Here is a 72089-nt window from a genome sequence, read left to right as displayed (position 1 = left end):
GGCCACAGGTACCCAGCTGTTTTCTTTGGGCCCAAAGCCCTCCCACGAGAGGAGATAGTCCCACTTTTTCCCACACTTTCTGACGTCCAAGATAGGTAACCTCCACCTCTGATGCCAGAGGTTGGGACAGTACCAGAGGTTTTAACAGTGAGACATGGAAAGCGTTGTGGATTTTGAGAGATAAAAGCAGACGAAGACTGTAGGTAACTGGGCCCAGCTGGCGAAGTACGGGAAAATGCCCAATGTATCTGGGGGCGAACCGGACCGAAGGCAGTTTGGGACGGATAAACCGAGTGCTGAGCCACACTTTGATTCCTGGATTAAATTGCGGGGCTTGTCGATGATGAGCATCATAGAACATTTTTAATCTTTCGGCAGCTTGCTGAAGGAGTTGTTTAGTGTTGTCCCAGAATCGGTGCAACTCCTGCGCGGTGGCTTATGCTGCTGGGGATGGCAGTGAAAGTGAGAGCGGCAGAGGGGGCAGCAACTGGCATCCATAAACCACCTGGAAGGGTGAAGACCCGGTGGACGCAGACTGATGAGAATTCACACAAACTCCGCCCATGGCAGAAGGTCGGACCAGTCATTCTTCTGTGAATTTACATAAGCTCTAAGGAACTGTTTTAAGGTCTTGGTTGTTCTTTCTGTCTGACTGTTGGCTTGGGGATGGTAAGCCAAAGTGAGATCCAGGATGATGTCAAACTATTTTCAGAGGGATCTCCAAAACCGAGCGGTGAATTGTACTCCCTGATCGGAAAGAATGTGTCTGGGAAAGCCGTGGAGGCGTAAAATATGGCGGATGAACAAGTTAGCTAGCTCCGGGGGTGAAGGAAGGCCAGGTAATGCCACAAAGTGAGCCATTTTTGAAAAACGGTCCACGGTGACCCAAATCGTATTATTGCCACTTGAAGAAGGAAGGTCCACGATGAAATCCGTGGCTATGTGAGTCCACGGCTTGCTGGACATGGGAAGATTTTGTAGGAGGCCCCAAGGATGACCCACCGGAGGCTTATGATGGGTGCACATAGGACAAGACTCAATGTAGGCTTGTGTGTCTTTCTTAATGGTGGACCACCAATTATAGCCGGCTAACTTTAGCTCAGTTCTTTGACACAACCAGACTTAGCTGGCTTAGGGCAGGATACATCATTCCCGTGAAAAAGGAAGCAGGGGGGCGAAGGGGGGGAGGCAGGCCTGCGAAAGACTGCAGCCATTCGCACTGCAGTGGTGTGGCCAGCTGCAGCCTTTTGCAGCAAATAGCAACACCATAAAAGGTATAGCTATTCGCTGTGCTACCGCTGGCGATAATGTTCCTCACATTATCACTGGCAGCGGTGCCATGGCTGACTCCTCTCCCTCCCCCTCCCCGCCCCAACTGCTCCCCTCCCCGCCCCGACTCCTCCCCTCCAGCTAATTTAAATCCCATTGCATGAGATAAACCTTTAGTAAATAACCCCCTTAGTGATTTGGCTAATTCTGAATATTGGAATTAGCCAGTTAACTTAGGGATGGATTTTCTTATGCCGCAGAACTCATTGAATCCCACGGTAACAGGGGGTGGGGTGATGAAGCGGGGGGCAGGCCTGCAAAAGCCGGCAGTGATCGCACCACTGCGGTGCTATCGCTGCCGGCTTTTGCACCCAATAGCGCCATTGTAAAAAGTGATGCTATTGGGCGCACTACTGGCAGCGATAAGGGGCCTTACCTTTTTGACGTCAGCTAAGTTTCCGCAGTGTCCGCCCTGATGTCACCCCAACTCCTCCTCTTCCAGTGCTGATGCCACCCTGACTCCACTCCAATCTAGGTATCGCACGTGAAAATTCCCTTTTCGCGTGCGATAGGGTTAGAAAATAACCCCCTTAGCCGGCTAACTCAACTCTTCCCAGTTATGCCTTTGGACTGCCACTAACTTATTCAGCTAAACTCTAGCCACCTAACTTATTAGCAAGCTAGAATTTAGCTGGATAAAGGCTGAATATAGATGGGTAAGTCATGGAAGATATGATACAGACATTCAGATACCTGAAAGGTTTTAATGATGCATAATCAACAAACCTTTTCCATTGGAAAGAAATCAGTAGAACTAGGGGTCATGAAATGAAACTCCATGAAGGATGACTCAGAACCAACATCAGGAAATATTTCTTTATGGAGAAGGTGGTAGATCCTTTGAATGCCCTTGCAGAGGAGGTGGGGAAGACAAAAACTGTGAAAGAATTCAAAGGGGCACGGGATAAACACTGTGGATTCTTAAAGGCTAAAGTATGACAATGAAGAAAAGAGTGCATGGTAGGGATGTGAATCGTGTCCTCGATCGTCTTAACGATCGATTTCGGCTGGGAGGGGGAGGGAATCATATTGTTGCCGTTTGGGGGGGTAAAATATCGTGAAAAATCGTGAAAAATCTAAAAATCTAAAAATCGCAAAACCGGCACATTAAAACCCCCTAAAACCCACCCCCGACCCTTTAAATTAAATCCCCCACCCTCCCGAACCCCCCCCAAATGAGTTAAATAACCTGCGGGTCCAGCGGCGGTCCGGAACGGCAGCGGTCCGGAACGGGCTCCTGCTCCTGAATCTTGTTGTCTTCAGCCGGCGCCATTTTCCAAAATGGCGCCGAAAAATGGCGGCGGCCATAGACGAACACGATTGGACGGCAGGAGGTCCTTCCGGACCCCCGCTGGACTTTTGGCAAGTCTCGTGGGGGTCAGGAGGCCCCCCACAAGCTGGCCAAAAGTTCCTGGAGGTCCAGCGGGGGTCAGGGAGCGATTTCCCGCCGCAAATCGTTTTCGTACGGAAAATGGCGCCGGCAGGAGATCGACTGCAGGAGGTCGTTCAGCGAGGGTTCCGGCGCCTCACTGAACGACCTCCTGCAGTCAATCTCCTGCCGGCGCCATTTTCTGTACGAAAACGATTCGCGGCGGGAAATCGCTCCCTGACCCCCGCTGGACCTCCAGGAACTTTTGGCCAGCTTGTGGGGGGCCTCCTGACCCCCACGAGACTTGCCAAAAGTCCAGCGGGGGTCCGGAAGGACCTCCTGCCGTCCAATCGTGTTCGTCTATGGCCGCCGCCATTTTTCGGCGCCATTTTGGAAAATGGCGCCGGCTGAAGACAACAAGATTCAGGAGCAGGAGCCCGTTCCGGACCGCTGCCGTTCCGGACCGCCGCTGGACCCGCAGGTTATTTAACTCATTTGGGGGGGGTTCGGGAGGGTGGGGGATTTAATTTAAAGGGTCGGGGGTGGGTTTTAGGGGGTTTTAGTGTGCCGGCTCACGATTCTAACGATTTATAACGATAAATCGTTAGAATCTCTATTGTATTGTGTTCCATAACGGTTTAAGACGATATTAAAATTATCGGACGATAATTTTAATCGTCCTAAAACGATTCACATCCCTAGTGCATGGGGGTAACTTGCTGGTGCAGCGGTTACTACCCTTAACCAATAAGCCTTCATGCTGTTGATGCAAATCCATCATTGCTCTCTGATTTAATGGCAGGAGGAAAATAGGAAATGGGAAATTGGATTCAGTCAGCAATCAACAAGGACCCTGAATTTTATGGTCTGGGGAAACAAATAAGCATGGATGTATCTTGCTGATGTGGCTGTTACTACCCTTAACTAAATAGTCTGATACTTTTGATGCAACTCCAACATTGCTTTCTACTTCAACAGCAAGAATTAATGGGGAATTGGATTCAGAGAGCAACCAAGTGCCCTGACTTTTACGGTCTGGGAAACTAAGTATGGGGATGACATACACAGAGCAGCAGATACTACCATAAGCTTGATGGGCAGACTGGATAGCCATTTGGTTCTTTTCTGCTGTCATTTCTATGTTTCTATTATGTTATTCATATAAATGGCTTTTGAATATGGAATCAATATATTTTTATAATAAAAACAATTCTAGTTATTTTCATTTTCTTTAGATTTTCTGCACTTTTCATAGACTAGAAGTTTCCCATGGATTTTGCCCTTTAAAAATAGCATTTGTGTTCATCTTCATTCTGAAGCATGAGTTCCATGACAGCACTAATAGTACTCATTATTTGCCAGCAATGAAAAATGCACAAAAAATTGTTACTTTTTTTCATTTTTTATTTGTTTAAAATGAAACAAAAATGGGTTCAGTTGTCCCTTTTGTTGCACTCCCTGGCCCCGCTCACCTCGCTACTTCATCCACTAGTACCGGGCTCACCTACTCTGCGGCCTCAGCCTGTTCGCGGCATCCCTCACCTCCCTGCTCGTCTTTGCCTGACCAGGCCTCACAGCGAAGCTCTCCCTGGGGCTCCGCGACTTCCTGCTCCTCGTCTCCATCCCTAGATGCGCGTGTGGTCAGCGTCACTCCTTTTGAAGACCGTAGCGTGGGAAACCCGGGTCCGACGCTCCCTGATGAGGTCATCACCAAGTAGTATATAAGGCAGGGCTCATTCCCTTTATGTCTGCCTTGAAAATTGGGTCGACACCGTGAGTGTTTCTAGTTTGTCTCTGCATTCCAGTCTGTGTTCCAGTCTTGTTCTAGTCTGTGTTCCAGTCTCATTCCAGCCTTTGTTCCAGTCTTGTTCCAGTACTGTTCCAGTCTCCTTCCAGTCCTGTCCCAGCATCCTTCTGTTCCAGAGTCCCTTGACTCCTCGTCTCCCCAGGTAGTATCTTCGGACTGTCTTCTCGGTACTGACCTCGGCTTTCCTTGACTACTTATGACCGCTGCCTGCCTCTGACCTTCTGCCTGCTTCTACAACCACGTCTGACCACTGCCTGCCTCTGACCTTCTGCCTGCCTCCACATCCATGTCTGCATGCTGCCTGGAACTGACCTCTGCCTGAACTCAACTAAGTTTGACTGCCTCCTGGAACTTGACCTCTGCTTCAACTGACCATCCACGGTCTGATTACTGGTAACTGACCTCTGCCTTGTCTGACCATCCACAGACTGATTATTGGTATTGACTCTGGCATTGGCTGACACACTTCCTTGAATCTGGCATTGATATTGGCTATATATTCAAAGACACTCTTCTGGCCTTCTCAGTCATCAAGGACTTCCAGTCTAAGTATTGACTATGCACTCTTGATTGTGGTGGGCACACCCCTGAACTTCCTATCAAGGAGATCCTGTGAGGCCCACCTAAGACCAGGTGGCCCAGGTACTCAAGGGCTCAAACCCGGGGTACCTAGGGTTGCTAGTGGCAAAACTCCAGCCAGCCTCTGTCTCCAATCCTGCACTAGGCAAAGGGTCCATCTCCTGGCACAACACCTTTTAACCATTCATTTCAAACAAAATGCCAACAACACTAATGCCAACAGAAGAGAACATATCACTCCCATCCTTCAAAACTTGCACTGGTTACCAATCAAATTCAGGATCCTCTTTAAAGCCCTCATGATGATCCACAAGGCTTTACATAATATCTCCCCCCTCAATCTAACCTTCCAAATAAGGCCACACACCTCAAACAGACCCACTAGAAGAGCATACAAAGACATGCTATATACCCCACCTGCTAAAACTTCTAAGAAAGCGCGCCCTCTCCACAGCTGGGCCTCCACTCTGGAACTCGCTCCCACCAGACCTCCGCCAAGAACCCTGCCCTTTGGTCTTCAAAAAGAAACTGAAAACCTGGCTCTTCAGACAGGCCTTTTCGGGAAGATAAGCCCCTCGCCCATGCTCTCTCTCCCCCTTGAATCCTTCCAATGCTAAACGTCCCATTGCTCATTGTGGTTTTCTCCCTTAACTCTCTCCCTTTTCCCCCCTATTGGCTCGTTTCCCCGAGGCTTAGGCCTCGTTCCCATTCTTATTATTATTAAAGTTACTCATTTTAATATTATGTTATATCTACCACATTATATGATAGTGTATTCTCTTATGTTGCTAAAGTTTTGCACATATCTGTTTTATTTTCCCCGCACGTACTTGGTTCCTATGTTTCATTGTATACGCCTTCCGGCGACAGTTTTCAGTTCCATGTAAACCGGTGCGATATGTATCCTGTACAGGAGCATCGGTATAGAAAAGTTATAAATAAATAAATAAATAAAAGCACATACCTAGTCCTAAAAATAGTTGAATAAAGTTATCTGGTTAATTCTATCCAAGTATATTCCATGATAGACTTATTTGGCTAGGTACTGCTGAATATCATAGATAAAGTTCACTGGGTAACTTTCAAACTATATTTCTGCTCACCAGAGTATTTTATTTATATTTGTAACTTGCTGGCTTAACTTTACACAAGCTCTTACAGGCAGTTTGTAAGGTTGACATGTGTTTCAATTATAATATACTAGTGTTGTCTTAGCAACTCAGGGATGTTTTAAATTATAGTCCATCCCACCCCAATTTAATCTTCATGTTGATGAGCCTTCTGCCCCATATCTTAACCAATAAGTGTTAGTTTGAGCTAATCATTCTCCCACGCAGTGATTAAATGGTTCTCTTTTTGTCTGACTAATAGATATTAGCAAATTAGATTTAAAGGTAGAGGCTCCTCCTAGAAGCCTCTCAATACAGGGGTCCTTTATGGTTTCTCCTTGTCAACTGTATTGTTGAACAACTATCGTTATCCCTCAGGGAAGCTTTAGTCATGGACATATACAAACATTGATTATGACAGCAGATAAATATTATATAATCTTCCATGAACTATTATTTGTGATATGTGGGGACAATACATTTTAATAAATACTAAACACTATATAGTCCATCCAGTCTGCTTATCCATATCACTTTCTGAGTTCTCCTGACTACTTATCCAGTTTCTTTGAACTTTTCTACTTATTTTTGCCTGTCTTCCTGTTTCCCCAAACTCTTGTAGCTTATGAACGCTAACCTTTTCTTTTAGCCACTTCCTTAGAAAATCCTTACAGTTTCTCCTTTTATTTTGCTGACTTCTCTTCGACTTACCCTAGCTTATTCCATCAGGTAATAACTCACTGAAATATTCCCAATCTTAACAAATATAATTTTCCTGACATCCAGGACCCTCATCTTTGAATAAACCACCACTGCCTGTGCTCTAATACTGAAACATACCATATAGTGATCATTGGATGTGAGGTGAATCTCCATTATTTCATTTAAAAGAAATGGTTATTTCTAAGCACCAGGTCTAATATCACCTCCTCAAGTGTTAGTTCTATTACTAATTTCCAGAGCTATTCTTCCTGCTATTACATGACACCACAGCTGGAATGTCTCAATTAACATGTGGCAGATTGAAACCAGCTAGCAATAGCAACTCCTCTTTCAATGTAATTTTGTAAATATCTTTAAGTAAATCTCTATCAATTTCACATGCTTGTGAAATAAGTTTTGTTTGTCACATCAGTATAAATAGATATTTCATTCCCGCTTTCTTTTTTAAAACACAGTGCCTCTTCTTTACCTCATAAGCCCTGCACTATTGCACTAGTGTTCAATGAGTATCTACTAGATAAATGAAGCTTGACCGACATGCCGCAAATGCGCAGTAGAGAGCAACTCTACCGTGCATGCGCGGGCAGCACATCGGTCAGAGCTTGCCTGTAACAAAAATGGCGTGGCGAGGAGCAGGAGCAGTAGCGGTGGCAGTGAGGAGCAGTAGCAGTAGCGGCGGTGGTGAGGAGCAGTAGCGGCGGCAGCAAACGCGACGGAGGGACCTCCCCTGGAGATCTTCTGTCTGCGCCATCCGAAGGGGTTGTGAATGAGCTGAGAGGGGAGGGGATTGAGAGAGGGGGAGTGACTGAGGGGAGGGAGGAGGGAGGAGAGAGTTACTGAGGGGAGGGGGGAGGGAGGAGAGAGTGAGGGGAGGGAGGAGAGAGGGAGGGGGAGAGAGTGGGGGGGAGGGAGGAGGGGGAGGGGAGAGTGAGGGGAGGGGGGAGGGAGACTAGAGAGTAAGGGAGAATGAGGGGGAGGGAAGAATGAAGGGTAAGGAAATGGACCGAAAAAAAAATGTTAATGTAGCCCGTTGTTAGGGGCTTAACGGCTAGTTATTATATAAAATCTAATCTTTATTAAACTAACTCCCGTTAGCGCGCACTAACAAAAACCGTTAGATTTTGTTACTTTTTGTTAGTTTTTGTTAGTGCGCGCACTGACTCCTGTTAGTGCGCGCTAATCGGAAAAACAAATTTTTGCTAAAAAACAGGAAAATCCTGATTTTTTTCGGGCTCCCTGAAACATGCCGAATTGGACAATTTCGTTGCAATTTTCCAATTCAGCAAAAACGAATGCACATCTCTAGTGTCGGCAGCGTTTTGGGGGCGGGTCCGGGGGCGTGGCCGCGCCCTCTGTACCCGCCCCCAGGTCACGTCCCGGCGTGCTGGCGCGCGGGGATTTACGTCTCCCTCCGGGAGGCGTAAATCCCCCGACAAAGGTAAGGGGGGGGTTTAGACAGGGCCGGGTGGGTGGGTTAGGTAGGGGATGGGAGGGGAAGGTGAGGGGAGGGCAAAAGAAAGTTCCCGCCGAGGCCGCTCCGATTTCGGAGCGGCCTCGGAGGGAACGGGGCTAGGCTGTGCGGCTCGGCGCGCCGGCTATACAGAATCGATAGCCTTGCGCGCGCCAATCCAGGATTTTAGCGGATACGAGCGGCTACGCGCGTATCTACTAAAATCCCGCTTACTTTGCTTGCGCCTGATGCGCCAGCAAAAGTACGCCAATTCGCGCTGTTTGTAAATCTACCCCATAGTGAACTGTTTGCATCCCATATTGGCTATGGATGCCTCTCAACATCAATGAGCTATAAATCAATTGTCTAGAACAGCGGTTCTCAACCTGTGGGTCGCGACCCCGGCGGGGGTCGAACGACCAAAACACAGGGGTCGCCTGTGTTTTGGTCGTTCGACCAAAACTGATCTGCGGACCGACCCCAACGGCCCGGTCCGCAGACCAGTACCTGGCCGTTGGGGTTTTTTGCCGGTCCGCGGTGCCGCGGCTGCCGCGGGGAGGCGGGGCGAAGCTGGAGACCTGCCTCCTCCAACCTCAAAAGGGAGCGCGTCGCGGTGCTCCTCCTACTTACTTCCTGCCCGCCCTGCCCCGGAAGATAAATGTTGCCGGAGCCGCACGGGCAGGAAGGAGGAGGTGCGTCAGCCGCGTGCAGAAGAGGAGCAGCGGGGCCGGGAAGACTTGGGCCGCTGCAGAGCCCATCCTGTGGCAACCCGTAAAGAAGAGGCCCAGAGGTGAGAGAGAGGTGTGTGCGAGTATGAGATGAGTTGAGAGATTGTGTGTGAGAGTGAATTGAGAGACTGTGTGTGTTTGCAGAGACAGCATGTGAGAGCCTCTGTGTGTGTGAAAGAGACAGCATGTGACAGTGAGAGCCTGTGCTTGAGCAAGGCAGCATGTGGGGGTGTGAGAGAGCCTGTATGTGAGACTCAGACAGCCTGTGCCAGTGAGAGACTGTGTGTATGAATGATTGCATGACAGAAAGAGCATGTGACAATGAGATCCTGTGTGTGTATGTGTGTTTGAGAGAGAAATGCATGTGAGAATGAGAACCTGACTGTGTGTTTGAGGGAAGAAGACAGGTGGAGAGAAAAGAAACAGAAAAAAAGGCAATATAAAAGGAAATGGCAAAAAAATAAAGGGAAGCAGATGTAAAAAAAAAAAATTTACTTTTTACTGATTGGTACATGTAATCTTTGGGAATGTGCAAGAGTAGCACTTTCTCTATGGCGGATCTCACAATGTACGAGATCAACATGAAAGAAGTGGAAACCCAGGGGACCTGCACAGAGGAGGCAGCAGAATGGGCTTCAGTGCCAATAGCAGCAATCAGCGCCTCCCCAATAGCCACGTGGCAGCAGTGGCAGTAATTAGATTAATTGTTTGACTCAGCTGGAGGTAACAAAGTATGAAGTGGGATGTGAAATCAGCTTGATCTGGTGGAGAATTAGGATTGCTGTTACACATGAACTGTATTTGGCAAACATTAAATTAAAGGGAGCCAGGATAATCAATTGAAGCCTGCAGCTGAGGACTGATTCATTATGACTCATGTAGAAATTAGTGCATTTTCCAGATTAGTCTGCATAACACAATTCTCAACATTCAGCATTATTTCTGCTGCATAGAATTTTATCTGAGAGGCTCTGAGGTTGTGAGGGAGCCAGTAAGAGTGAGAGCATGAGTGTGTATGAGAAAATCCAGGGGAGTAAGAGTGTGTGTGAGCGGGGGGGGGGGGGGGGAGAGAGTGTCTTACACCCTGAGAGTGTATCAGTGTCTGTGAGAGCGAGAGGTTATGGTGGGTATAAGAGCATGAATGTGTATGTATGTGACAGTGTATGTGTGAGAGAGAATGGACATGTGAGAGTATGTGTGAGAGAGAGAGGATAACCTCCTAATCCTCGACAATATCAGGGTGACTGGAAATCAAGAGCTCCCATGTATGGACAGCAGGGGCTTTTTAAAATCCTTATTAGTTTTAATTATTGTGTGTTATTTGATATATGTGCTGTTTTGAAATATTTTATTGGTGTTTGGGAAATTATAAAAATGTATATGATTTTAATTAACAGAAATTCTATTTATCAGTAATTTTAAAATATTCTTTTATTAGTATGGATTTACTATTATAACGGATGCTTTATGTTTCTTAATTTTATTGTTTTATGAGGAATGGTGGTTCTGTTTATAAATGTCATAATAAATAAGTATGCACTAAAATCCAACCCCATCCATAACCCCGCCCCCATATGACCAAAGCCCCGCCCTCGCCGCAACATGAGGAACTGTATTACGGGGTCACGGCATTAGAAAGTTTGAGAACCACTGGTCTAGAATATAGGTCATACCTTTTAACAGTTGTAGAAGGGTACTGAAGATCCCTTGAGAAGAGATATGTGAAACCCCTACCACCTCACTTATGCTATATGCTGCTGTACATGTTACCTAAAACCTAATATTTTGTATATCCTAGGCATGAGGTAAATTGCATTGAATCATGAATCGGTGTTCTGGCCCCATCATTAACCTGTCTCTATGTGGTTCAATTTGATCAAACCTATATATACACTTCAGAACTGTGGTTCAATATATTTCTTTTTTTAGCGGGGGTTCAGATTAGAGAAGAAGACCATCCCTGGCCATATGCCCAGAACTGGACTTCTGCTCAGAATAGCTGAGGTTCCAGAAAAGAGGAACTACCCATTTACAGTTGAACACATGCCTAGATAGGCTGGAAGAGACATTCTGTGGTTACAGCAGCGAGATGTTCAATAGCTCACCTCTGGAAGGATCCACGAGTCCCAACGTTGCAGATGATACAAGCTTCTGTTCAAAATATGCACAATTTGGGGGCGTATTACAGCCTACAAGAATAAGTCACTTCATACCTTTCATAAGACATGGGGACTATATGAATGCTGGCAACGGGGCTTTCTTGGTTGATCATTGCTTATTCTGTCTGGTCTAATGTATTCCGCTGGAAAATGGCGTCTGCAATAAAGCCCTCGCGGCCTCCGGCGTCCTCTGGGACCAGGGGAGCTCTGGTGGCCTTCTTTTGGCCGGCAGTGTTGAGTTCGGATTTTCAACTGTCCTATCAACGCATCTTAATGTGGTTTCCTGTGCATTGTCCTTCATAACTTGCATCTGGTTGTACACCTCTAAGGGGGGAGGGGGGAATTGGGGATCTCATTCATATATACTGGCGTCTATTGTTAGCTGGTTACTTCACAATTTTTTATGTACCTGTTCTCACTGTTTTGTACTAGCGGTTTGTGTCTAGGTTATATGACATTGCCAATAAAAGATTTAAATATAAAAAAAAAAAAAAAAAAATTCCTGTCCTAGAATATTCTGATTCAAATTCAGAAACTATTCTGAAATCTTACTATAAATATTTTCCTTTCAAGCACTTAACAATAGTTCAAGTATTTAAAGAGAGATATTTTTTCCCTTATATTTGGAAGAGATATTAAGATGTTGCAATATTCTAAAAGAGGAAATAACTACAGTAAGTTCAGTCAACTCAGGAATGTGGAAATATCTTTCTGTTTCAGTGAGAGATGAAGTAAACATATGCGTGGGATAACTAACAAAAAACGTATGGACCCCCTATATCATGATGGCTGAAAACAGAGGGAACCAAACTGTGTCCTCGCAGTCAGAGAGCCTTAGACTATTAGCACAGACTTGGCTGTCATCCCATCCTGGATTATAGCCCAGTATTAGTTCCAAAATTAGGGGTATATAAGTAAGGAGGTCTGGACTTTTGCATTACATAGAGAACGACCTGATATCTGTTCACAACAATCACAGTGCCCAATGTATCACCAGCTCCTCCATTGAGATATTTCTTCATAGACATTGCAGAGAATGGAAAGGGAGAACCATCACTCAGGGAAATGCCTACTGTAAATATTCATTTAGACCATTCTCTTAAATGGTATTGTGTTTATATGTTCTTTCATATATTATTGCTTTTATGTACTCAGTTATTTGCTAGGCTAAGATATAATCTGAATGCATTGTTTCTATATTGCTGATTTCATGGCCTAATATTTTTGTGGAAGTGTTTGTTGTGAGTTATTTTACTGCTAGTTTTGTGTAGGAATAAAGCTCACTTATATTCTTTTGCCAATTTCTCTCAGTGTTTTGCCTTATTTCCACTGGGTTACATAAGGCAAACATCCCACTCTATGGCTACAATATAAATGCTTACAGTAGATGAAGTTGATCCTTGAGGATCAGAACTCTGTAAGATTTTCATTGATGTGACTAAAAGTTTGTTTTATATAAAACTCAGTTGGAGACCCAAACATTTTCTACTCAGATTTATTTGTTCCAAACTTCTAACACTGTGTGGGTTAAAAACAATTTATTTTTACAGAATATAATTTAATCTCTTGAAAATAAATGGTCAATATAGGAATGCACATTTTCAAAAATTTCGAGGAAGAAATGGTTAAAAAGTTGTTCACTGAAAACTGAAACATTTCTTCTTGCTGTAAATGTGTTTTATTACTCCTTGGAAATGTCAATGTCCACTGCTTTTGCAAGATGGAAGTCTAGAACCATTGGCTTTGATTGATAAGTTTGGATATTACAACTTTATTAGCTTCATTACTTGAAGAAAAAATAATCAGGAGAACTTTGAGAGTGTCTTTTGCTTTAGAATTGGATAGAACTTTAAGAATGAAACTTTTTTTTTGCATAGATATCATTCTTGTTACTAGGTGAGAATTTTACTACACTTCCAGATCTTTTAAAGTCTATTTAGATTGTGAAGAAAACATTTCTGGAGCTTAAAGCACAAGTGTTGTGTGGAAAATCACTTACAGGGAACCCTTGTGGGATTTCCTGGGTGGCTCCTTTGTTTGGCTTTGTATACTTTTGGCAGTAGAAATTAAAAAGATAAAAAAAAAAGATTTGAAATAATTGATGAACAAGAATACAATAACCAGGTTCCTTTATAGTTATCTGATCGTGCACAAGCAGTAACCTAAAATGTGAGAGCTATGAGTGGCCTAGTAAAAATACTCACATTATAAATTAGGGATGTGAATCGTTTTCCATATCGTCTTAACGATAGAAATCGTGTGGCAGGGCAAGAAAATCGTCTTAGGCACGATTTTTTAGTTAAAAAATCGTTAAAAATCGTTTTTTCCGATTAGTGCGCACTAACTCGAGTTAGTGCGCACTAACGGGAGTTAGTGCGCACTAACTGGGAGTTAGTGCGCACTAACTGAAAATGATACAATTTGACACTTTTCAGGTCAGTTAAGGTCAGTTTAGGAATGAATATGTATTCCTATTGGCTGCCCTCTTATTTATTCATGTTACCAAGTTTCCTACTGACAGTATATGGGGGATGGGAAATGGAAACAGTTGGTAGCTTGACAAAACAAGTAATGTGATCAGTCAATGTGACTAGAACTTGTGCCCTAACCCTGATACCAGGGGTATTGTGATCTTCCTGCACACAGTGCCCTATCCCTATTAATACCAGGAGTGTTGTGATCTTCCTGCACACAGTGCCCTATCCCTAATACCAGGGGTGTTGTGATCTTCCTGCACAAAGTGCCCTATTCCTGATACTGGGGGTGTTGTGATCTTCCTGCACACAGTGCCCTATTCCTGATACCGGGGGTGTTGTGATCTTCTTGCACACATCCCGATATCAGGGATAGGGCACTGCGTGCAGGAAGATCACAACACTCCTGGTATTAATAGGGATAGGGCACTGCATGCAGGAAGATCACAACACTCCTGGTATTAATAGGGATAGGGCACTGCATGCAGGAAGATCACAACACCCCTGGTATAAGGGATAGGGCACTGTGTGCAGGAAGATCACAATACCCCGGAGGAGTGAGGGTCAGGCAGCTCCCCCCTGTCTGTGAAGCCAGCCTCTCACTAGTAATGCAGGGAGGGAGCTGTCTCAGACTTCACCATCCTCCCCCCCCCTTACCCACACACCATTCACTAGCTGGGACATGGGGGAAGTCAGGAGTGAGGGTCAGGCAGCTCCCCCCTGTCTGTGAAGCCAGCCTCTCACTAGTAATGCAGGGAGGGAGCTGTCTCAGACTTCACCATCCACCCCCCCCCCCTCACCCACACACCATTCACTAGCTGGGACATGGGGGAAGTCAGGAGTGAGGGTCAGGCAGCTCCCCCCTGTCTGTGAAGCCAGCCTCTCACTAGTAATGCAGGGAGGGAGCTGTCTCAGACTTCACCATCCACCCCCCCCCCACCCACACACCATTCACTAGCTGGGACATGGGGGAAGTCAGGAGTGAGGGTCAGGCAGCTCCCCCCTGTCTGTGAAGCCAGCCTCTCACTAGTAATGCAGGGAGGGAGCTGTCTCAGACTTCACCATCCCCCCCCCCCCTCACCCACACACCATTCACTAGCTGGGACATGGGGGAAGTCAGGAGTGAGGGTCAGGCAGCTCCCCCCTGTCTGTGAAGCCAGCCTCTCACTAGTAATGCAGGGAGGGAGCTGTCTCAGACTTCACCATCCTCCCCCCCCCCCCCTCACCCACACACCATTCACTAGCTGGGACATGGGGGAAGTCAGGAGTGAGGGTCAGGCAGCTCCCCCCTGTCTGTGAAGCCAGCCTCTCACTAGTAATGCAGGGAGGGAGCTGTCTCAGACTTCACCATCCTCCCCCCCCCCCTCACCCACACACCATTCACTAGCTGGGACATGGGGGAAGTCAGGAGTGAGGGTCAGGCAGCTCCCCCCTGTCTGTGAAGCCAGCCTCTCACTAGTAATGCAGGGAGGGAGCTGTCTCAGACTGGTATCAGGGTTAGGGCACTGTGTGCAGGAAGATCACAACACTCCTGGTATTAATAGGGATAGGGCACTGTAAGAGATGACTGTAGTAGATTGAATAAAGATCTGATGTTTCTGCTCTCCTCACACCAAACAAAAACAACACACAAGCAGAGAAGCCCTTCTTACAAAGCTGAGCTAGTGAGTTAAGTAGGAGGAAAAGTAAACATACTGGTGCCAGTGTGGCTACTTAAAAAATACACTTACCAACAATCAATTACATATATTTGAACTGTGTACAGTTCCAGCCAGGACCACCTTTCTAAAATGCACAGTGATTGGCAAATTCAACATGCACTAGCATTTCAGGTGCCTGCTAACAAAAATAATAAACAAACAAGTTCTAGTCACGTGAGTCCTGATCATTACATTACTTTTTTTGTCAAGCTTCCAACTGTTTCCATTTCACATCCCCCCAACCATATTGGTAACATCAATAGATAAGAGCACAGCCAGCCAATAGGAATACATACATACATATTCATTCCTACGTGACCTTTACTGACCTGGGAAGTGTGAACACTTTGTTTCATTTTCTGTTGGTGTTCGTTAGTTTCCAGTTCCATTTCCCATCCCCCCAACCATCACCTCAGTGGTAACCTTGGTAACATCAATAGATAAGAGGGCAGCCAGCCAATAGGAACACATATTCATTCCTAACTGACCTTCAGTGACCTGGAAAGTGTTTATTTGTATCATTTTCAGTTAGTGCGCACTAAATCGAGTTAGTGCGCACTAACGAGGAGTTAGTGCGCACTAACTCGATTTAGTGCGCACTAACACGATTTAACGATTTTTAACGATAAATCGTTAGAATTTCTATTGTATCGTGTTCTATAACGATTTAAGACGATATAAACATTATCGGACGATAATTTTAATCGTTGAAAAACGATTCACATCCCTATTATAAATATTACAATTCCTGGTCTCAGGAAGCCTTTTCCTACCTAGGCTCCCAGCACCGGGCCTGGGCCAGGGCCCTTCTCTCCTCGGCAACACCTGGCGGCTGTCGCTATAGTCCTGCCTCCTCCCAGCTTCCTGGCTTGGCCCAGAACCTCTCCTCGCCCTTCCCTCCGTGTTGGAGAGGTGCCGCAGCTTCAAACTCCACATGGGCCACCTCCCAGTCACGGCGAAGGAACAACGCCATGCCACCCACACCGTCACAGCTGCCCTGCTCAGCATCTGCTCCTAGGAGCACGCATGCACCGCCATCTGAGATTTAAAGGGGCCACGGTGGGAAAAGCTCCCATGGCCCCTAGTGATGATGTTTCTAGCCTTGGCAATGGGTCTCCTCTCTCTTGTTTGCTTGAATTCCAGAGTTGCTGTGCCAGTTCCTGCGTTCCTGTCCTTGCACCCGTCTCCAGCTCCTGCTTCCGCTCTGGACCTCCTCGTTCCAGTTCCCACTTGTTCCTTGCTTCCTCAGATGGATCTCCATCTGCCTGACCTCTGGACCGGACCTGACCATGCATCTGCCATCTACCTTGTTCACTGGACTGGATCTGACTCTGCCTTTGGATTCAGCCTCGGGCTTCTCTCTCTTGGCTGCCACTGTGCTTTCTTGCCGACCTCTTGGGTTCATCCATGCAGAGGCCTACCTAAGACAATCTGGCCCAGGTACCCAAGGGCTCAACCTGCGAGGAACATGGGCTGGTAGTGGCGAAGCTCCTGCTGGCCTCTGCTTCCTATCTGGCCTCACCACCTGATGGTGGGGACCTGTGGAGGTTTCACCCACAGGTGGCACCAACACCACCTCAGGCCAAGGGTCCACAATCGCAACAATAAATGTTCTTAAGACATTAATAATAAGCAACAGTTAAATCAATGGTCAGTATATCACACTCTACATGAATATTAATGATAGTATATTAATATTCATTGAATTCCAAGAACTTATACATAATTTATGCGCCTAATACCTATGCATAAGCTTACATTTTTCCAGATGATAACAGCTTTTTAGAATAACTCTAAATATCTCCATATATGGTTATGTTTGGCTACTAAAGATTATATAAATTCTATAATTCCAAGCATTCTAAAGCTATCCCATTTTCAGTACGTCTGCCTTCAGCTGTTTCTAGCTAGGCCTAAAATCACAGTCTCAATTCTCAGTCCTTATTATGGCTACTTAGCATAACCTAACCAAGGATTTCAAGCCTGAAATCCTGAAATTTACAATGACATTCTGTTTTCTTAAAGTTCTCTAATATAGGGTATCAGGCGAATAAGGTTATTTTTTATGATATATCATAATTGAAACAACTCCTTAGTGATAAAATGGTATATAGATTTATTACCATTGGTATAAAAGTGAATTTTAAAAGCCCAGTGCGCGCCAAAACTGGGAGATATACAAGCTGAGCGGATTTTAAAAGTCATCCATGTAAGCGTGATTCTCAAGTTACACACATAAAAGAAAAATGTCAAAGAAGGGGCAGGGAGTGGATGTCATCTGGGTGGGGCATGGGCATTTATGGATTTTAAATTTGCGTGTAAATACTTAAATGCACAGATGCGTGCTGGGGTCCCTTGCGCATAACTTTATTTTTGTTACAGAGGACATATAAATAATAAAAAAATGATTAATAGATAGATCAGCAAGGTTTTGAAGGTCAGGGCTAACAGGGGAGAAGGGCGGCTATTAAACTAGGTGGGTTTGGAAGTCCTATCCCTTACCTGGGCAAACTGGGATTGAACTGGGAAAAATGGTAATGGTGTCGGCACACGGGTCTTTTAAAATCCCCCCACTTATGTGGTAGAAGCAACATTTGCGTTTATAGGTATGCATCCACTTAAAATTGCATGCACATGTGTGTATGTACAGGCTATTTTATAGCATATGCATGTATATTATAAAATAGCCATGTCCCTGGGCATGGTCTGACTAACGGGTGCATGTGTGTGTGTTTAAAAGATACTGTCCAAGTGTATGTAATCTAAGATTTTATTGCACATTATTTTTCTTCTCAATTTTAGCTAAATACCGTTGTTTCCTCTCTAATTTGGACTTGAGCTGTGTGTGTTATTTAATTTCTAGATTATGTTTTTCCTATTATATTATATTTGTACCTGATGCAGTATTTCCTTACTATTTCAGTATACTTCTCCTTCTATTAAAATTGCAATAAATAATGATTAAACATTTCAAGAAAAAGCAATTCTCATATTATCATTAACAAAAATACATAAATAGTCTACAAAATAAAGGAGAGGGGGGAATTCAGCTAAGTATACCAAACAAAAATAAAGATTTAATCTGAAGAAAAAAGAGAATCAAACAGTGAGAAAACAAGAAATTGCCAATATCCTACTTGTCAGTTTCCAAGCTACAAGGAATAATCTTGCAGGGTAGATGGGGTGGGGGTTGTCAGAGAATATTTATTTCAAACCCTGATATTTATTTAATAACACATTTCCATGGGTAGTTTAATCAAGATATGGTTCCAACTTGTAACACTAAGAGCCATATTAAAATAATTTGCTTCCTTTTTTGTTGTGTGGACTTTGCTCTATTAGGGGAAAAATGAATCTTACAATTTAAAAATAAGAATTCCTTAAAACAAAACAAATGGCTTCATAACCAAATCCCTATCCGACTTTAGCACAAACAATACAATAACGGCCGGATTTTAAATGCCCTGCGTGCATAAATCCGGCCGGATTTACGTGTGCAGGGCCCTCGCGCGCCAGCGCGCCTATTTTGCATAGGCCGCTGGGGCGAGCAGTGCCCCGGGACGTGCGTAAGTCCCGGAGCTTCGTAAAAGAGGCGGGGGAGGGGGCGTGTCGGGGGCGTTCCCGAAATGACGTGGCATTTTGTGGGCAGGCCCGGGGGCATGGCGCCGGCCCAGGGGCGTGGTTGAGGTCTCCGGACCAGCCCCCGGGTCGGGTGATGGTGCGCCAGCAGCCCGCTGACGCGCGCAGATTTACATCTGCTTTCAGCAGGCGTAAATCTGCCAACAAAGGTAAGGGGGGGTTTAGATAGGGCCGTGGGGGTGGGTTAGGTAGGGGAAGGGAGGGGAAGATGGGGGGAGGGCGAAGGAAAGTTCCCTCCGAGGCCGCTCCGAAATCGGAGCAGCCTCGGAGGGAACAGGCAGCGCGCGCTGGGCTCGGTTCGCGCAGGTTGCACAAACGTGCACCCCCTTGCGCATACTGACCCCGGATTTTATAAGATACACGTGGCTACGCGCGTATCTTATAAAATCCAGCATACTTTTGTTCGCGCCTGATGCGCAAACAAAAGTACGTGATCGCGCAAATTTATAAAATCTACCCCTAAGCTTTGAAAGCATTCTAGCTTCTTCCTCCTCTTTTCGCAGATCACAAAAACATTGAGAAAATCAAAGGTTAGCTGGGAAACAAAAGTTGGTTCCCAGATTCTTCCTGTTTTCACTAGAAGAGAAAAATAATATGTTGAGAAGTCTGAGTTAGTGCAGTTAGTGTAGCTGGGTTTTAAAAAGGTTTGGATAAGTTCTTGGAGAAGTCCATTAACTGCTATTATCAAGTTTACTTAGGAAATGGCCTCTGCTATTACTGGCATCAGAAGCATGGGATCTTAGTGTATGGGTACTTGCCAGGTTCTTGTGGCCTGGTTTGGCCTCTGTTGGAAACAGGATGCTGGGCTTGATGGACCCTTGGTCTGACCCAGCATGGCAATTTCTTATGTTCTTATGAGAACAATAATTCTCTGGAAATTTCAAAAAAATATCTCTTGAGCAAAAACAATGAAGGATAAGGAGCCAGATTAGGAAAATTGATAAATTGTAAAGTCTGACTTCTAGACAAGTATTTAATTGTTCTATTGCATTATGAATCAACATATTATCGTTCACTAGACAATGCTATTGTCCTGTACTCTCCTTAATCTGGATCTCAATAGTTGTTTCTTCTGATCATTTATTTCCAATTCTAGTTATTTAAACTTTGCAAAAAAGCCTTGAGTGTGATTATATAAGTGCCTGAATTTGGCCAGTCAATGATGTTTCCAAATGAATTATTGCCTTCCAGATCTCCTCCAGACTGATCATCTTAGGTCTTACCCCTCCAGCTGACACAGCTACTGGCTTTAAATCTCCATAGTCAGGATTCTCTTTGTAATTGGAGCTATGAAGCATCTTTACTTAGCATCCAGTCTTATCTGAAATTCACTTCTTTTATAGACTGGGGTTGCAACAGCTCCAGTGGCTTCCATCTCTTCAACAAACTGGCTTCTGACATAATCTGTTGCTGCATTGCAAGGCCTTCACTGGAACATCTCTCTCAAGCTGACCTTGGTTGCTCTTCCATCTCCAGGCTATGAGATGCCTTCGGGTTTGGGCTAAGCGCTATCGTGCCTTCTTTCAGCATTGTTCTCAATGACAAACCTATGGAGCTCTCTGGTAGGCCAATTCTGATAACATGAGTGTCCATCAAGCCAGAGAATATTGTTATACCTGAGAGCAAGACTTTACCTTATACTTTACCATCAGTAAGAAAGATACTGGGCCCAGTAGTTCTTGCAGATCTCACTGTTGCCCACCCACCATTTTCAATATGACTTTCTCTTGCATACATTGATTCTTATAGATCACTTGAGGGGCATACTGGAGCTTTCTTATTCTTCCATGTAACTGCTTAATTTCTTTGTTGGATTCCTTGCATGTGGAATATATTGCTCCAATGTCATATGCCCCTAGTCTTGAATTCCTGAATGGAAGGATGCTATAGGATTTTGAGATCATAATAGCAATACAAAGGTTGAGAATTATATAGTTATATAAGGATTGATATATATCTTTTGTCCTGTAAAAGCTGTCCCTTCATAGTGAGGACAGCTGTGCATGAAGAATAGGAAATATAGGGAGGATTCATGCTTTCGAACAACTGCACATGGTGGCACATATGCTTGCATATGGCCACTTGTAGATTTATGTTAGCATTTTTTTAACCTGTGTGTATCACTAATACCAATATTATAAAATATGTGTATCTCTTCCATGCAAAATATGTGCATATATATGCTTACACAAGAATGCATGCAATGTATTGAAAATGACTATTTCAATGCATTGAACACGTGCACTTTAGCTAACTATTTTAAAAATGTACGAGTGAATATTTTACGCAGGAAAATAAAGTAAGACTTACTCGTATAAATCCCAATTTACGCACGTCAGTATATTTTAAAACATGTGTGCACAATTGATATTACCCTTTCACCCAGTCCTTCTCCAAATCATTGAGACTCTCCTGGTTCTTCATCATGAACAGCATCTTGTTGAGCCAGACCTCTCATCTGCTCAACACTACACAATAAACACTTTTAATATCACTTGCACAAGATAATTAGGTGGTGTAAAATAATCAAGTACGATGGAACATCTACATGCATGTATCTTTTAAAATGGCAAGCTACATGCATAAATGTTAGCCTTCCCCGGAACACCCATAGACTGCTCTTCTTTTATGTTCATATATGTGCACGTGAATGCAAAAATATGTGTGCTATGATTGATGTTTATAAAATGATATGTATGTGAGTAGATGCTGCTTAAACATGTATATGCTAATGTTTGCACATTTAACTCTTTGAAACTTTCACCCCATATTGCATATATGTTAAAAAGTAGGGTATTAAAACATTTGGATGCATAATGATCTTGCACGCCAACATTTCTTCATGCATTTAAGCTTCCTCAAATATTAGAGGTTTGTTTCCTGATTGTAATACATGGTTTTGCTCTGAGAATTTCTTCATTGTTTGTTATGGAGTCAGAGCAAACACAGTTTTAAGAAAGTGTGCAAATGAGATGGTGTGGTAATAAGCATGTGGATGGGTATTTTCCAGTAACATCATGGTCCAAGCATGCGCACTCTAGTTTTCCTGCCTTTACTCAATATGGGGCTTCTCCCACCCATTCCTAGCTCCTCCTTTAATTTATAGGCAGGTGCCACTTTAATATATATACACACACACACAAAATCAGCCCTTTAGCTTCACTTCACGGATTCCCCACACCTTTTTGATAGTTTGATCATTGCCTTGTAGGCCGCTACCAGATATATAGAGTAGATTTTAAATACTTGCGCGATCACGTACTTTTGTTCGCTCACCAGGCGCAAACAAACGTACGCTGGATTTTATAAGATACGTGCGTAGCCGCGTGTATCTTATAAAATCTGGGGTCGGTGCGTGCAAGGGAGTGCACATTTGTGCAACCTGCGCGCGCTGAGCCCAGCGCGCGCTGCCTGTCCCCTCCGAGGGAACAGGCAGCGCGCCATTTTGAGTATTGGCATCGGACGGCCGGCGTGAAGGAGGTCGCTCCTGGACCCTCGCTGGACTTTTGGCAAGTCTTGTGGGGGTCAGGAGGCACCCCCAAGCTGGCCAAAAGTCCATGTGGGTCCAACGGGGGTCCCGGAGCGACCTGCCGTCCGATGCCAGGACTCAAAATGGCGCCGAAAGCCTTTGCCCATACTATGTCACAGGGGCTACCGGTGCCATTGGTCAGCCCCTGTCACATGGTAGGAGCACAAGATGGCGCCGGTGACCATGTGACAGGGGCTGACCAATGGCACTGGTAGGCCCTGTGACACAGGCTATCGGCGCCGTGATGAAACCGGCAAACGAGTGCAGCGATGGCTTCTGGACTCCCCGCTGGACCACCAGGGAGTTTTGGTAAGTCTTGGGGGGGTCAGGAGGGTGGGGGGGTTTACATTTTTATTTAGGAGGCCGAATAAAACAGATATCTGTTAAATACATGGGGGGGGGTCGCGATGCGTTTCGCCTCCCCACGTATTTAACAGATAGGACAAAATAAGTTGCAGATTACAAATACGTGGAAAATGGATGCACATCCCTATTGATTTGTCCAATCTTTTTTGATGGAGAGATTAGTGATTAGAGGGAATACTCAATAAGCGGGTCCTTTGACATAGTCAAGAGTGTTGCGAGTTCATTAAATTAAACATACATTTTTAATAATATAACAAAACAAACATATACAATTTAGAAGAAATTATTGAATAGAAAAGTGAGTGGGAGGGTGGTAAGTTGATGATTACAACACATGAAAACTGAAGCAAGGCCGTGGAGGCATGCATCAGAATATGTATGAAACTTACCTCATCCCACAAAAAAAAAAAAATCAATTTCTCTTAAACAAATTGTAATAATTGTTTGAATACTCTATAGGGTGTGATTTTGTTTGGGATAGATTTTTTAATTTGAATTATTGACAGGAAGAGGACAGTAAATATATCCATGGCTCTAGTGCTAAACTTTCAAAAGGGAAACTTTGATAAAATGAGAAAAATAATCAGAAAGAAACTGAAAAGAGCAGCTACAAAGGTAAAAAGTGTGCAAGAGGTGTGGACATTGTTAGAAAATGCAATCCTAGATAGGGATGTGAATCGTTTTAGGACGATTAAAATTATCGTCCGATAATTTTAATATCGTCTTAAACCGTTATGGAACACAATACAATACAGATTCTAACGATTTATCGTTATAAATCGTTAGAATCGTGAGCCGGCACACTAAAACCCCCTAAAACCCACTCCCGACCCTTTAAATTAAATCCCCCACCCTCCCGAACCCCCCCCCCCCCCAATAACTTAAATAACCTGCGGGTCCAGCGGCGGTCCGGAACGGCAGCGGTCTGGAACGGGCTCCTGCTCCTGAATCTTGTCGTCTTCAGCCGGCGCCATTTTCCAAAATGGCGCCGAAAAATGGCGGCGGCCATAGACGAAAAAGATTGGACGGCAGGAGGTCCTTCCGGCCCCCCGCTGGACTTTTGGCAAGTCTCGTGGGGGTCAGGAGGCCCCCCACAAGCTGGCCAAAAGTTCCTGGAGGTCCAGCGGGGGTCAGGGAGCGATTTCCCGCCGCGAATCGTTTTCGTACGGAAAATGGCGCCGGCAGGAGATCGACTGCAGGAGGTCGTTCAGCGAGGGTTCCGGCGCCTCGCTGAACGACCTCCTGCAGTCGATCTCCTGCCGGCGCCATTTTCCGTACAAAAACGATTCGCGGCGGGAAATCGCTCCCTGACCCCCGCTGGACCTCCAGGAACTTTTGGCCAGCTTGTGGGGGGCCTCCTGACCCCCACGAGACTTGCCAAAAGTCCAGCGGGGGTCCGGAAGGACCTCCTGCCGTCCAATCTTTTTCGTCTATGGCCGCCGCCATTTTTCGGCGCCATTTTGGAAAATGGCGCCGGCTGAAGACGACAAGATTCAGGAGCAGGAGCCCGTTCCGGACCGCTGCCGTTCCGGACCGCCGCTGGACCCGCAGGTTATTTAAGTTATTTGGGGGGGGGTTCGGGAGGGTGGGGGATTTAATTTAAAGGGTCGGGGGTGGGTTTTAGGGGGTTTTAATGTGCCGGTTTTTCGATTTTTCGATTTTTAACGATTTTTAACGATTTTTCACGATATTTTACCCCCCCAAACGGCAACAATACGATTCCCTCCCCCTCCCAGCCGAAATCGATCGTTAAGACGATCGAGGACACGATTCACATCCCTAATCCTAGAAGCACAGTCCAGATGTATTCCACTCATTAAGAAAGGTGGAAGGAAGGCAAAATGATTACTGGCATGGTTAAATGGTAAGGTGAAAGAGGTTATTTTAGCCAAAAGATCTCCATTCAAAATTTGGAAAAAGGATCCAACAGAAGAAAATAGGATAAAGCATAAGCATTGGCAAGTTAAATGGAAGACATTGATAAGACAAGCTAAGAGTGAATTTGAAAAGAAATTGGCCATAGAGGCAAAAGCTCACAGTAAAATCTTTTAAAAATTATATCCGAAGCAGAAAGCCTGAGAGGGTGTCAGGTGGACCATTAGGTGACTGAGGGGTTAAAGATGCACTTGGAGATGTTAAGGCCATTGCAGAAAGATTAAATGATTTCTTTGCTTCAGTGTTTACAGAGGAGGATGATGGGGAGATACCCATTCCTGAGAAGGTTTTCATGAGTAAGGATTCAGATGAACTGAACCAAATCACGGTGAACCTAGAAGATGTGGTAAGACCGATTGACAAACTGAAGAGTAGTAAATCACCTAAACTGGATGGTATATACCCCAGGGTTCTGAAGGAGCTCAAAAATGAAATTTCAGATCTATAAGTTAAAATTTGCAACCTATCGTTAAAAACAAGCATTGTAACTGAAGACTGGAGGGTGGCTAAAGTAACTCCAAAATTTTAAAAGGGTTCCAGGGGTGATACGGGAAATTACAGACCAGTTAGCATGACTTCACTGCAAGGAAAAATAGTGCAAAGTGTTCTAAAGATCAAAATCACAGAACATATAGAAAGACATGGTTTAATGGAACAAAGTCAGCATGGCTTTAACCAAGGCAAGCCTTGCCTCACAAATCTACTTCATTTTTTTGAAGGGGTTAATTATTTAATTATTTAATTATTTATTTATTTAAAGCTTTTTATATACCGATGTTCATGTACTAGTACATATCACGTCGGTTTACATAGAACCAAAGTTGGAAATTACATCGAACAAGAGGATACAAATAACAAAGGTTAACTTCATACAAATAGTAGAGAACAAGCAGAGAACAAGCAGAGAACATGTAGATAAAGGTGAAACAGTGTATGTTGTATGTTTTTATTTTCACAAGGCATTTGACAAAGGTCCTCATGAGAGACTTCTAAGAAAAGTAAAAAGTCATGGGATAGGTAGCAATGTCCTTTAGTGGATTACAAACTGGTTAAAAGACTGGAAAGAGAGAGTAGGATTAAATGGACAATTTTCCCAGTGGAAAAGAGTATACAGTGGAGTACCTCAAGGATCTGTACTAGGGCATGTGCTTTTCAATATATTTATAAATGATCTGGAAAGGAATATGACGAGTGAGGTAATCAAACTTGCAGATGATACAAAATAATTCAGAGTAGTTAAATCACAAGCAGATTGTGATAAATTGCAGGAGGATCTTGTGAGACTGGAAAATCGGGCATCCAAATGGCAGAGGAAATTTATTGTCGATAAGAGCAAGGTGATGCATATAGGGAAAAATAACCCATACTGTAGTTACACGATGTTAGGTTTCATATTAGGATATACCACCAAAGAAAGAGATCTAGGCGTCATAGTGGATAATACTTTGAAATCGTCAGCTCAGTGTGTTGTGGCAGTCAAAAAAGCAAACAGAATGTTAGGAATTATTAGGAAGGGAATGGTGAACAAAACAGAGGATGTCATAATGCCTCTGTATCACTCCATGGTGAGACTACACCTTTGTGTGCAATTCTGGTCACCGCATCTCAAGAAAGACATAGTTGTGATGGAAAAGGTACAGAGAAGGGCTACCAAAATGATAAAGGGCATGGAACAGCTCCTCTATGAGGAAAGACTACAGAGGTTAAGGCTGTTCAACTTGGAGAAGAGACACCTGAGAGGGGATATGATAGAGGTCTTTAAAATCATGAGAGATCTAAAATGGGTAAATGTGAATCAGTTATTTACTCTTTTGAATAATAGAAGGACTAGGGGGCACTCCATGAAGTTAGCATGTAGCACATTTAAAACAAATCAGAGAACATTCTTTTTCACTCAATGCGCAATTAAACTCTGGCATTTGTTGCTAGGGGATATGTTTAGTGCAGTTGGTGTAGCTGGGTTTAAAATGGTTTGGATGAGGACTTGTAGGAGAAGTCCATTACCTGCTATTTATCAAATTGACTTAGAAAATAGCCACTGCTATTACTAGCATCAGTAGCGTGGGATATACTTAGTTTTTGGGTACTTGCCAGGTACTTGAAGCCTGGATTGGTCACTGTTGGAAACAGGATGCTTGGGTAATGAACCCTTAGTCTGACCCAGTATGGAAATTTCTTATGTTCTTATATTCTTTGTATGCCAAAAAAGAAATGATTAGGATTATGTATTAAAAAATGAAACATATTTCACTCTGGCTTGGAACTGGATGCTTCTAAAAAGCTCTATTGTACTCCATGTTTAGTCTTATAAATTGATATTTTGCCTTCCACACTGCCTCTGTTCTAGTTTTGAACTGCTGGTCTATCCCAATAGTAATTCACTTCAGTCAACTGTCAAGCCTCAGTTTGGTAGAACTAACCTTTTGAATTAATGAGCTAAATCTTTTGAAATATATTTATAATCTTAAGTTTTGCAAATATTGGGCCTTATGCAATAAGCATAGGTTATTACATTAGCATACGTTTTTATGAACATAAGAAATTGCCATGCTGGGTCAGACCAAGAGTCATCAAGCCCAGCATCCTGTTTCCAACAGAGGCGAAACCAGACCACAAGAACCTGGCAATTACCCAGTAAGAAGATCCCATGCTACTGATGCAATTAATAGCAGTGGCTATTCCCTAAATAAACTTGATTAATAGCCGTTAATGGACTTTTCCTCCAAGAACTTATCCAAATCTTTTTTGAACACAGCTACACTAACTGCACTAACCACATCCTATGGCAAGAAATTCCAGAGCTTAATTGTGCATTGAGTAAAAAAGAATTTTCCGATTAGTCTTAAATGTGTTACTTGCTAACTTCATGGAATGCCCCCTAGTCCTTCTATTATTCAAAAGTGTAAATAACCAATTCACATCTACTCGTTCGACCTCTCATGATCTTAAAGACCTCTATTATACCCCCCCTCAGCCGTCTCTTCTGCAAGCTGAACAGCTCTAACCTCTTCAGCCTTTCCTCATAAGGGAGCTGTTCCATCCCCTTTATCATTTTGGTTGCCCTTCTCTGTACTTTCTCCATCGCAACTATATTTTTTTTGAGATGCGGCGACCAGAATTGTACACAGTATTCAAGGTGCCATCTCATCATGGAGCAATAAAGAGGCATTATGACATTTTCCATTTCATTAACCATTCTCTTCCTAATAATTCCTATCATTCTGTTTGCTTTTTTGACTGCTGCAGCACACTGAGCCAACAATTTTAAAGTATTATCCACTATGACGCCTAGATCTTTTTCCTGGGTGGTAGTTCCTAATATGGAAGCTAACATTGTGTAACTACAGCAAGGGTTATTTTTCTCTATATGCAACACCTTGCACTTGTCCACATTAAATTTCATATGCCATTTGGATGCCCAATTTTCCAGTCTTGCAAGGTCCTCCTGTAATATATCACAATCCACTTGTGATTTAACTACTCTGAATAATTTTGTATCATCCACAAATTTGATAACCTCACTCATCGTTAGGGATGCACAGCAGGGACGGATTCGTCCCAATCGGTATTCGTATTTGTCAGGAACCAAATCTGTTGCATCCGTTCTCGGGGGACCCCGATGCATTCATTAGTTACATATGTATTCGTTTCCCAAAAAAAACCGCATCCCAACCCTTTAAATTTAATTAACTACAACCCCTACTCTCCTGATCCCCCCAAGACTTGTGAAAAGTCCCTGGTGGTCCAGCGGGGGTCTTGGATCGATCTCCTGCACTTGAGCTATCGGCTGCCGGTATTCAAAATGGTGCCAATAGCCTTTGCCCTTACTATGTCACAGGGCCTACTGGTGCCATTGGTCAGCCCCTGTCACATGGTAGGAGCAATGGATGGCCAGTGCCATCTTGTGCTCCTACCATGTGACAGGGGCTGACCAATGGCACCGGTAGCCCCTGTGACATAGTGAGGGCAAAGGCTATTGGCACCATTTTGAATACTGGCAGCTGACAGCCCGAGTGCAAGAGATCGCTCCAGGACCCTCGCTGGACCACCAAGGATTTTTGGCAAGTCTTGGGGGGGGGGGTTCAGGAGGGTGTGGGTATATTCGTTAGTGATACGTTGTATTTGTGGGGGTTTCCCATATGTTTCATGACCCCCACGAATACAACAAATATGGCATATATGTTGCGGATTGCCAATACGTTGCAAACAAATGCACACCCCTACTCGTCGTATTCCTTTCCAGATCATTTATATATATATTTAAATGCACTGGTCCAAGTACCGATCCCTGAGGCACTCCACTATTTACCCTTTTCCACTGAGAAAATTTACCATTTAATCCTACTCTCTGTTTCCTGTCTTTTAACCAGTTTGTAATCCATGAAAGGACATCACCTCCTATCCCATGACTTTTTAACTTTCTTAGAAGCCTCTCATGAGGGACTTTGTCAAATGCCTTCTGAAAATCCAAATATACTACATCTACCGGTTCACCTTTATCCACATGTTTATTAACCCCTTCAAAAAAATGAAGCAGATTTGTTAGGCAAGACTTCCCTTTGGTAAATCCATGTTGACTGTGTTCTATTAAACCATGTCTTTCTATATGCTCTACAGTTTTGATCTTGAGAATAGTTTCCACTATTTTTCCCGGCACTGAAGTAAGGCTCACTGGTCTATAGTTACCCAGATTGCCCCTGGTGCCTTTTTTATTTTGGGGTTACATTGGCCACCCTCCAGTCTTCAGGTACAATGGATGATTTCAATGATAGTTTACAAATTTTAACTAATGGATCAGAAATTTCATTTTTTAGTTCCTTCAGTATCCTAGGATGCATACCATCCAGTCCAGGTGATTTGCCACTCTTTAGTTTGTCAATCTAGCCTACTACATCTTCCAGGTTCACAGTGATTTCGTTCAGTTCATCTGACTCATCACCCCTGAAAACCATCTCAGGAACTGGTATCCCTCCAACATTCTCATTAGTAAACACAGAAGCAAATAATTAATTTAGTCTTTCTGCAATGACCTTATCTTCCCTAAGAGCCTCTTTAACCCCTCGGTCATCTAATGGTCCAACCGACTCCCTCACAGGTTTCTTGCTTCAGATATATTTTAAAAAGTTTTTTTATTTTTTGCCTCTATGGGCAACTTCATTTCAAATTCTCTTTTCACCTGTCTTATCAATGTTTTACACTTAATTTTGCAATGCTTTTATTTTATCCTATTCTCTTCAGATGGATCCTTCTTCCAATTTTTGAAGGATGTTTTTTTTGGCTTAAATAGTCTCCTTCACCTCAACTTTTAACCATGATGGAAATCATTTTGCTTTCCTTCCACCTTTCTTAATGTATGGAATACATATGGACTGCACCTCTAGGATTGTATTTTTAAACAATGTGCGGAGCACTGTAAGATACAGAGGCTAGGATGAGCTTTACCACAGGAAGCCTGAGGTCCCCCCGGGAGGAGCCCGTAAGGACCCAGGACACTTGTACTTAGGTGGGCCTTGCAGGGCCCGGTAATTCTTTTAGAATTCTGGAGTCCCTGGGCCAAATCCGAAGAGTTCCCAGGTATGTTTCTATGAGTTTCAATGATGACCAGTTATCTTCAGTATCCAAGATCACAAGTAATGAACTCACAGAATTCTTTGATGATAAAATCAAAAACCTAATTAATAACAACCTCAACAACAACTCTCAAGACCAGATAATACAAAATTCTCAAACATTAAGTTGGCCCTACTTTGAAACTGCATCATCTCTGGAAATCCAAACAATCATCAGAAAAATGAACCCAGCTAAACACCCCATTGACTCCATTCCCGTAACGACAATTAAAAATATTGAACCTTCAATAACTAAAATTTTAACTGAAATTGTAAACCTATCCCTCACCGAAGGAACCTACCCAGAATGCCTAAAATCTGAAATCATCAAACCCATTCTGAAAAAGAACAACCTTGATCCAGAAAATCCAATGAATTACCGACCCATATTAAACCTACCCTTCATAGCCAAAATCATTGAGAAAGTTTTCCACTCCCGTCTAAGTGACCACCTTGAAGAAAACAATATCCTACTTCCCACACAATTTGGATTCAGAAAACAAATAAACACCAAAATATTATTACTATCATTGAACGACACCATACTCAAAGGTTTTGAAAATGGCCACAGTTACCTTCTGATACTACTCGATCTATCAGCAGCCTTTGACACGGTAAACCACTCTATTATGATTGAATGTCTATTGGAAATTGGTGAAAAAGAAAAAACCCTACAATGGTTTACTTCATATCTGTCACAAAGAACTTACCAAGTATGGTTCAATGACACCCTTTCAAAAAAATTAAATCTTGACACTGGAGTCCCCCAAGGTTCTGCACTATCAGCGACACTCTTCAACATTTATCTCCTTCCGATCTGCCACCTCCTATCAAACCTGAACTTAACCCACTTCATATACGCAGATGACATTCAAATATTAATCCCAATAACCAATTCCTTAGAAGAAACCTACAAAAAAAACAGCTACATACCTAAACAAAATAAAGCAACTACTAACCAAATTGAAACTCATACCAAACTTTGACAAGACTGAAATAATATTACTAAACAGAAAGAACAACTTTCCTCAACTTCCACCACTCAACTTAATAAACCAAAAAGTGGCTATTATTCCAGTCACTCATTCATGTAACCTCGGAATCATAATTGACAAAGAACTCTCCTTCAAAAATCACATCACTGCTAAAATCAAAGATGGTTATCACAAACTCCTAACATTACGTCATTTAAAACCTTTCCTCTCCCCCAATGATTTCAGATCAGTCCTTCAACTTCTCATATTCTTCAACCTGGACTACTGTAATTTCTTACTATTCAACCTACCTTTTAATACCATCCGCCCACTGCAGATCCTACAAAACGCAACTGCAAGAATACTTACAGGATCAAAAAAACATGATTACATCACTCCTACCTTGATATCTCTACACTGGCTCCCAATTACATTTCAGATTGAATACAAAATTCTATCAATACTTCATAAAATAATTTATGAAAAACAAAAAAACTGGCTTACTCCATCCATTAAATTGCACGATCCAAAGAGAAACCTCAGATCTTCTCGATCCAAACAACTCACCTCAACTCAAAACAGAGCAATTTCACTCGGAAGCCCCAAACTCTGGAACACCCTCCCAATAAATCTCAGAACACAAGAAAACTTAAAAACTTTCAAAAAATAACTAAAAACATGGATGTTTATTAAAGCCTACCAACTCACTCAATGAATCAAAACTTTGCTCCCATCATATAACACTATGAAGAACAGTTGGACCCAACAAACTATTAGTATTATTTCTCAGTTCTGTATTATTTGGTTTAATATATGAACCTAATTCATAAATGATATATTCTATGTTAACAACCATATAAACCGTTTTTAGAAACATTGTTAAACACTCTTAAACATTGTAACTTTGTAAACCATTGTGATGGCTAAACCGAATAATGATATATAAAACTCATTAAATAAAAAAATAAATAGATAGATAAATAAATAAGTATGTTGATTTGCATCTTATTAGCTTACTGCATCCCATGGGGACCCATGTTTTTAACATGTGTGTTAAGTAAAACCTGCACTAAAATTTAACTCCAATTTTCCCAAGCAGTTAAAAAAAAATCAAGATCAGATAGGCATACGTTTCCTGACAAAAACATTGGGCCTAGTTAACATGTGGGATTTCTACATGCCAATGACTCAGACTTTACCTTTTATTCCCATGTGCATTATGTTTATTCAAGGCTGGACTATTTTTTGATATCTGAAAGTTGGTTTGATAGAATTCAAAGCTGTGAAATTACTGAAATTCCTTATTCAGATAATGCTTTACTTTTGCTTGCTATAGAGTTAACAGATATTAAAGTGGGGGGAAAAAGCTGGAAATCTCCTATACATTTCTATCATGATCGACAGTTTAGAGAGTTCTTTTTGAATAAATGGAAAGAATAAGAAGACAGAAATCTCACTGCTGATGTAGATCCGCTTATTTTTTGGAATGCAGCCAAGGTTTTCCTTTGGGGCCATGCCGCAGTGCCAGGATACTATTTTTAAATAAGTCACTGGCAGAGCTTAAGAGGCGTCACGTGCATACTTTAGCTGCAGATTATAAAGCCAAACTATCAGCAGTGAAAGCAGAATTGAATGACATTTTGACCAATCAAACCAAAATTAATTTGTTCTATTTTAAGTTCAAACTTTTTCAATGGGGCAATAAAACTTAGAAACTGTTAGTGAATCTCTTGAAACCAGCTGTGCCACAGTGACTGATTACCAAACTTAAGAATGTTTCTGCAGGAAGGGTGGATAATGATACTGAAGGTATTTTGTAGTCCTAAACTGTATTTTTTTCAAACTCTATACACCCAGAAGCCTGCGGATTTGAATGTCCAAATGACATTTTTTGATTCTATTCAATTACCTAAATTGTCAGTGGATGAAAAGCTTTGGCTGGAATCTCCTATACAAATTGAGGAGATTCAAAAAGCTATCCAAGCAACCCAGCTGGGTAAGGGACCCAGGCAGGATGGATATGGACCAGAAATGTATAAATTGCTGAATTCCAATATTGCAGCTCCCTTGCAGCTTTCAAAATGGGTCATCATTTTGCCATGATTATTTTTCTTCCTAAACCTGGGACAAAATCCATTATTTCCTGATTCATATCACCCCATATCACTACTTAATCAGGATATAAAATTCCATGTGGCTATTCTTGCAGAACGCCTGAATAGTGTAATATGATCACTGGTGGAGGTTGACCAATCCGCTTTTATTAAGGGCCGTACATCTGGCAGCTATTCTGGGTGCCCCTGCTGCCTATCCTGTGGTTCCTGGACCCCCCGCTGGACCACCAGTGAGTTTTGGTAAGTCTTGGGGGGGTCAGGAGGGTGGGGGATTGTAGTTAATTTGAATTTTAGCTGGCACACGAATAGAAATTGCCGTATTAACGCATCGGGACGCCATACGGCCGAATGCAAAGTATCTGCTCCCCGACAAATCCGAATCACGAATGCAACGTATGGCGTCCTTCTGCACATCCCTACTATGCTGGATATGCGTGAAGTATCGGTCTTTCTCCTGTGCCATTGAAGCAGAGCTATGCTGGATATGTATTAAAAGTGAAGTATCAGGCTTATTTGGTTTGGGGTAGTAACCGCCATAACAAGCAAGCTACTCCCCACTTTTTTGTGAATGCAAATCCTTTTTTCCACTTTTCCTCTTGCCGTTGAAGTTTAGAGGATTGTTGGAGTCGCATTAACTGTGTGAATGTTTAGGGGTAGATTTTCAAAGGGGTACGCGCATAACATACCTTGCATATTAGTGAGCAGCAAATTGGTTAAACGAACAAAAAAAGATTTTGAGTACCCACGGGGGGCATATGTGTTACAAATTGTGATTAGTTGGCCATTCCATTGTTGTATCAAAATAATAAATCTCTCTTCTGGGTCTTGTATATTCTTGGTTACTTGGAGTTCTGCATTCTTATTAACTAAGATGGCTACTCCTGCTTTCCTATGTAGTGCCACAGAATAGTAATATTAATGTTTGTAAGGTTTTGGGTGGACCCTTGGACACTGTGGCAGCTGACCACGCCCACGGGGGGAAGTCCCATGAGGGGCCACAGGTCAGGCTCAGCTTTGGGACACACAACACAGAGTTAAATCTTTTATTAGACAGAGTTGAGAAGCCACCAGAGGTGGCAGTAGTGAGTAGAGATGAAGCCCGACTGGGTTAGGGGTCCTCAGGATACTGGAGCAGCGATTCCCTCTATGGCTGTGCTGTAGTGGGGAAAACTGAGATAGTGAGTACAGTGGAGCATACACAGAGTTCTGGTATAGAGCCTAGTTGGTAAAGTTACTTACACAGTGGTTTCCCCCAGAAGGTAACACCGAAGCTGGAATAGAGGCAGGCCCTCAAGGAGAGAGTACCTGGTTCCAGGGAACAGCTCTGAGGAAATAAAGTTGGTAACTCACTGATGATGTAGGCAGTGGTTTCTTCCAAGCAGACGCGATAGGTTCAGTCAGCGAGTCAGGGAACATGGGCCCTCGAGGAGCGAGTACCGGTTCCTGATAGCGACCTGAAATAAATGAGAGAGGCCACCGAGGAGCGGGTACCCCATTAGGATAACGTCCAAAAGAGGCAGAGTAGCTAGGTACGGATAGCGAATCCCATCCATAAGGAGATCCCCTTGCTAACTCGATTAGCTAGCAAAAAGTGTAGGCTTTTGTATCCGGGATATGTGACATCATCACAGGGGGATGCCCCTGAGGATCTCGCCAAAGAGAGAATAAGAAGCAGGGCCGGGGATGCCGGAGAGGACGGCAGGCAGATGCTGTGGCAGCCAGATGTCCATCAACCGTGGGAGAAGTCACAAAAAAGGTAAGGTGGGCGGAGTGGAGATGTCAGGCAGTGACAGTCATAACAAGCATCCACCCATTCCCTCTGTAATTTTTGGCTTTCATTATCAGTACGTATTCGCTTAAGATGGGAAAGTACTTTTTCCTCTTTATTGGTGAAGTGAGGCCATTAACATTCCACAAGATTAAATTAGCCATGGGACTGGTATGAGGGGTAAGCTGCATGGTAATGTGATTTTTTGGTTAAGAAGGCTCCCAGCCTGGCCTCCCCTCCCATGATCTCATAACCATAATTATTGTCTGGTTAGTCTGTAATGTAGTTGGCTAAGATATCTAACCCCAAGGGTCACTTCTGTGAACTCTATATATATACTGACAGTGTAGGAAGGATCCCAAACCTGTTCCCTCCCCCCTATTCCCCCCTCCCATGCCCCCTTTTAGAAAAGATTCCTCCCTTCCTCTGCCTTCCCCCTTTCTATTTCCTTCCAGACCCAAAACCCTGCCCTTCCCCTAGTCCCCGCCATCCCCCTCCCCCATTTTCCCGATGTACTCCCAGTCCATAATGAAGCCCTCATTCTTGAGGGAGTCTGGTCACAATTAATATGTCCGAAGGTACTGCTCCCAATGCGTTACTTTGTCCAGTGTACCCACAAGGGTATCATTATTTCTAAACCTCTTGAATGTAACTGAAATGGAATTATAAACATCGTTAACCACACAGTCCTGGCTCTGGCTTCTGTCCAGGTATTATTCAAATCAAACCCAGTACTGTTTCACAGGGAAATGCCATCTTCCAATGGCTAATTAGTGAATGACCACAGACCTTTATGTGTTCGCCATGCCTTGAGGGCTTTAGGAGCTGGATAAGCAAGTCCTATATGATGTTGGGTGCTTCAATATATGTGTTGATGTCTGATGTAATAGTTCTTCTACTCCATAATCTGTAATGTCCCTGGTGTTTTTGGAGAAAATTGCTCTACTGGTGGTGTCCACTGAAAAGATAAACAGTCAAGCCTGCTTAATATGACTGGCAGTAATTAATGATGAAGCCATTCCACTCGCGGTTCAAACTTTGTGAGTGACTCCTCTCCGGATGTCCATTGCCTCCACATAATCTGTTAACTAGAAGCTGATGTAGATATAGTAAGTTTAATCCCGTCTCCTTTATAAATTGAAATTTAGCCACTGACCTAGAAGCAGTTCTAGAAGCCAGAATGAAAAACCTGTCAGAAAGAAACTTTTGCTGCTTAAGCCAACTGGGCTACAAAAAAATGGCCAGATGACACATATCAAAATCCAGCGATCCTTGAGTTCAACGGGGTAGGGCATCCACAAATACTCGGGCTTTTTCCACCATTTCAAAAAGATGTAATTTGTCCTTATGCCAGACTCAGAGCCTAGCTGGAAATTGTAAAAATAATTTAACCTGTAAATCATGCAGAGCAGTGCAGACTGGAGAGAAGCTTCTCCGGAGCTCAGAAACCGCTGCCGAATAATCTTGAAATATGCGGATGGCATTGGAATTGTAAGCAATCTCCTGTTTTTGTCAATATGCACACTAAGGGGCAAATTTTAAGAGCCTTGCTCGCGTAAATCTGCCCGGATTTACGCGAGCAGGGCTTGCGCGCCGGTGCGCCTATTTTACATAGGCCTGCCGGCACGCGCAGAGCCCCGGGACTCGCGTAAGTCCTGGGGTTTTCCGAGGGGGGCGTGTCAGGGGCGGGGCCGATCGGCGCGGCATTTTCGGGGCGTGTCGGCGGCATTTCGGGGGCGGGCCCGGGGGCATGGTTTCGGCCCAGGGCAGTCTGGGGGCATGGCCGTGCCCTCCGGAACCGCCCCGGGTTGCGTCTAGGTGCACCAGCGGCCCGCTGGCGCACGGGGATTTACTTCTCCCTCTGGGAGGTGTAAATCCCCCAACAAAGGTAGGGGGGGGTTTAGACAGGGCCGGGGGGGGGTGGGTTAGGTAAAGGAAGGGAGGGGAAGGTGATGGGAGGGCGTTAGCGAATTCCCTCCGAGGCCGCTCCAATTTCGGAGCGGCCTCGGAGGAAACGGAGGTAGGCTGCGCGGCTCGGCGCGCGCCGGCTACACGAAATCGGTAGCCTTGCGCGCGCCGATCCAGGATTTTAGCAGATACACGCGGCTCCGCGCGTATCTACTAAAATCCAGCGTACTTTTGTTTGCGCCTGATGCGCCTACAAAAGTACGCGAGGGCGCCCTGTTTGAAAATCTACCCCTAAATTTCACTTTTATGTGTGAAATTTAACAATTTTGCGATCATCAATCAGGGTCTCTATTAAGAACATAAGAAAATGCCATACTGGGTCAGACCAAGGGTCCATCAAGCCCAGCATCCTGTTTCCAACAGTGGCCAATCCAGGCCATAAGAACCTGGCAAGTACCCAAAAACTAAGTCTAGTCTATGTTACCATTGCTAATGGCAGTGGCTATTCTCTAAGTGAACTTAATAGCAGGTAATGGACTTCTCCTCCAAGAACTTATCCAATCCTTTTTTAAACAAAGCTATATTACTAACTGCACTAACCACATCCTCTGGCAACAAATTACAGAGTTTAATTGTGCATTGAGTAAAAAAGAACTTTCTCCGATTAGTTTTAAATGTGCTCCATGCTAACTTCATGGAGTGCCCCCTAGTCTTTCTACTATCCAAAAGAGTAAATAACCGATTCACATCTACCCGTTCTAGACCTCTCATGATTTTAAACACCTCTATCATATCCCCCCTCAGTCGTCTCTTCTCCAAGCTGAAAAGTCCTAACCTCTTTAGTCTCTCCTCATAGGGGAGTTGTTCCATTCCCCTTATCATTTTCGTAGCCCTTCTCTGTACCTTCTCCATCGCAATTATATCTTTTTTGAGATGCGGCGACCAGAATTGTACACAGTATTCAAGGTGCGGTCTCACCATGGAGCGATACAGAGGCATTATGACATTTTCCGTTTTATTCACCATTCCCTTTCTAATAATTCCAAACATTCTGTTTGCTTTTTTGACTGCCGCAGCACACTGAACCGAAGATTTCAATGTGTTATCCACTATGACACCTAGATCTCTTTCTTGGGTTGTAGCACCTAATATGGAACCCAACATTGTGTAATTATAGCATGGGTTATTTTTCCCTATATACATCACCTTGCACGTATCCACATTACATTTCATCTGCCATTTGGATGCCCAATTTTCCAGTCTCACAAGGTCTTCCTGCAATTTATCACAATCTGCTTGTGATTTAACTACTCTGAAGAATTTTGTGTCATCTGCAAATTTGATTATCTCACTCATCGTATTTCTTTCCAGATCATTTATAAATATATTGAAAAGTAAGGGTCCCAATAGAGATCACTGAGAAAATTGTCCATTTAATCCTACTCTATGTTTCCTGTCTTTTAGCCAGTTTGCAATCCACAAAAGGACATCACCACCTATCCCATGACTTTTTACTTTTCCTAGAAGCCTCTGATGAGGAACTTTGTCAAATGCCTTCTGAAAATCCAAGTATACTATATCTACCGGTTCACCTTTATCCACATGTTTATTAACTCCTTCAAAAAAGTGAAGCAGATTTGTGAGGCAAGACTTGCCCTGGGTAAAGCCATGCTGACTTTGTTCCATTAAACCATGTTTTTCTATATGTTCTGTGATTTTGATGTTTAGAACACTTCCCACTATTTTTCCTGGCACTGAAGTCAGACTAACCGGTCTGTAGTTTCCCGGATCGCCCCTGGAGCCCTTTTTAAATATTGAGGTTACATTTGCTATCCTCCAGTCTTCAGGTACAATGGATGATTTTAATGATAAGTTACAAATTTTTACTAATAGGTCTGAAATTTCATTTTTTAGTTCCTTCAGAACTCTGGGGTGTATACCATCCGGTCCGGGTGATTTACTACTCTTCAGTTTGTCAATCAGGCCTACCACATCTTCTAGGTTCACCGTGATTTGATTCAGTCCATCTGAATCATTACCCATGAAAATCCTCTCCATTACGGGTACCTCCCCAACATCCTCTTCAGTAAACCCCGAAGCAAAGAAATCATTTAATCTTTCCGCGATGGCCTTATTTTCTCTAAGTGCCCCTTTTATCCCCTTGATCATCTAACGGTCCAACTGACTCCCTCACAGGCTTTCTGCTTCGGATATATTTTAAAAAGTTTTAACTATGAGTTTTTGCCTCTACAGCCAACTTCTTTTCAAATTCTCTCTTAGCCTGTCTTATCAATGTCTTACATTTAACTTGCCAATGTTCATGCTTTATCCTATTTTCTTCTGTTGGATCCTTCTTCCAATTTTTGAATGAAGATCTTTTGGCTAAAATAGCATCTTTCACCTCCCCTTTTAACGATGCCGGTAATCGTTTTGCCTTCTTTCCACCTTTCTTAATATGTGGAATACATCTGGACTGTGCTTCTAGAATTGTATTTTTTAACAATGACCACGCCTCTTGGACATTTTTTACTTTTGTAGCTGCTCCTTTCAGTTTTTTTCTAACAATTTTTCTCATTTTATCAAAGTTTCCCTTTTGAAAGTTTAGCACGAGAGCCTTGGATTTGCACACTGTTCCTATTCCAGTCATTAAATCAAATTTGATCATATTATGATCACTATTGCCAAGCGGCCCCACCACCGTTACCTCTCTCACCAAGTCCTGTGCTCCACTGAGAATTAGATCTAAAATTGCTCCCTCTCTCGTCAGTTCCTGAACCAATTGCTCCATAAAGCTATAATTTATTCCATCCAGGAACGTTATCTCTCTAGCGTGACCCGATGGTACATTTACCCAGTCAATATTGGGGTAATTGAAGTCTCACATTATTACTGCACTACCAATTTGGTTAGCTTCCCTAATTTCTCTTAGCATTTCACTGTCAGTCTCACCATCTTGACCAGGTGGACGGTAGTATACCCCTATCACTATAGTCTTCCCCGACACACAAGAGATTTCTACCCATAAAGATTCAATTTTGTATTTAGTCTCATGCAGGATATTTATCCTATTGGACTCTATGCCATCCCGGACATAAAGCGCCACACCTCCTCCCGAGTGCTCCTCTCTGTCATTGCGATATAATTTGTACCCCGGAATAGCACTGTCCCACTGGTTATCCTCTTTCCACCATGTCTCTGAGATGCCAATTAAGTCTATGTCATCATTCACTGCTATACATTCTAATTCTCCCATCTTACTTCTTAGACTTCTGGCATTAGCATACAAACATTTCAAAGTTTGTTTTTTGTTTGTATTTTCATTCTGCTTTTTAATTGATAGGGATAAGTTAGAATTTTTTAGCTCAGGTGAGTTTTTAGTTACAGGCACTTGGAGTACTTTTCTAATTATTGGAACCTCACTGTCAGGATGCCCTAATTCTAATGCATCATTAGTATCCTTTAAAGATACCTCTCTCCGAACCATGCGCTGCTGAGCGACTGTTGGATTTCCCCTTTGTTCTAGTTTAAAAGCTGCTCTATCTCCTTTTTAAAGGTTAGCGCCAGCAGTCTGGTTCCACCCTGGTTAAGGTGGAGCCCATCCCTTCGGAAGAGACTCCCCCTTCCCCAAAAGGTTCCCCAGTTCCTAACAAAACTGAATCCCTCTTCCTTGCACCATCGTCTCATCCATGCATTGAGACTCCGGAGCTCTGTCTGCCTCTGGTGACCTGCGCGTGGAACAGGGAGCATTTCAGAGAATGCTACCCTGGAGGTTCTGGATTTAAGCTTTCTACCTAAGAGCCTAAATTTGGCTTCCAAAACCTCCCTCCCACATTTTCCTATGTCGTTGGTGCCTACATGTACCACGACAGCTGGCTCCTCCCCAGCACTGTCTAAAATCCTATCTAGGTGACGCGTGAGGTCCGCCACCTTCGCCCCAGGTAGGCATGTTACCAGGCGATTCTCACACCCACCAGCTACACAGCTATCTACATTCCTAATAATCGAATCACCAACTATGATGGCCGACCTAACCCTTCCCTCCTGGGCAGTAGGCCTTGGGGAGATATCCTCAGTGCAAAAGGACAATGCATCACCTGGAGTGCAGGTCCTTGCTACAGGATCCTTTCCTGCTGCACCTGGTTGGTGCTCTCCCATCATGAGACCTTCTTCCTCCAAGGCAGCACCAGGGCTGCCAGTCTGAAGTTGCTGATCCTTCTTACTGCCCAGCCAGTGATCTCGTTCTATGACCAATTTCCCGTGTAGCTCTGGGAGGTCTAGGACTAGGCAGCCATTTTTCTAACATAGAGCTTAAATTGTTTTCAGCGATCGAATCTGGGAACCCGAAAAATCGAAGATTTGATTGCCAGGCACTGTTCTTTAGCTCGTCAAATTTATCACGCAGCTCGCCAATGTGTTTTTCTTGGGCTGCCATTTTAATAGCACTCACTGTGGAGTTGTCTTTTAGCAATGCAATTCTCCCCTCTGCTTGCTCAATCTGGGGGATAATTTTGGCGATAGCGGCACTAACATCTGCGATTTGAGTTTATTTATTTAAACATTTTTATATACCGCACAATAAGGGGTAGATTTTAAAAGAAGCGCGATCAGCCTACTTTTGCTTGCGCATCAGACTCAAGCAAAAGTATGCTGGATTTTAGTAGATACGCGCGGAGCCGCGCGTATCCACTAAAATCCTGGATCGGCGCGCGCAAGGCTATCGATTTTGTATAGCCTGCGCGCGCCGAGCCGCGCTGCCTCCCCCCGTTCCCTCCAAGGCCGCTCCGAAATCGGAGCGGCCTTGGAGGGAACTTTCCTTTGCCCTCCCCTCACCTTCCCCTCCCTTCCCCTACCTAACCCACCCGCCCGGCCCTGTCTACACCCCCCCCTTACCTTTGTCGGGGGATTTACGCCTCCCGGAGGGAGACATAAATCCCCGCGCGCCAGCGGGCCTGCTGCGCGCCGGGCCGCGACCTGGGGGCGGGTACGGAGGGCGCGGCCACGCCCCCGGGCCGTAGCCACGCCCCGTACCCGCCCCCAAAACGCTGCCGACACGCCCCCGGAACGCCGTGCGCTCCGGCCCCGCCCCCCGACATGCCCCCCTCCGAGAACCCCGGGACGTACGCGAGTCCCGGGGCTCTGCGCGCGCCAGGAGGCCTATGTAAAATAGGCTTCCCGGCGCGCAGGGCCCTGCTCGCGTAAATCCGCCCGGTTTTGGGCGGATTTACACGAGCAGGGCTCTGAAAATCCGCCCCAAAGGCATGAATCTGTCCATCTAGGCGGTTTACAAGAATACATTCATAGTACCATAACAAAACAACATTAAAATACAGTTAAAGTACATCACAAGTGCAAAAACAATTTTAATCTTACTGATGATGAAGGTACGGTAATATATAGCTGGGGTTATTATATGTTATAAGCACTAATTTTTCATCTAATGCAATCCTCGCAGTCTCTTTAATAGCTGCTAATGTGACTCCCAATCCCACAGCCTCCCCTGCGCCATTGTTTCCGGTCGCCATCTTAGGGTTGGGCCCGTGCGGTTTATCTTTATCTTTCTTACCACTTTTAGATGACATGTTATGGGAAGACCATTGCATATAGTTGACAATCGACATGTGCCGCCGAGTAATCTCATGATCGAGGGAGCAGTTACACCCTTGTTAGCAAGGATTGCTGTAGATAATGGGAGCAGACTTTCAGATCCACGAAGAAACTTGCCTTCCTGGCTCACCACATCACGAGACCCTCTGTAAAGGCTGGATTTTAGGTGCATGCCCGATAATGTTTAAACTGTGTGTTAACTTTTTTTATGTATAAAATCATATTATTCTCAAATACTATTCTAAAATTTTAGGAATGCTATACATTTTTTAATCAATGTATTTTGTACTGTCTAATATATTTCCATATACTTTAAATTCCTTGAAAAATAAAAATGTGAAACAAAGATTTCAGACGTGGATGACAGCCTCTTCAAATTTTTCTACTTATAATCCCTCAAACTAGTGGTTGTTTAATGGAAACTGGTATATTTTCACATATTTAAAATTCATTATATCAAGAAAGCATTTCAAAGAAAAACTGTTTCATCTATCACTAGAATTCTTGTTTCCCAAAAATAAAAGTTGTTCTAAGACAATACACAGTAATGTTAGGATGGATGCTATATTTATAGGAAAAAATGGATGATTGTTTTATTGCTGTCTGTGCCTTAGTACTTGTCTGTCATAAAAAAAAATATAATAATTCTTTAGAATTAGACAACCTACACCAAGTTCTTTTTTTGAAAGTACAAACAATGAAAACTTTAGAGATGGGTGACAGCTTGTTTCTCGCTAATATTTTTAAATAAATATTAGCTTTTTTAAATGTGAGCATATTTGATGAGAATTTTTGTTGTTCAACTTCTGTTACGGTCTTCTGGCTGCATCCGAGGTGGCCCCCGTGGGTAAGACTGTGGTGCCCTCTCATTCCCATAGGAGAGTGTCAGCATGGGCCCACGATTCACTAACCGCCGGGCATCCAGGAACAGCCAGGACCCTGGAACTTCTGACGGAGTTCTACTGGTGGCCGCAAGTCAAGAAAGACGTCTGATTCTATGTTCAGTCGTGTCCTGCTTGTGCCCGGCAGAAACCCTTACATGGACGCCCCTGGGGGATCCTTCAGCCACTACCCATTCCTTCTGAGCCCTGGTGTCATCTGTCCACAGATTTTATTGTAGATTTGTCTGTTTCTGATGGGAAGACCGTGATCTGGGTCACGGTCGACCGTTTCTTGAAGATGGCTCACTTCATGCCTCTCGCCAAACTGCCTTCAGCGCCAGAGTTGGCAAATCTTTTTACACAGCACATCTTCCAACTACATGGACTCCCTTCGCAATCACCTCAGACCGTGGTCCCCAGTTTACGGCAAAGTATTGGAAGGCCCTCTGCAGGAAATTCGGGGTGCAACTGGACCTGACAACCGTCTTTCACCCCCAGGGCAACGGCCAGGCCAAACGAACTAACCGAACCCTAAAGGCCTTCCTTCAGGCCTTCGTCAGAGACCTTCAAGATGACTGGGTCGCCTTGTTACCCTGGGCAGAGTTCTCATATAACCGCCACAAACACTCTGCAACTAACCTGTCTCCTTTTCAGGTGGTCTACGGAAAGAGCCTTAGGCCTCCTTTGCCTTTGCCGCTGATAGTACTGTCGCCTGCAGTGCAACTTATGGCACGACAATTGCGCAACCTCTGGCGGTCCTCCCAGGAGAAACTTCGTCGGACAGTCGCCAAGGCTAAAGAATACGCGGACAGATCACGACAACCTGCTCCGGTCTTCCACCCGGGAGGGAAGGTATGGTTAAATACCAAAAACATTCAGTTACGGATTCCCTCTATGCAGCTGGCTCCCCGTACATCGGTCCTTTCACAGTGGCAGAGTGCATCAGGGCAGTGTCCTATCGGCTACGACTGCCATGCACCCTGAGGATCCATAATGTTTTCCACATGTTTCTGCTCAAGCCTGTGGTACTCTTTCCATTTCACGCCTGATCTCCTAAACCCACCGCCTCTACAGCCATACAGGAGGCTACTTATAATGTGAAAGATGTCTTAGACGTTTGATTCCATCATCGCCGGTGGGAGTACCTCCTCTCGTAGGAGGGGTTCGGCCCAGAGGAGAATTCATGGGAACCTTCATCCCATATCCTGGACAAAGGCCTTCTCCACCTGTTCCATCTGGACCACCCGGCTAAACCCAGACCCCCGAGAAAGTGGCGTAATGGAGGGGGTGCTGTTACGGTCCCGGGCCGTGCCCTTGTCCCTCCACCTACCTCGGGCAAGGCCCGGGCCGTTTCGAGGCCTCCTCGGGCCTATACTGCCTCCAGCACGTCTCTCCCTCCTCGAGAGAGATGCTGACGATCTGCTGCGGCTGGCCCCGCCCCCTAGATGCGCGCGCGCGAGGAGGAGTCCCTCTTAAAGAGACCAGCGTGGGAAACTTCCCTGCCTTGGATGACATCAATGCTATCAGGGTATTTAAACCCTGCTTCTGGACATCTTCAGTGCCTTGCAATGAGGTTCACTCAGTGCCCTGAGTTACTAGTTGCTGTGTTTGGATCTTGGATCATCTCTTCTGTCTTCTGGCTTCTGACCTTGCTTTGTCTCCTGACTACGTCTTCAGCTTCCGCTCCTGGTTCTGGTTTAGACTTCTGACTTCTGGCTTCTGACTCGGTTCCATCCCATGACTCTGATTCCATCTTCCGCCCCTGGCTCTGGCTTCGGACCTCTGACTTCTGGCTTCTGACCCAGCTTCGTTCTTGGACTCCATCTTCAGCCTCTTCCACCACCTCAGGTATCTGGTACTTGCTGGCCCAGAGGATTCTCCTAACTCCCAGCGGCTCAGGCTCTCACAGGCTCCTCCCGGGGGAGCTGCAGGCTTCCAAGGGTGAAGACTCTTCCAGCCTCCTGGGCTCAGACATCCTCGTTATCCATCTCTTCGGCCGCTGCCCGGATCCTTGGTCGCATAGGGTCCCGCCTAAGTCCAAGAGGTCCGGGTTCCTATGGTCTCCTCCTGGGGGGACCTCAGACTTCCAGTGGTGAAGTCTTCTCCGGAGTCTCTTCAGTGCCGCCTCCCGGCTGTGACGCTCCCTGTGGGTTCCCACAGTATAACATCTGCTGTCTCAGTCGGCCCAATGGTCCACGACCATAACAACTTCAATAACTTGAATCTATGAAAAGCTATTTTTATGCTGATAAAAAGATATATGGCTTATATAGCTACAAATAAAAGCCAAATAAGTTATTGTAGTTTCAAATATTTATTGCAAAAAATCAATGACATTTGTTTGGCGTACCCATACACTCTAAAATGCATACAAATTGCTTCATTGTAAAAACTCTAAAGACAGAAAAGAGACTTGAATAACCTCAGCAATAGTGCTGTATAACATTTGGATTTAATTCACTTAATCTCAGTATAGAAATGAATCTGTTGCAAATAGCAGTTTGGTAAGACCTATGAATAAACTAAACAGGATTAAAAGATTGAGCAGAGGCTGCACAAGAAGCCAAATAGCAGCAGTTTGGGTGATATTGAGCATATGATGAAACATTTGGATATGGGCAAGCTCAGAAGTGCGCACTGATTGACCCCCTTCCCCCCCATGTCTTTTTGGATATGGAAAATTGCTCTTGTGACGTTGATCTCCTATAGAAAAAAGGTGGGAACCACACGGGTGGATTTTAAAAACCTGGTGTGCGTAAATCCTGAGGTTTACATGCGTGGCTGGGCCTTATGCATGCCGGGTGAATTTTCAAATGGGCCCAGCCACACACGTAAACCTTGGAAAGCTAATAAGTTCCAGGCCCAGAGAAAGGGGTGGTCCGGGGGCAGGGAGGGACGGGGATATAGGTGGCCGGTTCAGCGGTCATTTGCCGGCATGCACAACTTGCTACTTCTCCTAATGAGGAGCAAAAGGTAAAACAAAAAATCTGGGGTTAGATAGGATAGGGCTAGGGGGCAGGGAAGAGAGGGGAAAGGGAAGGGAGGTTAGGTAGGGAGTAGCGAAGATCCCTTCTAGTCTGCTCCTTAATTGGAGTGGACTGGGAGGGAACTGGGAAAAGCCGGGATGCATCATCGCGTGAAAATTGCATAAGTATCCCCCCCTTGCATGCGCTGCCCACACATTTGCATGGCACCCAGATTTTATAACATGTGCGCATTGGTGCGCACATGTTATAAAATCGATGCATCCAAGTGTCCGCACTGGGAAGCGCTCGAACATCGATGTGCGTGTGCATTTTTAAAAATCTACTCCACAGTGTATTTGTTCTCCATGTTATGACCCCATACTAAGGTCAAGAAGCCAAATCTGATGGCTCACACTTTGATAGCAAGGCTGCATCATTTGCATATTCTGTCCAACACTTGTTTGGTACAGATCCTTAGGAATAAATGGGGAAATCCTCAGCATTCATACACACTTACTAAACTGCTTATTTTAGTGAGAAACAAGACATAAATGACTTAGAAAGATGTAGAATTGATGTAATTTCTAGCATACAACCATTTTTTCCTTCTCCCCATTTGTAATTTTCCATCCTTTATTTATACTTGCCCTATGTATGAAGAAATAGAATTGTCAGGAGCCTTTCTCTTATACACACACATACCATACAATTCTTAATCCCTTCAGAACTCTAATAGCCTCACAACTCTCCTTCAACACACTAAAGTAGGCTGACACCAGGTGAAGCTTATGGCACTGAAGTCTTGGTTGTCATACACAAGAGCTTCAACATTATATTATCTACCCTGCATCCCCAGCCGTTATTTCATAATAGAAAGAATTCTGTATTCATATATCCTTCTCCTATAAGCCCCATGATACATTTCTCAAAATATTCATCACACATATTGGGTAATGTGTGCCCTATATGATAAGATGATCTTCTTACCTCCTGCTGTCAATGCATAATACAAACCATTACATATGTATGTAATCATGATGAAGTCCAGCTAAATTAAAATTTGACCACTTATCCAGCTAAATTCTAGCTGGATAATTAGTTAAACAGCTAGAATATGGCTGGATGTTGGGACAATCCAAAAGCAATCCAAAGGTGTTCTGAGGAGGAGCCGAGTTAGCCAGATAAGTTATTCAATTCTGCTAGCCAGATAACTTATTCAGCTAACTCTAGTTGACCCATATACCTGTCCTAAAGTTAACCAAAGTTATTCAGATAACTTTAGGATATCCGGGTATGTTCAGCAGCGCAGCTGTCACACTGAATATATAGCACTAGTTAGTCAGATAAGCTTATCTAATACTAAGAGAGCCATACAATGGCTGAATATGGACCTCAGTATATTCAACTAAATAGATAAATCTGAAGGCCAAAGAGTGACCGTATGAGATTACAGAAATATAATAGAATGACTTGCTGTTGTTAGGAGGAAACATAATCGGAAGGGATCACTTTATATTCTGTAACTGAACATACAAGCTGAATGCTGAGTAAAGCACAAACATTCAGGTATTATGTGCAGTCTGACTCTTAAAAGAGTTTATCTAGTTATACTTTTCATCCATTCTAATGACTAAAAACCTTTAGTGATGTCAACTTTATTCTCAATATCTCAGAATATTTCTGTAAGACCACCCTCTGAACCCACCCCAATTCAAAGTGCCTCCTTCTATAGTGGCACTGTTATTATTTGTGAATATTGTGGGTGGATCCTTGGGCCAGTGGCAGATGACCACACCCCCAGGGGAAGAACTGGACAGGCTCAGAGTTTGTAGACAGACACACACTGGTTCATTTATTAAACAGTTTGTTGGGACACCAGAGGTGGCAGTAGTGAGCTGGAAGAGCCCGGCTGGGCTGTAGTCCCTCAGATACTGGAACAGCGATCCCAGGGTGGCTGAGCTGTAGAGAAACTGAGAATAGTGAGTAGGCAGAATATGCTGAGTTCGGGAAACGAACCTTGATGGTAACACTCACACAATAGTCTCTGATAGCAGCCCTGGAGCTGGAATGAAGTAGGCCCTCGAGAAGCGAGTACTTGTTTCCAGGGTAAGTTCTGAGAGAGAGATGGTAACTCACTGGTGTTGTAGGCAGCGGTGACTTCCTGGCAGAAGTAGTATCCGGTAGCAGGTCCGGGAACGTGGACCCTCGAGGAGCGAGTACAGGTTCCAGACTGCGACCTGAAAAGTAAGAGAGAGAGCGAGACCTCCGAGGAGCGGGTACCCCTGGTAAAGTCCGAGGAGGCAGAGTAGCAAGGTATGCGGAGAGCGAATTCCATCCGCAGTGATACCTGGAGGAAGCTAGGAAAACCTTCGTAAAGCTTAACCTTTGCTAACTCAATTAGCTAGCAAGAGAAGAGACCTTAAATATCTGGTGAGGATGACATCATCTCAGGGGGACGCCCCTGAGGTTCGCGCCACTGCTGGTACTTCAGTCGGGGCTGCACTGCGCGCGCGCCCTTAGGCTTCTGGGGAACATGGCAGAAGGCAGCGTCTAGCCGGTCTGGGAACACCGGAGGTGAGCGGCAGGATGACGCCGCGGCAGCCAAACTTCCATCAACCCAAGAGGGAGTCGCAAAAGAGGTAAGGTGGGCGGAGTGGAGACGTCGGGCAGCGACGGTCACAACAGGTATATATATATCTAACAGGTCAGAGTGACTCAATATGGAGGATCTCTCTCTCTCTCCAAGACAAAGTGTAAAATTTTATCACACCTTGCAGAAATTTTAATGCAGGGTAATTAACCTAACCATGCCCTTTTTATCGCGGGTGCTATTTCCACTATATTAAAACCATTTTGATAAATCTAGGGGTGAGTTTGATTTTATGGCTGTTATATGTTGTGTGTTGAATACTATTTGTTATGGTTAAGTGGTGTTTGGGTGGATTCTTGGGTACTGGACAGCCACAGTACTGGCCTAGACTCAGGATGCACAAACACAGAGTTAGATCTTTTATTGTACAGCTTGATGTATACCAGCAGAGGTGGCAGTAGTGAGGTAGTCTGGATGTAGCAGTCTCGGGACCCTCGGCAGAGGGAACCCTTCTCACCCCGTTGGTATAGAGGAATTCCAGTGTAGGTTTCCCAGCAAGGCAATGCTGTAGATGAGACAGACTGAGAGTTAGATTACTCACTAGATGGTAGCTGTAGGTATGCGATTCCACCAGGCTGAAGTAGATGGTACTGGCACCGAGGCAGGGAGAGCAGGCCCTCCAGGAGCTAGTACCTGATCCCTGTAAGGCACCTGAAATAAAGCAGAGGGCCCCCGAGGAGCAGGCACACAAATTAGTCAATACCCCAAAGGGCAGAGAGAGAGCTTCCAGCGGCAGCATAGGCCACCGGCGCGCGCAGAGCCCCGGGACGAGCGTAAGTCCCGGGGCTTTGTAAAAGGGGCGTGTTGGGGGCGTGTCGTGGGCGTGCCAGGAGCGACGTGGCATTTTGGGGGCGTGTCGCACGTGACGCAGTGTTTCGGGGGCGGCAACGCGGGCGTGGTTTCGGCCCGGGGGTGTTCCGGGGGCATAGCCGCGGCCTCCGGACCAGCCCCCAGGACCGGAACACGGAGCGGGGCTGCCGGCCTGCGTGCGCAAAGTTAGGGGGGGGGTTAGATAGGGCCGGGGGGGTAGGTTAGGTAGGGGAAGGGAAGGGAAGGTGGGGGTAGGGCGAAGGAAAGTTCCCTCCGAGGCCGCTCCGAAATCGGAGCTGCCTCGAAGGGAACAGGCAGTGTGCGCTGGGCTCGGCGCGCGCAGGTTGCACAAATGTGCACCCCCTTGCGCGCGCCGACCCCGGATTTTATAAGATACGCGCCTGGTGCGCGAACAAAAGTACGCGATCGCACAAATTTTTAAAATCTACCCCATAGTAAAGAAGTACAGACGTCAAGAGAGAGAAAGAAAGAAAGCCTTTGCATAGGTATCACTATGTCACTCTCTATTTATAACCACTGTAGGAGGGTCACTTTTAACTCATGGTGGGGTTTGGGGGGGGGGGGGGTTGTTTTGGGGATTGTTTAATATACACAATAGGAGGTGTGAACAGGAAAGTACATATCACTGAAGATTTTCTGCCATTTCAATTAATGAAAGGTACAAGAGGAGTTGGTTTGTGCAATACTCTCTCTACCTAGCTTGTTTGATATCGATGTAAAGGTGTGCTCTCTCTCTCTCTCTCTCTCTCTCCCGCCAGTCCACAGCTCTAGCACTAAACTTTCAAAAGAGAAACATTGCTAAAATAGTTAGAAAAAAACCTGAAAGGTGTAGCTACAAAGGTAAAACGTGTTCAACAAGTTGTTGTTGAACACTTACCATCCTAGAAGCACAGACCATCCTAGAAGCACAAACCAAATGTATTCCACACATTAAAAAAGGTGGAAGGAAGGCAAAACAATTACTGGCATGGTTGTGAGGTGAAAAAGGCTATTTTAGCTAAAAGATCTGCATTCAAAAATTGGAAGAAGGATCCATCAGAAGAAAATATGATAAAGCAGGGGTCCCCAACCCTGTCCTGGGGGCCCACCAGCCAGTCAGGTTTTCAGGATATCCACAATGAATATGCATGAGAGAAAGTTTGCATGTTATGGAGGCAGTAAATGCAAATTTTCTCTCATGCATATTCATTGTGGATATCCTGAAAACCCGACTGGCTGGTGGGCCCCCAGGACAGGGTTGGGGGACCACTGGGATAAAGCATAAGCATTGGCAAGTTAAATGCAAAACAGGCTGAGAAAATTAGAAAAGAAGTTGGTCATAGAGGCAAAAACTCACATTAAAAACATTTTAAAATTTGTCTGAAGCAGAAAACCTGCAAGGGAGTCAGTTGAACCATAGGATGGTCAAGGGGTTAAAGGGGTACTTAGAGAAGATAAGGCCTTCATGGAAAGATTAAACAATTTCTTTGCTTCAGTGTTTACTGAAGAGGATATTGGAGAGAAACCCATTCCAGAGAAGGTTTTCATGGATGATAATTCAGATCAACTGAACCAAATGATGGTGAACCTGGAAAATGTGGTAGGCCTGGTTGACAAACTGAAGAGTAGTAAATCACCTGGACCAGATGGTATACACCCCAGGGTTCTGAAAGAACTAAAAAAAAAAAAATTTCAGACCTAGTAGTAAAAATGAGTAACCTATCATTAAAATCATTTGATGTACTGAAGATTGGAAGATGGCCAATGTATGCCCAATATTTAAAAAGGGATCCAAGGGTGGTCTGGGAAACTATAGACCAGTGAGCCTGACTTCAGAGCTAGGAAAATTCATGCAAACTGTTAAAAAGAATACAATTTCAAAACTTTTAGATAGACATGGTTTGATGGGACACAGCCAGCATGGATTTACCCAAGGGAAGTCTTACCTCACAAATCTCCTAAAAACATGTGGACAAAGATGAAGAGGTAGATGTGGTGTATTTGGATTTTCAGAAGGAATTTAACAAAGTCAACATGAGGTGCTTCTAAGAAAACTAAAAAGTCATGAGATAGAAAGTGATGTAAATTTGTGGATTGAAGGTTGGTTAAAAGACAGAAAACAGAGAGTAGGATAAAATGGTCAGTTTTTATAATGAAAAAAGGTAAACAGTGGAGTGCTTCAGGGATCAGTACTTGGACTGGTGCTTTTTAATATATTTATAAATGATCTGGAAAGGGGTACATTGAGTGAGGTGATCAAATTTGCAGATGACACAAAATTATGCAGAGTAGTTAAATCTCAAGCAGATTGAGATGAATTGCAGGAAGACCTTGTGAGACTGGAAGATTGGGCTTCCAAATAGCAGATAAAATTTAATGAGGACAAGTGCAATGTGATATATATAGGGAAAAATAAACCTTGCTGTAGTTGCACAATGTTAGGTTCTATCTTCGGAGTTAACGCCCAGGAAAAAGATCTAGGCAGCATAGTGGATAATATATTGAAATTGTCGGCTCAGTAAGCTGCGGTGAACAAAAAAGCAAATGGAATGCTAGACATTATTAATAAGGGAATGGAAACTAAAATGGTGGATGTCATAATGCCTCTGTATCGCTCCATGGTGAGACCACACCTTTAATATTTTGTGAAGTTCTGGTCACCACATCTCAAAAAGGAAATAGCTGCACTGGAGAAAGTGAAGAGAAGGGCGACCAATATGGTAAGGGGCAAGGAATGGCTGCCCTATGAGGAAAAGCTAAAGAAGTTAGGGCTGCTCAGTTTAGAGATGAGATGACTGAAGAGGAATATGATAGAAATCTACAAAATCATGAAAGGACTTGGACAAGTTAATGCAAATCGGTTATTTACTCTCTCAGAAGGACGAGAGGGCACTCCATGAAGTTAACAAGTAGCTCATTTAAAACAAATCTAAGAACATTATTTTTCACTCAGTGCATAGGTAAGCTCTGGAGTTCATTGCCAGAGGATGTGTAACAGGAAAAGGTTTGGATAAGTTCCTAGAGGATAACTCCATAAACTGCTATGATGGTAATTAATAAGCAATAGTAGCTTCTGATCTATCTAATGTTTGGTTACTTGCCAGGTACTTGTGACTTGGATTGGCCACTGTTGGAAACAAGATACTGGGCTTGATGGACCCTTGGTCTGACCCAGTATGGCATATCTTATGTTCTTATGTATGTTCATATGGTGTATATTGCAGGTGCAATAAATGTATCGTGCCTTGTGGAAATTCCTGATGAGGGAGCAGGGAAATTAGCCTAACCATGCCCCCTTTTTATCGTGGGTGCTATTTCCGCTATATTTATAGTATTTTGATAAATCTAGGGGCTAGCTGGTTAGAAGCTATGGGGCAGATTTTAATACCTATGCCCGATTTTATAACATGCTCGCTCAGCCACGCGCATGTTATAAAATCCGGAGTCGGCGTGCACAAGGGGTTGCACTCTTGTGCACCTTGTGCACGCCGAACCCTAGGGGAGTCCCGATGTCTTTCCCTGCTCCCTCCGAGGCCACTCCAAAATTGGAACGGCCTCAGAGGGAACGTTTCTTCTGCCTCCCCACCTTCCCCTCCCTTCCCCTACCTAACCCGCCCCCCAGCCCTACGTAAAACCCCCCCATACCTTTGTTTTGCAAGTTGCACCTGCCTCTGGGCAGGCGTTGGTTGCGTGCGCCGGCCAAGTGCCAGCGCGTGATCCCTCAGCCTAGATGCCCTATGGAGGCCTCTGGCCACGCCCTGCCCCAGACCGCCCCTTTTTTCAAGCCTCGGGACATACGCACGTCCTGGTGCTTGCGCGCGTCGCCGGGCCTATGCAAAATAGGCTCGGTGCGCATAGGGCTTTTAAAATCTGCCCCTATATGGCTAAATTAAAATTTATATTCAGCAGTACACGAATAACTGAGTGCTTAGTTACATAAGTATAACCATCTTAATTAAGACCTGCTATATGTACATCTAGCTTAACAGTATAGCTTATGCAGCTATGTCCAAAAATTTTCACTTGGCCTACATAAGCTATATGGCTATCTTGCTCCATCCCAATCCACACATTACATGCCTACTTATAATGCGACTAACCTTTTAGCCATATTAGGGACTAACAGGGTCATTCTTCAAAATGCATTGTGGCCGTAATGCATGTGATGTTTATTGCAATGTGAGGTGCAAATGCAAATTTTTCAAATGTATTCAAAAGGGTGGGATTGGGGAGGGGTTTTGGTAGGATCAATGATAAAGAGGGGTATTATTGCTCTGTGTGATAGTGTAATGCATGCTATTGCACCCTTTTAACAAGGGAAATAACTACATCTGTTTTTCTATTGTTAAGCATGTGAGATGCCTGAAATGGATGAAACACAATTTGTGATAAATATTGCAAATTCTGTTTTGGGCACTGAGAGAGGGGAGAGAGAGTGGAATGGAGAGGAGGGGAGGGAGGGAGGGATAGGATGAAAGAGAGCCTCTGGGTTAGTGTATCTAGTAGTCAACTATTTATACTGCTATAGGAGGGCCAGCTAGTAACTCAAAGTGAGGTTTTGGTGGTGGTCTATGGTTTCGGGGCCAGTTTTACATGTAGAGTGAGATGTACAAACAGCACAGTAGACCTTGGTAAAGTTTTAACATGATTTGAAGTGATATAAATAGTTGACTAATATAAAACCCTAATAGAGTCTCTCTCTCTCTCTCTTCTTATAGCAGACATTTTCCATGTGAAAATTATCACAATTTTATTAATCTAGGGGTAAGGGTCTGATTCATCAAAGCCCTTATATGGCTAAGCGTCAGTCGCTGAACATGTTTGCATATTCAGCGGCCACTACTTAGTCATATAAATCACACTTATCTGGCTAAATAGCACTGAAACTGCTTTGTATATTGACCTCTCACTGTTTAGAGATGATGAGCCCAACACCTTTTTACAGCCCAGAGAGTATTCTCCATTTGGGGAAAACTGATTTTGGACCATAAAAAATGAATAGCATAGTCAATCAAAGAAAAGGCTTCACAAAGCAAAGGGTTGATCCAATCATAAAAGAAAAGAGGGATTGCGCACCGGCGGGAGGTGAGAGGGCCTTTTTGGTGTGGGTGGGTAAACGGGACAGTGCGGGATGGGCTCCCTGGGTGCCTGGGGCTGTTGATTTACATGCCGGCGATTCCTTTGATCCCCGATTTGGGCCTTCCTTTCCCCAGGATGTCCCCTGCACGCTGTTTGGGGCGGGAGCAGGCTGTTGCCGAGGGCGACACCTGTGTGCCCGCATTCCTTTTACGCAGCACCCCCCTTTTTTTTTCCCCGCTTTGGGCCCTCCTTCTCCCAACCCTCCTTCTCCCAACCCTTGAAATTTAATTCTTTCACATCCCTCACCCTCCTGACCCCCCCAAAATTTTTAAAGTACCTGGTGGTCCAGCGGGGTCCTGGGAGCGATCTCCTGCTCTTGGGCCGTAGGCTGCCACTAATCAAAATGGCACCGATGGCCCTTTGCCCTTAGCATGTGACAGGGTATCCGTGCCATTGGCCGGCCCCTGTCACATGGTAGGAGCAATGGATGGCGCGGGTTAGGGTGTTTTTATTTTTCGGCACGACACAGCCTATTAAAATGGGTAAGAATCGCAGGAACAAAGATTTCCCGCGGTTTTTACCCGAACTCGATACCGGAAATGAGTCTGGTACCAATTCACATCCCTAAATCTAATTGTGCATTTGATGTCATTTCTGTGGATGGGCATGGCCTATTCTATCTCATAGGAACCTTCACTTATGTCTGTTCCTGTGCACTTTATATCCTACCCCCCCCCCCCCCCCCCACACACACACACACACACGCACATACACACAGCAAGGCATCAGTGCTACATACAGTTTTTCACTATTACCTCCTATACCCACACACAAATCTGAATCATTCAGTAATGACAATGTGTTTTATCCATATAATTAGATTTTTATTTGTCAGACATTGCAGACTTAACATCTAGAAAAAGGTAAACAGTACATATCTCTAACATCTTTACCACTCAGCACCAAATTATCCTAAAAAGAGATCTGTATCATTAGTGGCTTTAAAATGCCAGAAAACTTTGCCTGCATAATATTTGTTAAGACCGATAGTTAACTTACTATCCCTATTCATTTACCTCTGTTCATCCCTCTATTTACCACTGGAGATCTTGAGTATCCTTTCAAGGGACAGTCTTGCTTCCTGGGTTTGATTACTGGCTAGTTGAAGAGGCATCTCTCTCCTCTGGACTGTCCCGGACATTGGGGTGTGGTTTCTGGTACCAAGGTAGAGCTACCTTATCGTCGGTCTCCTAGATACTTTACTGGCTGTCAGATACAAGGTAGGACTTTCTTCTCTCTTCAGTCTCTCAGCCACACCCATTCCTCTTCTTCCTCAACATTGGGAGTTGCAAGGGATCCATATGTATTTCTCCCTCCTTCATGTAGTCAGTTCCTCCTTCTCTCTCTGTTGCCCCTTCTTATACAAGCCAGCCTATGCCTATGAATAAGGTATAAGAGTGGAGGGTATTTTCTCTGAATTTCAGGTCTTTGACCCCCTTTAAGCTCTTTGAGGGTCCTGCCACATCTTGTCACATCTGCAAATTCTTCCTTCATCCTTGGATGGGGGCACAGCCCTGCCCTATGGACTCTCCTTGGGCAACTCTGACTTTTGCGCTCAGGGAGAAGTTGTTTTCTCCTCTCTGCCTTGGTTGGTTTACACAGTGGCATATAGTCAACAGGAAAACAAGGAGATATTGATATGTTGGTTAAAATTCTCATCTGTTATTTTTTTCTTTTTCTGCTGATACAGGGTCTTGGCTGGAAGATACCTGTCAATATCCATTTTTGCAATCTCTATCTTCTGTGGCCAAGACTTAGGGTTCTCCATTATTAAAATATCAGGTATCCTCCTACAGTAAAAGGGAACATTCTGTCATTTTTCAATTTATTTTCCAGCTTTCCAAAAGCTATTTTTTTCAATTTATGTTTTTTTTATCAATCATCCAACATCACATATAAAATGTTCCATAAACAGATTCAAACAACAAATGTTTAGGTTTTGAAACAGGTAACATAAATTGCTCTAAAGACAGTACGTTTAACATGCACATCCACAATTGGTTAATAAGCACCTCTTACACAAACTCCACCATAATGTCCATCTAACAAATATATAGAATCATATAACTGAATAGAAGTAATCTCATAGCTGTCTATTATCCCAATAACATTATAGTTTTAGTCATATTTGTTGACCAGTAGTTGTATTCTTACCTCCCCCTTTCCCCCCTTTCCCCCCTTTCCCCAATACCCTCTATTTACATTAAGTGGGAAGAGCAATAAAACAGTTATTATTAGCAATACCAATACCAATACAAATACACATCAAAGAATCACATGGTCTAGTCTATTGATGTCAAATTACCTTTTAGCTCTTATTTTGATTTATGACCTTGTAACCAATGTGTAAATGGATTCTAAATCTCATTAAATTTTGCCAGTGTATCACTCTTATATGATGTAAGTTTACTTGTATAATATACTGTCTGGTCAATTGCATACTTTCTCCTCTTATGGAACAGTAACCTTTCTCCATTGGCTTGCCAACTCACATGGAACCACTATCACCACTTGTCTCAATAGGGGCATCAATTGAATATCACAGTCCCATAAAGGAATATTCAATATCAAGAACTCGAGGTCCTTTGGGACCATTATCCCTGACATATTATGCATCATTTTCAAAATAATATTCCAGAATTTCCCTACCAATGAGTAATCCCACCATATATGAAAAATGGTTCCCCTGTCAGCACATTCCCTCCAGCAGACATCTTCTACAGTGGGGTAATACTTGTGTAGTGGTTCTTTTGTTAAATACCAGCAAAATAAAAGTTTGTAACCATTTTCAACAATATTGGATGATATAGACCTTTTCTTGGTATACAATAAGCATATGTCCAAAGTGGGCATCCTCTAATTCTTGGCCCAGATCCCTTTTTCAAGAGATTAAATGACTGGGCTTATCCTTCAATTCTACATTTAACAAGAAATATATCCTAGAGATCACTCAACTCACTTTATCAGTATTTTCAGAAAACACTTGAAACAGATTTACCCTTCACCAAATCACCCAAAATCTTCTGTTGCTGCACAAAGTGGAGTTGTAGATATTAATAAACATCTGTTGTAGCTTAGAAAAAGGAAATATTCCCTTACCATTTCAAATCTGTTCCAATCTATAGCATCTCTTATTTTTCAATCTTAAGAAAGCTCTTGACTTAACTTATGGGCTAAACTCCTTATTATAATGAAATAATCATTTTTATCACCTAATAGCACATATTTCCACCTGTCCTAAACTTCAAGTGTTAAAGCAGGGACAGGAGAAGCCACATTCCGTATAATCCTCACTCATCTGGATAACCAAATCCATACCTCCAATGGTATCCCCCTTGTCAGGGAGTTCTTAATAAGAACCCAACTATTAACTTCCTTCTTCCTATACCAGCAATTTACAACACGCAATTGAGAAGCTATTTAGCACTACTGATGACATGGAACTCTAATCCTCCCCTCTTTTTAGGTTGATACAGAACAATCCCTGTAACCCTTTCTGGTCTCCTTTTCCATATAAAACAGAATTGTTTTTTCTTCCACCTCTGAAAATAACTATCAGGGATATGTATTGGAAGTGTTTGAAAATAATAAAATCTAGGCAATACATTAATCTTGCTAACCATATTAACCAAGTGAGGTCTTCTCTGTCTGATCTTTGCAAATCCTGTAACAACCCTTTCACTAAGCCATCATAATTTGGAGAAAAAAAAGATGTTTAAATTTGGCTCCAATATGCACCCCAAGGTATTTCATCCTCTCTGTTTCCACTTTAAATACAAATTTACATTTGATCTCTTCCATTTGCTCAGGAGAAATGGAGATGTTCAAAATCTCAGATTTTTCCTCATTCATCTTATAGAAACATAGAAACATAGAAATGACGGCAGAAGAAGACCAAATAGCCCATCCAGTCTGCCCAGCAAGCTTCACACATTTTTTTCTCTCACTTATCTGTTTCTCTTAGCTCTTGGTTCTATTTCCCTTCCACCCCCACCATTAATGTAGAGAGCAGTGATGGAGCTGCATCCAAGTGAAATATCTAGCTTGATTAGTTAGGGGTAGTAGGGGTAGTAACCGCCGCAATAAGCAAGCTACACCCATGCTTATTTGTTTTACCCAGACTATGTTGTACAGCCCTTGTTGGTTGTTTTTTCTTCTCCCCTGCCGTTGAAGCAGGGAGCTATGCTGGATATGCATGAAGTATCAGTTTTTTTCTCCCCTGCCGTTGAAGCAGAGAGCTATGCTGGATATGCGTGAAGTATCAGTTTTTCTTCTCTCCTGCCGTTGAAGCAGAGAGCCATGCTGGATATGCATTGAAAGTGAAGTATCAGGCACATTTGGTTTGGGGTAGTAACCGCCGTAACAAGCCAGCTACTCCCCGCTTTGTGATTGCAAATCCTTTTTTCTTCTCCCCTGCCGTTGAAGCTATGCTGGATATGCGTGAAGCATCAGTTTTTCTTTTCCCCTGCTGTAGAAGCAGAGAGCTATGCTGGAAATGCGTGATGTATCAGTCTTTCTCCCATGCCGTTGAAGCAAAGAGCCATGCTGGATATACATGGAAAGTGAAGTATCAGGCACATTTGGTTTGGGGTAGTAACCGCCGTAACAAGCCAGCTACTCCCCGCTTTGTGAGTGCGAACCCTTTTTTCTTCTCCCCTGCCGTTGAAGCAGAGAGCTATGCTGTATATGCATTGAAAGTGAAGTATCAGGCATATTTGGTTTGGGGTAGTAACCGCCGTAACAAGCCATATACTCCCCTCTTTGTAAGTGCAAATCCTTTTTTCACATTTCCTCTTGCTGTTGAAGCTTAGAGCGATGTTGGAGTCACAGTAAGCATGTGTATGTTTATTGAATAAGGGTATTGTGTCCAGGCAGTAGCCATCATTCTGGTGAGTCACCCACTCTTCATTGGCGGCCTCTTGACTTTATGGATCCACAGTGTTTATCCCACGCCCCACGCCCCACGCCCCTTTGAAGTACCCTGAAACTCTCCCAAACCAGATTGGTTTCACCAAGAGAGGATCCAAGGACTCCATAGGCTCTGCCACATTGAGGATAACATTGTTGACAAACTGCGATAATTTATACACATTATCTCTTGCTTTTATTCCACGAATCCAAGCTAATCCTCTGATTCTTTCTGCCAAAGGATTGAAGTATAACGCAAATAATAATGGTTATAACCATTGCTTAGTTCCCCACCTGAAAAGGTATGGAATATAATCCATTTATCTTAATACATTTTGAAGGTCCTGTATACAACTTCCTAAAGTTGAAAAAAAAATTCCCACCTAACACCACTTTTCCAAAATGGCAAACAAAAATTCCCCAGTGCACCACATCAAACACTATTTCTGCATCTAATGTCAACAAGATAGATGATATATATTGGTGCTGTGCCCACCACACTAGATTCAGGACTCTATGGACATTATCTGAAGCTATCTTCCATGAAACAAACCTAGTTTGATCATTGTGAATCAAAAGAGGGGCTATAGAGCCTATTCTCAAGGCTAGCAGTTTTGACAACATTTTCAAATCAACATGAATTAGTGAGATAGATTTATACAACCCATATAGCATAGCATCACTCTCAGGTTTTGTCAAAACAATTATACCCACCATATTTGAGGATGCTGTAATCTGTCCTGCAAAAGAGAAATATACATAGAAACCAAGGGACCAATGATAACAGAATCCATTTCTTTATAAAATTAGAATCCATCCACCCCTGGTGCTTTTTCTTTTTTCAGCTCCTTAATAACATATTCTAGATCTACACTGGTAATTTCTTTATTCATTCTCTCTTTTTCAATACCCTCCAGCCTCTGAAGTTTCATGTCTGGAAGATACCCCTAAATCACTTCACTGGAAATAGTTCAATCAGATGTGTATAATTTCCCATAAAATTGGGAAAAACACTTTCTAATAACTTGGGTATCATAAAGTGGCTTGCCCTCACAATCTTAAATTTTAATTATTTGATTTTGGGTTAATCTCTTTTTTACCTTTGCGAGCCAGTAACTTCCCAGCCTTATTTCCCCATTCAAAATACTCTTGCTTAACCTTATCTAATTGATGTGAAATCTCCTCCAGATCTAAGGCTTGAATTTCCTTGCATAGAGATCTTAATTGCTCCAATACTAGTATATAAAGAGGTTTTTTTATGCTTTAATTCCAGTTGTGCAATTTTATGCATTAAATGGATTTTATTTTTCTCTTTATCTTTCTTAACATGGGAAGCCCTTGTAATTATTTCTCAACTAATCACTGCAGTCCCATATTTTAACTGATGACATATCCCCTGTTTCATTCAAAGTTAAGTATTTCTGAATATCAACTCTCAACCGGTCACAAAAATCTTGGTCACTCAAGAGGCTTTTATGACAAATCAACAGTGATCCAGCGAGGACGATGATCAAGCCATATCATTGATCCAATATCTGCTTCAATGACCTGTGGCAGCAGAGATGGCATCTTCCAAAAAAAAAATCTATCCTGGAATAAACATCATGAGCATGAAAGTATCATGATGGTCAGATGATGCTTCAGCTCTTTTACTGGAATTGTGCCCAGTGGGTTTTAAAGTTTTATTTCATAATAGAGAATCAGGCAGGGGAGGCAAGGTAGTTTTGATTTATATGAACAAGAGGGCTTTGTAAAAGGTTTTTTGGAAGGTTGTCTCAGGCTGTGAATGTTTGCTGGCTATTATGGGAGTTCATCAAAAGGAGGGACTGCTTTTAATTTATCCCACCCCAAAATCAATCATAGGCAGATTAGAAGATCTTATTGAGTTTATAGGGTAGGTTTCAATGCTATATTGAAGTTTAATAGTGTTTGGGGATTTTAATTTACATGTGGAGAATAGTGATTGACCATTGGCACAGCAGATTTTGTCTGAAATGGCCGCTGTTGATTTACATCAATTGGTCCATCTATCTACTGATAAGAAAGGCCATACTTTAGATTTGGTCTTTGGTTGTTCGGAAATGGTTAGTGAAATGGTTAGTGAAAGTCAGCTGGGGGTGTCAGGGATCCAAGATGTACCATGGTCAAATCATTGTTTGATTGGTTTTTCTTTTGAGGAATTAGATATTAGACAGAGAGGGATGGTGGGAAATAAGAGATAGGAGGAGTAGAGGGAAGACTGATAAAGAACATTTTCAACTAAAATGGTTAGTGAATTTACCAGTTTTGGTAGTTATGATAAGGGTGAACTGGTGGACAAATGGAATTCCTCTGTTGTACAAACTCTGAATGTGGTGGCCCCTCCTAGGTCTCTGAGAAGAACTAGAGGGCCTTCCGTACCTTGTTTTTTTCCCAAATTGAACAGGTATCATCAGGAGGTACCTTGTTTAGAGAGAAAATGGATTAAAACAAAAAAGTGGGAGGACAAGTTGGTGTGATGGAAGGAAGCCAATAGATGTGTGGGTAGTATAGTTTGGCCAACAACAATGCTTGGGGAAATGTATTGAGCAAGCAGATAACAACCAACAGGAGATTTCTAGGATTATGATGAAGTCTATTTTGGAGAGCATTTGTAAACTAGAGATAGGAATTCCCATTTCATTGCAGGGGACAAACTTCATAAATTTTTTGAAGAAAAGATACAGATTAGCCACTCAACAATTGAGGTGGTTCATTGGAGGGAGCAGTATTTGGAAGATCAAAAGGATTTAGAAGTTGTCCCAGATGCAGAAGTTATTGGGTTGGATGAGTTTGCTCTGATAGGGGCACAAGAGGTAAAGGTTTTTCTTGGCAAAATGTAGGTTCATCACTTGCTGTTTTGAACCTTGCCCTGTATTTTGGTTAAACCCCTCTTTGAGACTTTATATATTTGGCTGTTGAGAATTGTCAATGTATCATTAGATACAGGGTTTATTCCTCTGAGACTGAAACAAACATTGTTGACCTCCAATTAAAAAAAACAAACAAACATCATAGATAAGGAGTCGTGTGCGAGTTATCAGCCAGTGGCCATTAGTTCATTTTTGGCCATGGTAATTGAGAGGGTGGTAGTGAATCAGCATTCTTCATATTTGGAGGACAGTGAGGGATTAGATACTTGTCAGTCAGATTTAGGAGAGGCTATGAGAACGATACAGTGTTAGTGAAGGTTCAGGATGAGATTTTACAGTTGGGGGATGGGGAGACCAGTATTTTTTATTTTACTGAATCTCTTAAGTGCCTTTGACCTGATAGATCACACACTCCTACAAGAACGATGTAGAACTCTAGGGTTGGGAGGTCAGGTTCTTAGTTGGATTTCCTCCTTTTTGTCAGAGTGATCAGCAGTGGCTCGGGTGAGAGAGGTTTTGTCAGATTGTGGAGTGCCACAGGGCTCCTCATTATCACATTTGTGCATGCTGATTTGGTCTTTGGGATTTATTGGGTTTATATATGCAGATGATGTTCTGTTAGTGTTTCCAGCAGGGAAAGAGAACATCTTGAAGTGGTTTGACTCTCAAAGCTTGCTCATAAATGTGGCAAAAACTGAATGGTTGTTGGTGGAGGAGGAGTGGGAGCATGGGGTCAGATAGTTTTTTTTTTTAAGTTAGAGATGTTGCAATAACACTCACAACTCCCAGAAACTTGGGAGTGTTAGTGGATGAGGCCTTTAGTTTTGATCCCCATGTCTCCTCTATTTCTGAGGGAGTCTTTTTTAAATTAAGGCAGCTTAGGAGGCTCAGATTGGTTCTTGATTTTGCAGTTTTTAGGATAATTGTGCAGGCTCTGATTTGACTTTTTTTTTTTTTTACTATTGCAACACCTTATTGGTAGGCCTTCCAAAGAAGGAAATTCATCAGTTGCAAGTAGTCCAAAATATGGCTGCCCAGTTAAGTCTAGGGTTGAAAGGTATCGGGATCCTCCCGGTTGCTCCAGGAGAACCTCAATTCTGGGCATTTGGGTATGCATCAAAGCGGGAGATGGCATTTACTTATCAAAAATCAATACAAAACCAAGTTTCTCCATCAGCATTTGGGACCAAAACCATGGGACTAGCCCATTCACTATGTGATTCTTCAATCACCCCTAGCTCTAGCAACTCTTCTAGTTGTTTATCAATGTCCTTCCTTTTGGCTTTGGGAATTCTTTAGGGTTTCTACCTCATTATTTTCCCTGGCTCTGTGTATATTTTTGTTGGATTATCCTAGTCCTCCCTGGATATTTACAAAAGATGTCCAGAAATTGATCAATGACTACCCACATGTCCTGCTTCTGTTCCTGGGTGAGTGTGCAGCCAATCTTTATGTCTTCCTTTCCTGACATCTGTCCTACCTCAGGGCCCAGATCCACTTCCTCCACCTCTCCTTCTCTCCCTAAGGCATCTCTTTCAACCCAGCGTTTTAGCAAGTTTACATGGAAGACTTGAGTTTTGTTTCTATTCTAGGTAACCTCATAATCCACTGATCCCAGCATCCTGTGGATATCACATGACCCTCGCTACTTGGATATCAAGTGGTGTGGGGAAGTGGGTACCAATACTTGGATATTATCACCTTCCTTAAATTCCCTCACCTGGGCCCCTTTGTCATAATAGCTTTACAGGCACTCCTGGGTTCTCTGTAGATTATCCCTGGCTATTTTGTGGGCCTTATACAACCTTTCCTTCAACTGCCTCACATAGCTCACATGTTCGCAGGGGGAGGTGTTCTGCCCTTATAGAAATTGCTTAAGGCTTCTAGGACACCCCACGGTTGTCCTCTGAATAATACTTCAAATAGAGAGAACCCTGTGGAGGCCTGAGGGCTTCTCTTATGGCAAACAGAAGTAAGGTAATCAGCTGGTCCCAATTGTGGAGGTCCTCTTGAATACACTTGCGTATGATGCCCTTTAAAGCGCAGTTAAACAGTTCTACCAATCCATCTGTTTGCAGATGATAGACAGCAGTTTTGATATGCTGTATTCTGAATTAGGCTCATACCTGTTTGAGGAACTGTGACATAAAGTTTGTCCTTCTATCGGTCAGAAGTGTTCTGGGGAAGCCTACCTGACAAATTATCTGGATTAGTTCTCCTACTATGACCTTTGCTGATGCGGTACGAAGGGGAATAGCCCAAGGATACCGAGTGACATAATCAACCATGACTAAAATATACTGATGCCCATGTACATTTTTCTCTGTGTCCCACTATATCTATTGCTATTTGGTTCAATGGCTTAGATATTATTGGCAGGGAAATCAAGGCCTTGTTGGCATGACAGTGGCAAGAATTGGGCATACCGGGCAAGACATGCAAAAATCCTTCACTGCCCGGGTTATACCTGGCCAACAGAAATGCTCCAACAAGTGGGAGAGGGTTGCCTTGCTACCTAAGGGGTAGATTTTCAAACAAGGCGCGTTGGCGTACTTTTGTTGGCACTCCAGGCGCAAACAAAAGTACGCGGGGTTTTAGTAGATACGCGCGGAGCCACGCGTATCCGCTAAAATCCTGGATCGGCGCGCGCAAGGCTATCAATTACGTATAGCCGACGCGCGCCGAGCCGCGCAGCCTACCCCCGTTCCCTCCAAGGCCGCTCCGAAATCGGAGCGGCCTCGGAGGGAATCCTCTAACGCCCTCCCCTCACCTTCCCCTCCCTTCCTCTACCTAATCCACCCCCCGGCCCTGTCTAAACCCCCCCTTACCTTTGTCGGGGGATTTACGCCTCCCTCTGGGAGGCGTAAATCCCCGCGCGCCAGCGGGCCGCTGGCGCGCCGGGACGCGACCTGGGGGCGGGTACGGAGGGCGCGGCCACGCCCCCGGACCGCCCCGGACCGTAACCACGCCCCCGGACCTGCCCCCAAATGCTGCCTACATGCCCCCTAAACGCCGCGACGACCGGGCCCGCCCCCCGACACGCCTCCGACACGCCCCCCTCGGAGAACCCCGGGACTTACGCGAGTCCCGGGGTCAGCGCGCGCCAGTGAGCCTATGTAAAATAGGCTCACCGGCGCGCAGGGCCCTGCTCGCCTAAATCCGCCCGGATTTGGGTGGATTTAGGTGAGCAGGGCTCTTAAAATCCGCCCCTCAGTGTCCAGCCAATGGGGTATCATGAGCGAGGGACAACATTGTGCTCTGGCATAGTAGCCTGCCAGTCTGTTACAGTCACTCCTCAGTGTCCAGAAACCATTCACTATAACTTATGACCTCCACTAAATCTCAGGGTCCATAGTGGCCCACCCAGCTTCTCATAGGAGATGGTAATAAATTCAGGTGGTGCTTCCAGCACCACCACACCTACCACCTCCTCACTGGTCCATACTGCTGGGTGAAGCCATCTCTTAGGAAAGTCTTTCCCCATTTTCCACCCTGAAATTCCAAAAGAGCATCTCGTAGACTTTGTGGTTTAAACTCAAAAGATCCACGATGGCTGCTTTAATGGCTTCATAGTCCAGCGCTTGGTCCTTATTCATAGAAACATAGAAATGACGGCAGAAAAAGACCAAACGGTCCATCCAGTCTGCCCAGCAAGCTATCATACTTATTTTGTTTTCATACTTTTCTGTTACTCTTGTCCCTTTAAATACATTTTTTGGTTCTATTTCCCTTCCACCCCTTCCATCGTAGATAGCAGTGCTGGAGCTGCATCTAAGTGAAGTATCTAGCTAATTGATTTGGGGTAGTAACTGCCGTAATAAGCAAGCTACTCCCAAGCTTGTTTACCCAGCCTGTGCAACTCAGTCTTTGTTGTTTGTTTGAATACACATCCTATTTTCTTCATTCCCCCTGTCATTGAAGCAGGGAGCTGCACTGGATATGTATTCTAAGGAAGTATCAGGCTTGATTCGGGGTAGTAACCGCCGTAACAAGCAAGCTACACCCATGCTTATTTGTTTTACCCAGACTATGTAATTCAGACCTTGTTGGTAGTTGTCTGAATATAAATCATCTTTTCTTCATTTCCCCTGCTGTTGAAGCAGAAAGCTATGCTGGATATGCTTTGAAAGTGAAGTATCAGGCATTTTTGGTTTGGGGTAGTAACCGCCGTAACAAGCAAGCTTCTCCCCTGCTTTTATATGGATGCAAATCCTTTTTTCCACATTTCCTCTTGCGTTTGAAGCATAGAGCAATGTTGGAGTTGCATTAAGTGTGTGTATGTTTATTGAATAAGGATATTAATCTCCAGGTAGTAGCCATCATTCCCGCAAGCCACCCCCATGCCTCTTCTCTTCATTCATATCCTCTAGACTTTATGGATCCACAGTATTTATCCCATGCCTCTTTGAAATCCTTCACAGTTTTGGTCTTCACCACTTCCACCGGAAACCCGTTCCAGGTATCCACCACTTTCTCCATGAAGAAATGCTTCCTGACATTGGTTCTGAGTCTTCCTCCCTGGAGTTTCAAATCGTGACCCCTGGTTCTGCTGATTTTTTTGCAACGGAAAAGGTTTGTCATTGTCTTTGGATCATTAAAACCTTTCAAGTATCTGAAAGTCTGTATCGTATCACCCCTGCTCCTCCTTTCCTCCAGGGTGTACATATTTAGATACTGCAATCTCTCCTCATAAGTCATTCGATGAAAGCCATCCACCTTTTTAGTCGCCCTTCTCTGGACCGCCTCCATCCTGTCTCTGTCCCTTCGGAGATACGGTCTCCAGAACTGAATACAGTACTCCAGGTAAGGCCTCACCAAGGACATGTACAAGAGGATAATAACTTCCCTTTTCTTACTCGATATTCCTCTCTCAATGCAGCCCAGCATTCTTCTGGCCTTAACTATCACCTTGTCACATTGTTTTTCCGACTTCAGATCATTAGACATTATCACCCCAAGGTCTCTCTCCTGCTCCGTGCACATCAGCCCTTCTCTCCCCATCAAATACAGTTCTTTCAGATTTCCACACCCCATATCCATGTCTTTGCACTTCTTGGCATTGAATCGCGCTGCCATATCTTCGACCACTCTTACAGTTTCCTTAAATCCCGTCTTATTCTCTCCACTCCTTCCGACGTGTCTACTCTGTTACAGATCTTAGTGTCATCCGCAAAAAGACAAACCTTACCTTCTATCCCGTCTGAAATGTTGCTCACAAAGATATTGAACAGGACTGGTCCCAACACCGACCCCTGCAGCACTCCGCTCAACACCGCTCTCTCTTCAGAGTAAGTTCCATTTACCATCACACTTTGTCTTCTATAGGTGGCTTGGGCCTCCCTTGTCAATTGCGGGACTAACCTTACCACCCATTTTTCCCTTGGCCACCCAGCTATCTCAGCAATGTTTTCAAAGTTAAAGAGGCTTAGACTTCTTGGTGGTCCCAATAGTCCCTTCTCAGTAACCTTTAGTGCACCTGGCATATCTCCCACCTCATCCTGAAGGAAAAACCACTGTTGTTGCTATATCAATGTCCTAGTCTCTTTCGCCTATTTCTCTAATAGCCTAAGGAGCGGTTGATTTTGTTCATTCTGCCATTAAGTGTCGCCTGGAGGAGTTGGTGTATAGTTTCCTGTTGTTTTTGCATCTGCTTGATCATCCACTTCAGCATGTTCTCCATCTCCATCCTCCTGGCACCTTTGGGAAACAAACAAAAGGGAAAACATAAGTGTGGCCTCCCAGATGCCCAAAGACTCCCCCTCCCAAGCTTCGCCTCTTACCACAGCTTAGTTTAACTCCCACCTTTCTAACACCACTCCAGCAGCTCCCTTTACCATTCCTTACTTGGTTATCCTCCCCTCAGAGCCCAGGGTATTATCTTTATTTCTCTTAAGAGGAGGCATTGCTGCTGTCAGGGACATTCTGGCCATCCGAATCTGAGCCCTCTGGGTGGTCCTGATGTGATTCCACTGCTGCCACCATTTGCAGGCACCCACTGGATAGAATTCTGCTGCTTTATCATCCCCAGGCCAGTTCCCTCTGCAGGATCCTGTGACCAATTAAGCTGGAATATAGGATAAAAGCACACCTGAGTCTGGAATCTCTGGTTCTTTCCTCCATTACCATCCCTTATAGACAGCAGTTCCCTAATGACCAGTTTGTCCCCAGCCCAAGCACTTACATGTCTGCAGTTCAGTGCTGGCTGCTTTGTCCCCAGCACTACTATTTCAAAGTATATCAGTTCAGTGCTGGCTATTTTGTCCCCAACACAAGATACTTCTTCACTGGCTGGGGAGGATTTCCAGCTCCCCCTTTGTAGGAAGCCTACAACTGAATTACTCACTTTTCAATGCCAAGGATTTCAGCTTTTCCTTCTTCTCCCGCTGCAGTTCAATTGGGGACTTTTTCTGCTGAAATATGCCAGCAGCTTCCCCTCGTTTTCTCCCCATTCTATCCTCCTCCATTTGGTTTCCCCACCACCTTTATATCTAGGAGCACCTTCTTAATCAGATCTCCACCTGGTTCCTGGTCTTGCACAATCTCCTTTTCCCTCATCCCTGTGGCTCTCTGGGAAATGTAGTTATCCCCTTCCCCACCCCTAGTTCTGCCTCTCCCCCTTCACTCCCCTTCACTCCACTTTAATCTGAATAATGGATGTACCTCCCATTACAGACCTTAATGCGTGTGATAATGCCCTAATCTGCGCAATAATCTTGTGGTTTCCTGTTTTAAAAAAAAAAAAGTTACATTTTATTGCATATTTTCAAGAAAGCAACAGTTACTGGAGTCTCAAAAAGTTACATAAGAATATAAGAACATAAGAAGTTGTGATATTGGATTAGACCAAGGGGCAGATTTTCAAAGGTACGCGCGTGGCCTACATTTGTGCGCGCTACCCGGAGTGCACAAATGTACGCTGGATTTTATAAGATGCATGCGTAAGAACATAAGAACATAAGAAAATGCCATACTGGGTCAGACCAAGGGTCCATCAAGCCCAGCATCCTGTTTCCAACAGTGGCCAATCCAGGCCATAAGAACCTGGCAAGTACCCAAAAACTAAGTCTATTCCATGTAACCATTGCTAATGGCAGTGGCTATTCTCTAAGTGAACTTAATAGTAGGTAATGGACTTCTCCTCCAAGAACTTATCCAATCCTTTTTTAAACACAGCTATACTAACTGCACGAACCACATTCTCTGGCAACAAATTCCAGAGTTTAATTGTGCGTTGAGTAAAAAAGAACTTTCTCCGATTAGTTTTAAATGTGCCCCATGCTAACTTCATGGAGTGTCCCCTAGTATTTCTACTATCCGAAAGAGTAAATAACCGATTCACATCTACCCGTTCTAGACCTCTCATGATTTTAAACACCTCTATCATATCCCCCCTCAGTCGTCTCTTCTCCAAGCTGAAAAGCCCTAACCTCTTTAGTCTTTCCTCATAGGGGAGTTGTTCCATTCCCCTTATCATTTTGGTAGCCCTTCTCTGTACCTTCTCCATCGCAATTATATCTTTTTTGAGATGCGGCGACCAGAATTGTACACAGTATTCAAGGTGCGGTCTCACCATGGAGCGATACAGAGGCATTATGACATTTTCCGTTTTATTCATCATTCCTTTTCTAATAATTCCCAACATTCTGTTTGCTTTTTTGACTGCCGCAGCACACTGAACCGACGATTTCAATGTGTTATCCACTATGACACCTAGATCTCTTTCTTGGGTTGTAGCACCTAATATGGAACCCAACATCGTGTAATTATAGCATGGGTTATTTTTCCCTATATGCATCACCTTGCACTTATCCACATTAAATTTCATCTGCCATTTGGATGCCCAATTTTCCAGTCTCACAAGGTCTTCCTGCAATTTATCACAATCTGCTTGTGATTTAACTACTCTGAACAATTTTGTGTCATCTGCAAATTTGATTATCTCACTCGTCGTATTTCTTTCCAGATCATTTATAAATATATTGAACAGTAAGGGTCCCAATACAGATCCCTGAGGCACTCCACTGTCCACTCCCTTCCACTGAGAAAATTGCCCATTTAATCCTACTCTCTGTTTCCTGTCTTTTAGCCAGTTTGCAATCCACGAAAGGACATCGCCACCTATCCCATGACTTTTTACTTTTCCTAGAAGCCTCTCATGAGGAACTTTGTCAAACGCCTTCTGAAAATCCAAGTATACTATATCTACCGGTTCACCTTTATCCACATGTTTATTAACTCCTTCAAAAAAGTGAAGCAGACTTGTGAGGCAAGACTTGCCCTGGGTAAAGCCATGCTGACTTTGTTCCATTAAACCATGTCTTTCTATATGTTCTTTGATTTTGATGTTTAGAACACTTTCCACTATTTTTCCTGGCACTGAAGTCAGGCTAACCGGTCTGTATTTTCCCGGATCACCCCTGGAGCCCTTTTTAAATATTGGGGTTACATTTGCTATCCTCCAGTCTTCAGGTACAATGGATGATTTTAATGATAAGTTACAAATTTTTACTAATAGGTCTGAAATTTAATTTTTTAGTTCCTTCAGAACTCTGGGGTGTATACCATCCGGTCCAGGTGATTTACTACTCTTCAGTTTGTCAATCAGGCCTACCACATCTTCTAGGTTCACTGTGATTTGATTCAGTCCATCTGAATCATTACCCATGAAAACCTTCTCCATTACGGGTACCTCCCTAACATCCTCTTCAGTAAACACCGAAGCAAAGAAATCATTTAATCTTTCCGCGATGGCTTTATCTTTTCTAAGTGCCCCTTTAACCCCTCGATCATCTAACGGTCCAACTGACTCCCTCACAGGCTTTCTGCTTCGGATATATTTAAAAAAGTTTTTACTGTGAGTTTTTGCCTCTACAGCCAACTTCTTTTCAAATTCTCTCTTAGCCTGTCTTATCAATGTCTTACATTTAACTTGCCAATGTTTATGCTTTATCCTATTTTCTTCTGTTGGATC

This window comes from Rhinatrema bivittatum, chromosome 1 (genome assembly GCF_901001135.1).
Source record: "Rhinatrema bivittatum chromosome 1, aRhiBiv1.1, whole genome shotgun sequence".
NCBI lineage: Eukaryota > Metazoa > Chordata > Amphibia > Gymnophiona > Rhinatrematidae > Rhinatrema > Rhinatrema bivittatum.
The sequence above is the reverse complement of the archived record's forward strand: the minus strand, read 5'-3'. Positions refer to the sequence as shown.